The 60948-nt window shown below is 34.6% G+C and overlaps 2 protein-coding genes and 2 non-coding genes across 8 annotated transcripts; 2 read left to right on the top strand and 2 right to left on the bottom strand.

The window, feature by feature from the left end:
- Window positions 1-19085: 19085 nt before the first annotated feature.
- On the top strand, window positions 19086-19188 carry LOC137711759 (U6 spliceosomal RNA). The gene has a single exon (XR_011065107.1). It is a non-coding gene; the product is annotated as a U6 spliceosomal RNA (small nuclear RNA).
- Window positions 19189-19400: 212 nt separating this feature from the next.
- LOC137710544 (MADS-box protein EJ2-like) lies at window positions 19401-24786 on the bottom strand. 3 transcript variants are annotated; one of them, XM_068449603.1, is made up of 8 exons: window positions 24419-24779; window positions 21278-21356; window positions 21045-21106; window positions 20760-20859; window positions 20437-20478; window positions 20261-20302; window positions 19954-20102; window positions 19401-19700 (listed from the first exon to the last, which is right to left on the bottom strand). In XM_068449603.1, exons 1-8 carry the CDS (start codon window positions 24601-24603, stop codon window positions 19613-19615), a joined length of 747 nt encoding a protein of 248 aa, XP_068305704.1. In that variant the 5' UTR covers window positions 24604-24779; the 3' UTR covers window positions 19401-19612. The 3 variants fall into 3 exon arrangements, with proteins under 3 accessions (XP_068305704.1, XP_068305705.1, XP_068305706.1); XM_068449604.1 differs by lacking the exon at window positions 20437-20478 and having other exon boundaries at window positions 24419-24786; XM_068449605.1 differs by lacking the exons at window positions 20261-20302; window positions 20437-20478 and having other exon boundaries at window positions 24419-24785.
- Window positions 24787-42292: 17506 nt separating this feature from the next.
- Window positions 42293-42395, top strand: LOC137711761 (U6 spliceosomal RNA). The gene has a single exon (XR_011065108.1). It is a non-coding gene; the product is annotated as a U6 spliceosomal RNA (small nuclear RNA).
- Window positions 42396-42607: 212 nt separating this feature from the next.
- Window positions 42608-48037, bottom strand: LOC137710937 (agamous-like MADS-box protein MADS2). 3 transcript variants are annotated; one of them, XM_068450105.1, is made up of 8 exons: window positions 47710-48031; window positions 44486-44564; window positions 44253-44314; window positions 43969-44068; window positions 43646-43687; window positions 43472-43513; window positions 43165-43313; window positions 42608-42907 (listed from the first exon to the last, which is right to left on the bottom strand). In XM_068450105.1, the coding sequence occupies exons 1-8, from the start codon at window positions 47892-47894 to the stop codon at window positions 42820-42822; spliced, it is 747 nt and encodes a 248-aa protein (XP_068306206.1). In that variant the 5' UTR covers window positions 47895-48031; the 3' UTR covers window positions 42608-42819. The 3 variants fall into 3 exon arrangements, with proteins under 3 accessions (XP_068306206.1, XP_068306207.1, XP_068306208.1); XM_068450106.1 differs by lacking the exon at window positions 43646-43687 and having other exon boundaries at window positions 47710-48036; XM_068450107.1 differs by lacking the exons at window positions 43472-43513; window positions 43646-43687 and having other exon boundaries at window positions 47710-48037.
- Between the last annotated feature and the right edge of the window lie 12911 nt (window positions 48038-60948).

Genomic DNA, 60948 nt, shown 5'->3' with positions numbered 1-60948 from the left:
ACATGTGTCATGGCTAAGAGTCATCGTGCTTCCTTTCCCATAAGTGATTCTAAAGCTACTTTGCTATTTGATTTGATACATTCTGATGTGTGGGGTCAGGTGAATGTTACTTCTAATGAATTTCGTTGGTTTGTTACTTTTATTGATGATTGTACTTGATTAACTTAGGTGTTCTTGATGAAGAATAAGAGTGATGTCCCTTTGTTTCTTTAAGAATTTTGTGCAATGGTGTCTACTCAGTTTTGGACCAAGGTTAAGGTCTTCGGGTCTGGTAACAGAGGAGAATATGTGAATCACACTTTGGCATGTTTTTTTCGTGATCAGGGTATTATTCACCAGACGACTACTCTATTTACACCCCAACAAAACGGTGTGTCTAAACGAAAGAATCGTCAAATAATAGAGGTTGCTCGCTCCTTGATGTTGGATCAATATGTTCCTGATCATTTGTGGGGTCATGATGTTTTGGCTACTATGTATTTGACAAATCGTGTTCCAAGTAGGGTCTTGATTTTAGACACCTCTTGATATGCTACAAAAACATGTTTATCATGTTTCTGTATCCAAACTTCCTTCAAAGGTGTTTAGGTGTATGACGTGTGTGCATGTCTACTCTCATTAGCGGAGTAAACTTGATACATGTGCTCTCCAATGTGTATTTATTGGGTATGCTAACAATCAGAAAGGCTATGAGTGTTATCATTCTCCAACTTAGAAAACTTATATTACCATAAATATCACTTTCCACGAGGAAGTTCTGTATTTTGTGAAGTCCCCTTCCAACTTTGCACTTCAGGGGGATAGGGGGAGTAAGTGAAAATTCGAAGATATGGTATGGATGATGTGTTATAGGCAGAGTTGGAGACAAAACCTGTTATGTTGTGTGACATTGACTAGTAAGCTATAGAGAATGATCGGTCAACTATCATTCCCGAGACTATTTCTACTGACAACTGGTCGGATATGCCCAATGAGTTGCTTGTTATTTGTATGTCTGACGAATTGCCTTTTGATGACCAGTTGCTTACTACTGGTATGTTTAACGAGTTGCCCGATGATGGTTCGTCTAGTGATGATTCTTCTAACGATTTAGTACAAGATGGTGACACACATGATGTAAATTCTGATGATTATCCTACTTATCAGTTGCCCTCACAAGCTAATCGTAGAAAACTTAAAGTATGTTGATGCACAAAATCGGCGAGGACTTTGGTACAATAGAAAGTGTCAAGTTTGTGACCTTCGCTAGGTTGCTCTAGTCATTAGTGTGGATAAGTATGTAAATGAATAGAGACAGGGAAGCAAATAATACAAGATGTACATGGTTCACCCAGATTGGCTACGTCCACGGAGTAGAGGAGTTCTCATTAGTTGTGAAGGGTTTACACAAATACATAGGTTCAAGCTTTTTTTTTTTGTGAGTTCTAGTGAATAGTTTAGTACAAATGACATTAGGGATTATTGTGGGGAGAATGATCCCCTTTTATAGAAGAGAGTTTCTAGCTTTGTTCTAACATTGACATGTGTCGTGTTGTGATTGACCTCTGATATCAACACGTGTCGCGCTGTGATTGGCTTCTGACACCGACATGTGTCGTGTTGTGATTGACCACCTGGTTGGAGGAAAAGTCTTATGGGTCCTTGATGGTATGTTGTTGACCGGTGCTTAGTAGTTTTGGGATTGGTCAAGTATGGTACAAACAGTGCTCCCCTAAGTTCCCGAGTAAGGGAAACTCCTCGGTTGGGGACTTGCAAGATCCAAGCCATTGAGTAATCACGAAACTTCCAAGTACTGAAGTGTGGTGTCGCCTTCACTTGCCTTCTCTATTCTGTAAGTAGATATGGCATATTTTCTTGGAAGTACTTTTTCTTCATCCAGAAGTGGTATCTTTAGTTGGCGTTGACGCACAAGGTAATGTATCATTTTCATTTGAAGCTTACTTGTAGTTTCGGGTTTGGTCAAGTGCGATAAAAATCATATAGTAGGAATCCCCCAAGTCTCTAAGCGAGGAGATCTGCTGAAGGAGGTGACAGGCAAGGTAAGCAATCAGGGTTCTAAGCAATCAGTCTCAAATCAGTAAGTTGATCTTGGGTTCCGGCTGATTGTACTCATTCTCCCTGTCTCTCATTCAGCAGCAAGGATAAAGAGAAGAAACAGGGAAAAGAGATGATACGAGGTATTCTTGTTTTTGGAGAAGACGGACGAATCAGCACGTGCTTTGTTGTACTTGACTTTCCACAGGTGTATTCTTGAACTGGGCGGAAGGGTTTTTTGGTTTCCTCCAAAGGAGCGAGCCGACTCCAGAATTTGAGGGTCAAAACAAGTCCGTCAAACCTGGAGTGTGTTCGATCCTGATGATATGGGATAATTTTGCTGTTTGACAAAGTAGTAGATGTGGTATGGCAAAGCTTTGTTCTTCGACAACGGTGTTGGCAAATGGCTATTGAGGCTTCTCGATCTCTTCAATTAGAGCAATGATGCCGAGCCTGGATTTTTTATTTTGTTGAAGTTTGCATGTGGAAACTTCGTGGATGGACCCTGTAGGTTGAAGTAGTGCTCCCTTAATTTCTTGAGTGATGAAAACTTCTCGGTTGGGAACTTGAAAAACCCAAGGCATTGAGTAGTCGCGAAATTTCTGAGTAGGTGTAGTGGTATATGGTAGGAGTCCCCCAAGTCTCCGGTCGAGAGAGTTGACGAGGGAGGTGTCTTGCTAGTAGGCAATTTTCCAAACAAAACTTCACCATTTTCCTTTTTAAGTGGTTGCCCAAAATTCCTCATTCATATATATTTGGTATGAAAGTTGTTAGGCCCAAAGAAGGGAAGGCCTAGGCTCATTTCTTTCTTTCTTTCTTTTTTTTTTTGAATTTTTTTTTTTTGTTTTTTTTTTTTGGTTTTTTTAATGGGTGAAGTTTTTGTATTGAAACTTTGTGGGTGAAGCTTTGGTGTTGAAGCTTTTGTGTTGAAGCTTGTAGGTGAAGCTTTGTAGGTGAAACTTTTGTGTTGAGGCTTTGTAGGTGAAGCTTTTATGTTGAAGTTTTGTAGGTGAAGCTTTTGTGTTGAAGCTTTTGTATTGAAGCTTTGTTGGGCACCATAACTTGATTTTGCTTCACACTATCTTGATTAAGAGTGTGTGAAGCTTTTGAGAATTGTAGTTGCTCTCCATTAATAAAGCTTTATAGGTGAAGCTTTTGTGTTGAGGCTTTGTAGGTGAAGCTTTTGTGTTGAAGCTTTGTAGGTGAAGTTTTTGTGTTGAGGCTTTGTAGGTGAAGCTTTTGTGTTGAAGCTTTGTAGGTGAAGCTTTTGTGTTGAAGCTTTGTAGGTGAAGATTTTGTATTAAAGTTTTGTAGGTGAAGCTCTTGTGTTGAAACTTTGTAGGTGAAGTTTTTGTGTTGAAGCTTTGTTGGGCACCATAAATTGATTTTGCTTCACACTATCTTGATCAAGAGTGTGTGAAGCTTTTGAGAATTGTTGTTGCCCTTCACTTGTTAAAGTTTTTGTTGGCACCATAAATTGATTTTGCTTCACACTATCTTGATCAAGAGTGTGTGAGGCTTTTGACATTTGTTATTGCCCTCCATTTGTTGAAGCTCTTGTGGTGAAGCTTTTGTGTTGAGGCTTTGTAGGTGAAGCTTTGTAGGTGAAGCTTTTGTGTTAAAGCTTTTGTATTGAAGCTTTTGTGTTGAAACTTTTGTATTGAAGCTTTGTTGGGCACCATAAGTTGATTTTGCTTCACACTATCTTGATTAAGAGTGTGTGAAGCTTTTGAGAATTGTAATTGCTATCTATTAATGAAGCTTTGTAGGTGAAGCTTTGACTTGTTGAAGCTTTGTTGGGCACCATGAATTGATTTTGCTTTACACTATCTTGATCAAGAGTGTGTGAGGCTTTTGACATTTGTTGTTGCCCTCCATTTGTTAAAGCTCTTGTGGTGAAGCTTTTGTGTTGAAACTTTGTGGGTGAAGCTTTGAGGTTGAAGTTTTGTTGGGCACCATGAATTGATTTTGCTTCACACTATCTTGATCAAGAGTGTGTGAGGCTTTTGACATTTGTTGTTGCCCTCCATTTGTTAAAGCTCTTGTGGTGAAGCTTTTGTGTTGAAGCTTTGTAGGTGAAGCTTTGAGGTTGAAGCTTTGTTGGGCACCATGAATTGATTTTGCTTCACACTATCTTGATTAATAGTGTGTGAAGCTGTTGAGAATTGTAGTTACCCTTCATTTGTTGAAGTTGTTGAATCCTAATTTCCTTTTTTTTTTTTTTTTCTTTTTTTTTTTTTTTTTTTTTTTTTTTTTTTTGGGAAAATTAGAAATTTGAAAAATGTGGGAGAGACAACATATACAAATTTTGTGGAAGAGGGACAACATATACAAATTTTGCTTCCACACTGTTGAGCAAGAGATTGTGATGCAAGCCACACCTTGTAGTAGTCGAAGGTTTGGATGAACCATATAAATTGAATTTGCTTCGAACAGTCTTGATCAAGAGTGTGTGAAGCTTTCTGCGAGCTGTAGTGTTTGCATTGTTACAGAAGAGAAATGTCTGAAGCAGATGTAAGAGGCTGAAGAGCTTGATCTTCGTATACCATGCACTGAAGCCGTTGTTGGCTTGCAATAAGACTTTGTTGGTGACTATAACTCTTGTTAGGCATAAGTGCTCCCCTAGTTGAGTTGTAAAGCTTGATGTTTTTTTATTATTTATGAATACTAGGAGTTCACATGTACAAGTTGTACCACTCGTCTTCTGGTTGGTGGAATGAATGGTGAGTTGCTTTCATCACTTGGTTAGTGGTACGAATGTGAGTTCCTTTATCACCTTTCATCACATTTCACCACCTGGTTGATGGCACGAAGATGAGTTCCTTCTTCACTTGGTTGGTGGCATGAGTGGCAAGTTGCCAAATGATGTTAGAGTACGGGTTGTACATTTCATCACCTGGTTGGTGGCACGAAGATGAGTTCCTTCTTCACTTGGTTAGTGGCATGAGTGGCAAGTTGCCAAATGATATTAGAGTATGAATTGTACATTTCATCACCTGGTTGGTGGCATGAAGGAGAGTACGAGTTGTACATTTCATCACCTGTTTGGTGGCATGAAAATAAGTTCCTTCTTCACCTGGTTGGTGGCATGAGTGGCAAGTTGCCAAATGATATTAGAGTACAAGTTGTACATTTTATCACCTGGTTGGTGGCATGAAAGAGAGTACAGGTTGTGCATTTCATCACCTCGTTGGTGACATGAAGATGAGTTCTTTCTTCACATTTCATCACTTGGTTGGTGAGAATAAGGGCGATGTTGAGGCACATTGTAGCAAGTGTCGAATGACACAAAGTATGTTGAACCCTTTTGAAGCACAGTTGGCTTATGTATGGATGTGTTGGAATGTATGATGTTTATGTATGAATGTGTTGGAATGTATGATGTTCATGTTTATTGACATGAGTGATGCTTATGAATGTTTTGCTATGTATGAAGGGATCCATGCTTTCGATACGTGAACCATGTTGGTTGTAACACTTAGTATCACATACTTTGTGTGAAAGTACGCATGTTGAAGCTCTGAGTTGGAGTATAGGGGTAGGTTAGCGTAGACCAAGTGTTCTAGTGCTAGGAATGCAAAAGACTCAGAATAAGTTGTCTGAATTCCCTTTTCTTTAAATATTTTCCGAATGGCTTATGTGACAAAAGATCTCAAGTGGTTGAGAGTCAAAACATTTGTAACGTGTATGCCTTCTTATAATAGCATTTCCTTCAGTACCCAGTCCTCCACTTTGAAAAAATGAGGCTTGGCCCCATAGTCATAAAAGTCAATGGTACATTCACCCCTGGTTGTCTTGATACGAACTTTTATCCCTCTTGTTGTAATAAGCTTGCTAAGAGTAAAAACTCTTCCTCTTACCAAGAGACAAATACGTTTAGTGACTTAGCGAGTAGCTAAATGAGGCAGGAGATGATGCAATGGGTGTCTGAATGGCCAAGATCTCCATACTTGGTAGAACTTGACTTCCACTTCCCACTTGTTGATAGGGGTTAACCATATGGGGGTTCCCTTGGTATGTCCTTACTTGGGCAGAGGCGTGGTTGTAAGCATGTGCCATCACCCCAGAGTAAGTCTTCCAAGTGTTGGCATTGATCATGTACTTGAAGAAATAATCACGTAGGCCTGCCGTGAAGGCTTTGAAGGCGGTCTTGTCATCTGCCTCAGCGCAGCGAGAATACTTATGGCTGAAGCAGCTGACATACTTTCGTAGTGGCTCGTTCGGCTTCTGGCGAATAGTGTACAAGTCATCTGCGGAATGCAAACGATCTATCTGGAAGATGTGTTGAGAGATAAACAATTTCCTCAGTTCCTCAAATAAGTCTACTGTCTCAGGTGGAAGACGACAATACCAATTCAGAGCTCTGCCAGAAAAGGTAGAAGGGAAGAGAAGACATCGTTCTTCGTCGGTGTGCATTCGATATGCCATGGTGGACTCAAAGAGATTAAGGTGTTCAATTGGGTCATCCCTTCTAGTGTAGAGCTGTAAGCCAAGCTTTTGCTTTGTCTTTGCTTGGAAGGGGTGTCGAGGACCCTCCTTGTAAGAGGCCCAGGCCTAGGTTGGTTCCAGTCAGGTATTTCGGCTTGACGTTCGGCCTTCAACTTGTTTACTTCCTCAAGGAGTTGTAGGACAAGGGGGTCCTGAGTAGAGTCAGGTACTGCTGGATCCTTCTTCCGTAAATCTCTATCTCCTCTTGGAAGTAGGAAAGCTTGATCAAGGGTATGAGATTTTTCTTTTGACTCACCGTACTGACTTTCAGGGCGAGCCTGTCGAAACGCCCCCGAGTCCCCTGTACCTTCATATTCCTCTAGGACATGTCGCTCATTCCCTAGATTGGCAGTTGGCTTGGGGCATGAGAGATGACTGAATCTTTCAGAAACCCTTGGGTTATTAACCTTTGAGCTTATGTGGATAGGGTTCTCTCGACATTGTCTCAGGAAGTCCTGACAGTCGCGATAAACGGCTTTTGATCCTTCTATTCTTTCTGCAAGAAGGTGCATTCCTCCACTTCTCCTGCTTCGGATCGAAGCAGCTAGGTCGAGAGAGGTCTCATGTTGATCAACACCTTGATGAGTAACTTGTTCCCCATTAGGGATATCCATGTTGAAGACATGTGATCCCTCGTGTTGGGGGACACCCAGGTGGTGGTTGACTTGCTCAGGGACGATGAGTTTGTGTGTTTGAGTATGCCTAGCTTCATGGAACATCCTGAAGAGTTTCTCATACTGCTCCTAGAGGATCTCATTCTTTATTGCTATCTTGTTGTTCTGAGCCCCTAGCTCATTGACTTTAGCCTGAAGAGAAAACTTCTTTCGTTCCTTCTTTCGTTGCTTCGTACTAAGTGTGAGGGGGGTGTCGTTCTGCGTGATGTGGCTCCCTTCACTCCCCATGTTGGAGAGGGGTGCCTGGTCGAAAGAATGTGTACGAATGGTGGAAACCAGCTTGACAAAGCTGGAGAGAGTAGGAATAAGTGCGATTCCCACAAACGGCGCCAAATGTTGATGCACAAAATCGGCGAGGACTTTGGTACAACAGAAAGTGTCAAGTTTGTGACCTTCGCTAGGTTGCTCTGATCATTAGTGTGGATAAGTATGTAAATGAATAGAGACAGGGAAGCAAATAACACAAGATGTACGTGGTTCACCCAGATTGGCTACATCCACGGAGTAGAGGAGTTCTCATTAGTTGTGAAGGGTTTACACAAATACATAGGTTCAAACTCTCTTTTTGTAAGTTCTAGTGAATAGTTTAGTACAAATGGCATTAGGGATTATTGTGGGAGAATGATCCATTTTTATAGAAGAGAGTTTCTAGCTTTGTTCTGACATTGACACGTGTCGTGTTGTGATTGGCCTCTGATATCGACACGTGTCGTGCTATGATTGGCTTCTGATACCGACATGTGTTGTGTTGTGATTGGCCTCCTGGTTGGAGGAAAAGTCTTGGGGGTCCTTGACGGTATGCTGTTGACCGGTGCTTAGTAGTTTCGGGATTAGTCAAGTATGGTACAAACAAAGTAGAATATAAGCCTGATATGCATGCCAAAGCCAAGTATCCTATCAATAATTATGTGTCCACTCATTGTTTGTCCAAACCATATGCATCTTACATATGTCAGCTATCTAGTATATCAGTTCCAACAAAATTGCAAGATGTTTTATCTGACCCTAAGTGGGTTAATGCCAAGAATGTTGAGATAGAAGGTTTGGAAAATAATTCCACTTGGGATTTGGTTCCTTTGCTAAATGGGAAGTTGTTGGATGTAGATGGGTGTTCACTATTAAGCATAAAGCAGATGGTTCTATTGACCGGTACAAAGCCAGATTAGTTGCTAAGGGTTATACTTAAACCTATGGGGTGGACTATCAGTAAACTTTTGCTCTTGTTGCCAAACTTGATATTGTGCGTGTTCTTTTGTCCTTAACAGTTAACCAGGATTGGCTCTTATTGCAGTTTCATGTTAAGAATGCTTTCCTTCAAGGTGATCTCAAGGAGGAAGAAGTTTATATGGATCTCCCACCTAGTATCGAAATATCTCCTAATAAATGTGTTGTGTATAGATTGCAAAAGTTTTTGTATGGTTTGAACAATCTCCTAGAGCGTGGTTTGAGAGGTTTACAAGTTCAATGAAGAAGTTTGGATATTTCTAGAGTCATTCAGATCATACTTTGTTTCTAAAGTGACAAAATGGTAAGCTAACTGCATTGATTAATTATGTTAATGACATAATAGTGACTGGTGATGAGCAAAATGAAATACAACACCTTCAAAAGTTTCCTGCTACTGAATTTGAGATGAAAGAATTGGGTGAATTGAAGTATTTTCTTGGAATTGAGGTTGCATGATCCAAGCATGGTATTTTTCTGTCTCAACGAAAGTATGTTCTTAATTTGTTAGCAGAAACAGGTATGTTAGTTTGTAAACCTGTTGATACTCCGATTGAGCAGAATCATCGTCTATGCTTATTTCCAGATCAAGTTCTTACCCACAAGAACGATATCAGAGGCTTGTGGAGAGATTAATTTATTTGTCTCACACTCGCCCTGACATTGCTTATGCAATTAGTGTGGTTAGTCAGTTTATGCACTCGCCTAGTGAAGCTCATATGGATGTAGTAATCCGTATTTTGAGGTACTTGAAGATGGCTCCTGGCAAAGGCTTGGTTTTCTCCAAGAATGGTCACTTGAATGTCGAATGGTATACAGATGCAGATTGGCCAGGTTCTATCACTGGTCGGCGATCTACATTTGAATACTTTACTTTTGTGGGTGGTAATCTAGTTACTTGGAGAAGTAAGAAACAAAAAGTGGTGGCTAGGTCAAGTGTTAAAGCTGAGTTTCGTGGTATGTCTCATGGTGTATGTGAGTTGTTGTGGTTGAAAAAATTGTTAAGAGATCTTGGATTTAAACCGAATGGTGCTATGAAACTCCATTGTGATAACAAGGCTGCTATTGAGATTGTTCATAATCCAGTGCAACATGATAAAACAAAACATATGGAGATTGATCGACATTTCATCAAGGAAAAATTGGATGCTGGAATTATTATGTTTCCGATTGTGGGATCTGAAGATCAACTCTCTAATGTGCTTACTAAGGTTGTGTCTAATAATGTGTTTTCCAACTCGCTTGACAAGTTGGGCATGCGTGACATCTTTGCTCCAATTTGAGAGGGATTGTTGTGAGTTATATATTAGTTAAATTGTAAATAGTAGTCTGTTGTCCCACATTGACGAAGTGCATATGTAATACCAATTGTAACTCTTATATATACTCCACTTTGGAGATTAATGAAATACAAGAAATACCCAAATATTGTCATATATATTTAATTTTACATGGTATCAGAGCCAGGAAGTGGGTCCGTATTGTATTGCCACGTGATGGATGGGTCCCCATGACCTCGCACGATGATGGTGGGTCCCTTGGCCCCACGTGTAGAGTGAGTCCCCTTGGCTCCACGTGGTTGTTGATGTGTGGATCTCCCACATGTGACCCACTAATTGGGTCCCACATGAGGGGATGTGTTGAATCCCACATCGGCCGTAGTAAAATATAAGTAATAGTTTAAATATCATAACTCTACTCTAACTAATATTGAGGCCGTTTGTGATAAAACCTCACACCTAACGGATTGTGCATGTGGTAATTACTAAGTTGGGGACAATATCGGTGTTGTTCGAAGTAAACCTTCGGCCCGTCTCTCTGATAATTCTACACATTATATCATGGATTATATTTCCTAGTGTAAGTTGTGTAACTAGGTGGGGTTTTTTTTTCTTTCCACATTTTGTATGACCTCGTATTTTTAAATAATATACTTGTAGCTCATCCTCTTACTCGAGCACATTTTATCCTTATTTGAAACGCAGTCACGTTATTATTTCATCAAGATATAATAAGAAGAATTTTGTTAATTACTAGTATAGATATATAAATTTATTTGTTACTTAGTGATCTAGTACTATTTTTTTTTTTTTTTTTAACAAACAATATTTCTACACTTAAGGATGGCGGTGGGCTAAGCCTCACATGCGCTAGCAATAATGTAGTTCAAATTCACCTTTGGCGAGAATCGAACCTAAGACCTCTCACTTACAAGTGAAAAGGAATACCACTAGACTGCAGTACTAAATGACATATCTGATTCTTTTTAGCATATTCATTTTAGCTCTTGGCTGGAGACGGGCTTTACACGAATTTAGGATGAAAGTAGCATATAGTCCTTTGCCGGAGATAGTCTTAATGTAAAAATAACATTGTATGATATTTTATATAATTATTTATATTAATATATTTTAGAAGATTTTTGTTTTGGTAAAAAATATAGTTTAGAAGTTTTTTTTTTTTTTTTTGTTAAAAAATACACCACTTTCCTCTTGAAACAAACACGTGGCTAACTAGGCGTGCAATATGAGAAAAGAGAGATAGAGTGTGTGTGATAAGAAGTTTTTATGGTTTTCATAACGTAATATTTTATTTCACGTGTAAAATAAAAAATATAATTTTTTAATTTGAAAACAATATTATTAATATGTTCATCTTTCAAGTAAACATGTTAATAATGTCGCTTTTAGATGAAAAAAATTATGTTCTTTATTTTTCGTGAAACAATACATTAATGTCTCGTTTTACAGCTCAAATTGTACTAATTATTTCAGTCGGATTGAATAAATAGTACTCGGATAGTACTGACTAAATTAATAGGACGTTCAGTGCAGTGTCGGATTAATTTGTGCTTATGATAGTACCTCGGACAATAATATTTTTTTTTTTAATTTTTAACAAAATAATTGGTGTTAAAATGACAAAAGAGGAGAATACCAAACAAGAATTTAAAAAAATAAAAAAATAAAAAATAAAAAAGAAGAAAAAAAGAAAAAGAAAAAGAATAATGTGTGCACCAACAAAATTTAAAAAAAAAAAAATGAAGGAAGATAAAACAAAACCCAGGTTGTCTTCCTTTCTTCGTCGTCTTTCCCACCTGCAGCAAACCCTGTTGATGAACCTTCCAATGCTGTAAACCCAACCTCTTAATTTCTCATACCACTACAAAAACTAGATTAAAAGCTCGACAATGGTAAAACAAAAGAAAATTAAGATCAAATCTGTTGAAGATTTACACTTTGATTAAAACCCTCAACTCAGAAGAACAAAAGGCTCAGATGCACATGAAAAAAAAAAAAAAAAAAAAAAGGAGTAAAAGCTTCGTAATGTAATTGGTGTCTGGAGTAAAAAGACCCTAGTTCTTGGTGATGGAGAAAACCCAGGAAACCCAAATGGCAAACAGAATAGAAATTAATCCAAGAAGAAAAGGAAGAAGACGACCACACGACGACTAAGCATTAGCAGCAACAAGATGTGCTCGCAATTTGTAGGTTTCGCAAAAGCAGATTCGCGAACAGATTCACCATATAGGGAACAGAGAAAGAACAAGCGTAAGTTCATGAAGCCGACTAATTATACCGACGTTTTGGCGCGGACAGTTAGCGGGTGTCCACCGTATTATTTAGGTGGGGCTAGATTATAAGTACGGTGAGTATTTATCCGGTAAGAGCACCAAACAACCGGCTTCGTATTATTAGTCTATCTGATGTCCTAACAATGTGCCAAACGAGGCCTAAGTTACATTCCAAGACTATAAAAACTTCTTGTCCCACACATGGATACATGGTTGTGGTTGTGTTTCAGTGATCAGTCAAGGTCTTCAATTAATAAGGAGTTTTAAGGTAAAGAAAAAAGTAATATTGGTGTTACAACCATCTTTATATTTCTATCACCATTTAAATTTTCGATAGTCAAGTCGAATGAATTGGAGAAGATAAAAAGATAAAAATTAATAAGAGTGTGTGAGAGGTAAAAAAATAATGTGTAATTAGTACTACCCAATAGTTATATATGCCAATCAGTTTTGCTCGAAAGGTTACACGAGTAGTTGTATGGTGTAGAGGTACACGTTTCTCACTTGGAGGTATTGAGTTCAAATAAAATTGAAGGCATTTTTTAAATCATTTTATTGACCGAAAAACAAAAAATATATATGCCAATGAAATTTATGTTGGCTTAATACAACCATGGATCAATTTTAAAATTGTCAATTACATTAATCTTATTACTTCTTAATTACTTGAGTTATATGAAGGAAAAAGAATAGTGTGAGTTATTGGAATACAATCGGGCGATTGTTTATGTGTAATAATATTGCAAGTTGATGTATTTATACTTAATATTTTATATTATAATATCAACAAATATTCCCATTGTAACCCTTATATACTAATTATATAACAAGCCTGGACGATAATTTTATTCGCCATATTCGTTTACTAAGGATATTTACTTTTTTTTTTTTAATTAAAACAACGACGTCACTTTAATTCTAACATTACTATTATGAGAACTGAAAGGTATCTATCCGTTTGAAGACTACATTGGATATGAGTAAATTTTGAAGAAGCTTAAACTTTCTTGCATATATCTGCCACGTTCTATATATTCTAGTATATGATAAGCTTTTATCCCAAAAAATAACCACCACAAGGTCATCAGGATGATCATTTGTGGTACCACCAGGTCACCATAATGATTTTTTTCTTATCTTTTTTGGAATAGAAATTTCTCCTGATTCTTTTTGTGGAGATTCAAAAAATCAATCAATTATGTTTGTTCATCTTATATTGTACGGTTATAAATTATTTTATATTAAATGTAAATAATACTTAACAAAAATTGATCGCACGATGTATGACAAACAGATACGATTAATTGATCATCAGATTTCCACAAACAGGACCCTTATCCATCATTTTTAACCACCAGATAACTTAGCTGTCCTAATATGAGTGACCCTATATGTGCTTTAATCTTTAGTATGCCAGAGTCCTATCATCTCTGCTTAAGCTTTTTCGTACTGATGTTGTATTCAACTATTCACAGTCAATATATCACATCATTTTCATTTTTCTAAACGAAAACTAATAAAAAATGTTTGAAAACTTTGAATTTTAATCAAAATGACAAAAATATGTTGTAAGTGAATAGTACTAGTAATGATTTTTTAGAGTAAAAATGTATTTTTCATTAAAAATGAATAATACCGATAATGTTTTATTAAAACTTTTTTTTTTTTTTCTAATACAACCATCTTTGCAAAAATTCAAATTTTAAACCTAGTCTTGTTTTGAGTCCTAAAAATGTGGTGGATTTAATCTTTTGGCTTTTTTTTTTATTATTTATTAATGCAACAACTCAAATCTTTAAATACTTACACCCTGAAGGAGACAATAATATTGGACTCAAGCTCAAATTTGAGTTTTAGCAATTTGGTTATGCCCAATGAAGATGATTAGACTCAAAACTCAAATCTCATAACTTTGTTGAATAACTTTTTTTCTAATTGGCACGGACTCCACATTTTGACTCGAATGTCATATAGAAACCCATATTTGAGTCTCAACTTTCCCAGAGACTTATATATAGATTTTAAGTCTCCGATGCATTGGATAATCTTAAACTCATATTTAGACTCAAATATAAAATTTAAATTTAAATTTCCCGATGCATTGAAGATGCACTTAAATATTTATTTTAATTGTGGTGAATAGATTTATTTACGATAACAATCACCAAAAGAGTGCACAGAGAGGTCATGTGTATGTATTCTAATAGGTTAATCTTGTTCGAGTAAAACCAAGTGGAAATAAAAGAAAAGAGCCACTCAAGCCGCAAAACTATTGGAAGTGTTAGGAATCTTTGTATTTATAACTTTTCACTTATTCAAGTGACGCACGTTATTTTATTACACAAATAACAATCTTTTGGCAATAAATTAATAATGAAAAATAGAAAATATATTTCAAACATTAAATGTCTTGTTTTTGTGTAAAATAATGACATGTGTTATTTGAAGAAGTGAAAATGTTCAAATGAAAAGATAAATGTAAGGGTTGCAAAAATTTCTCATCACATTATCAGCGGTAATATTGATAGTGGGTTTAACTCAAAAAATGGATTCTATTTACTAAAATATATGCTATTCTAGCTAGAGTTTTGCACATATTCCAAAATTCAAATGAAATCAAGGGCAGGTAAAATATCTTAAGGCATTAATACTTCTTTTTTGAGGAAATAATTCGTAACTAGAAAAACTTATAAATCTATTTACCATATTTCTGTCAAGAAAAATATTTTATTTACTATACTTGGTAAAACAAGGCGAAGTTAGTTAACAATAATGTTAATTCCTTTTTTTTATTTCAAATAATGTTTAAGCTATGCGCTTAAAATTTGGACTATGGACTTGCCAATTTTACAACCCATGAATTGACTGGAAAAACAACTCTTTATCCATGACTTGAAAGATGCATGCAAGGCTTCTTACCATCGTTATCTAAATTACATATTAATAAAATTTTCTTTATTAATAAAAAAATAGTGAAAAGATAATTTAATCTTCTACTACAAAATAAACATGGGCAATTAAGTAAAATTCACATAAACTAAATTTTACAATTTTTTTTTTTTTAAACACAGCCACATATGATCCTAATATCCTCTAATTTGAAAAATAAACTATAAAAATACAAACTTCTCTCTCGCATTCCACATTACTCTTTTTTCTCCCTCTCTTCTTCTGATTTAAAAAATAGATATTATCACACACAAAGTGGGGCATTATGCTAGTAAATTTGATTAGAACTCACCATGTGATATGAACATATATTTTAAAATTAATAAAATGGTCAAAATTTTGAAAGTGAGAGATTCTCTTGCATAGAAATAAAAAGGAAAAAGTGATAACTGATTGAGAGATTCTATTCTCTGTACCAACATGCTAACAAAATTTGATAATGAGCTCATTTAGAAGTGTTTTTAAAATAGTTAAAAACGCATTTAGAGAAAATATTTTTGGGTTTCAAAAACACTTGAAGTGCTTTCTGCAAAAAGCACCAGTTATGCTTCTTGCCAAAAGCACTTCAAATGCTTTTCCATAATTCATTTTTTTTTATTAAGAATTAATTCTAAAAATATTTTCAACAAAAACGCTTTTAATCATTTTAAAAAACACTTCCAAATTAGCCTCATTTCTTTAGCAAAGGTTCAAAATGGATCTGATGACCCATTTGCATACGTTATTGGAGATGCTATTACTACGACATATATTTAAGATGATTGGAAACTAGCTAGCAAGCTTTTACCTTTTGTATTTGTTGCATGTGAGTTTTTAGCAAAGCCTACTCCACATAAATAAAAGAAGAAATTATTTTAATGCATTTTTTTTGTTTCATTATGCACACTCATATTTATTTTTGTCTATTGATTTTCATTTGATTTATTTAGTTTAATGATTAAAATAATCAAGGGTGTGTCGATGGGAGAAATGGGGTGTGAAAAGTATTTACCCAAATCGAAGTTCTCAAACTTCATTACTTTCCAAAATAAAAATGAAATATCATGAGGGGGAAGAGACTTCTATGAAACAAAAACGTCAATATGACAATATTTCAATCAAACTATGCAATGTCATTTGAGAAACTTAAAATGCATAATGACACATGTTAGATTAATCGTCATTTTTATGTTGGATTAACTGTCATTTTAATGTTAGATTAACTTCTTCATGAGGGGCTTGCAAGAAGGGAAAAAAGGGGTGTGAATCATTTTTTTCTATATTATAATCATCAATGTATTTATTTATTGATTTTACATTTTTGGGGATTAAAGTAATAACTAACCTCTCCGAAAGAGGAATCTGTGATACAGTGTTGATTGTTCTGGTGCAATCCTTTTTTCACTGTAAAACACAAACAGAGAGACACACATGCACCGCAATGTTACTGTTTTGGTGAACCATTTTCTGCCATGGCAAAAATCGACAACATTTGTATATAAATACGCACATCATCGATATATATAGTACCTGTTGGCAGTCCTACATCGGTGGAGAAAATCAACAAGGGTGGCTTTAAATATGATTACTCTATTCTAACTAATACCGAGGTATTTTATGGTAAAACCTCACACTTGACGGATTGGACAAGTGGTAAAGTTAGGGACAATATTGGTGTCGTTAGAGTGGGGTGAAAAGAAAATAATGGGGTTTAAATATGATTACCCCACTCTAACTAATATCGAGACATTTTGTGATAAAACTTCACACCTGACAGATTGGGCAGGTGATAAATTTAGAGAGCTAGCTTTTGAGTTTCATTGAAAACAAGTTTGAACTCTTAACATAGAGTCGACCTCTGAGTTTTAATTGCCGATGTGTAGATCTCCACGTGTGAACCACTAAATGGGGTTACACGTGAGGATTTAGTGGTTCACACGTGAGGGGGAGTGTTGGAATCCCACATCGGTGGGTGAAAAGAAAAATAATGGGGTTTAAATATGATTACATCGCTCTAACTAATATCGAGAACTTTTGTGATAAAACTCCACACCTAACAGATAGAGCATGTGATAAAGTTGAAGATAGTATCGATATTATCAAAATGAGGCCCTGCAGGGCCATCGATCCAAAAATTCAACAGTACCTACCTACTTAAACAGTAACCCGAAGAAAAAGGTGAAAATATGATCAGTGGGAAGGTGTTGTACGAGTGTTTTTATGTGTGTTTCTAGCTCTGTTTTTGTCTCTCTCTCTCTCTCTCTCTCTCTCTCTCTCTCTCTGCGCCAACAGTTGATTAATTAAATTAGCTAGGGTTTCTTTTTTCACGTGGGCTGTAGCCCAACCCATTTTGAACCGCAAGAGTTCGGTATCTTGTGTTTTCTTTTCCATGATTGACCCTTCTTGATTGACCGAATCAGGTAAGGAGAAGACTCTGACTGAAAAGGAAAGGAAATAAAAAGCAGTCCAACTCCAAAACCTAAAACCTGGTAGCAGCTGCATGTTGCTGCCTTCCAACCACAATATATCAAAAACTTATGAAAACCCCTAGAAAAAAATACCACAAGAAAAACTATTTGAAGGCGGTGAAATACGATGATCAGGTATAATTTGTTAACTACATTAAAATACCATGTTAACCTATGAATCTATGAAAGCTTGAAAAAAGAAACAATGGCAGAAAGATGAACAAGGAAAGAAGTTGAAGGAAATGCTCTCTGTATTTATCACAATAGTCGAATACAACTCAACAGAAAATGATCTCTACAACTTCCTTTTTTATAGTCATTAGGCCTATTGCAAAAGACCCAAATACCCTCACTAACAACCTCTAACTAACTCAATCATATGGTTATTGGATTGATAATATAAGTGAATTGGTTATATTCAAAGTAATAAACAATAGTTTTTCAAAATACGTATTCTTTTTTAAACGATATTTGCAAATTAATGTGATTGGTGAAGGGAGATTATATTCACACACCCCAAATTACTTCTCCCACACCTTTTCAATTTTTGAATATTTTTCTATCAAGTGTTAGTAGTGTGTAGAAAATATTAAAAAATTAAAAAGGTGTGAGAGAAGTAATTTGAGGTGTGTGACTATAATCTCTCTTGGTGAATCGTATGTGTGGAGAACTGTAAGGAGCCAACCCTAGTGTAAGAGAATTGAATTGAACCCACCTACACTACTATAACGACAGTTATGTGTATGCCAATAGCAAAATCATTTAGACAAGAAAAATGATTTTCTACACATATTTATTGTCCTCATGCACACTCATTTATTTACAATTTTTAGATCGAAAAAACAAAGAACATTCAAACGACATAAATAAATACGGGTGTACAAAGGATAAAAATAGTACTATAAAATAATTTCACTTGAGAACATGAAAATTCTTTAAGTTATGGGGGAGATAAATTACCAAAGGAAAAAAGGTATTAGGATAAGAGAGGTGAGAGACAGGGTCAGATCATTATAAGATGATGGATTGATAAATGTCCATTTTTTGATAGGAAGACAAATGCCCGGCCGTTTGATCAACTTTTTGGTTAACATTAGTTTGACTAAAGAGACATGCACTTCTGTAAATGAAGGGATCCATGTTAATTTATGTCGATATCGACGGTTGAAGGTTATCGGAATTTCCGAAAAAGAAAATGTCTTGTAATTAAGTAAGACGCTGGACAAATAAGTTGTCTTCTCCTAATTAAGCATGTAACCAAATCGTTACGGTTCCCACCACATGAAAAAAAAACAAAAAAACTGTGGTTCCCATGCACCATTACAAGTTGGGACTTTGAAATTGGAAAGAAAATATGAGGTTGACTCGTGGATGTTCTTGATATTTTAAGTTATTGATTAGAGCATATGCAAATGCATGATTAGATCAGTAGCTAGAGCCGTGTACTCCATTGCACACAAAGTCAAATCATTTCTCATTTTTTGTAGGAAACAATCATCTCCCTGTTTTTTCTTGTCAATTTAAATTACTTTCACGACAGTTTAGTTTGACCATTGGGTAAAGCTTTCTCAAGGCTTTGGGTTCAGAAGTAAGGCTGGGAGCCCATCATCAAGGTTTCTCATTATTTAGTTTTCTATGTCATTATTTTTTCCTAATATGTCATTGTTTTGATCATCGTGAAACAAAGATTAAACTGTCCTTTTGGGAACATCCGACAAAATTGAAACGATACAGAGAAGATTAGTATGGCCGTTGCATAAGAATGATACGCATAAATCGAGAAAGAAGGATTTAAACTTGAGAACTTTTTCATTGTTTTGAAAATTGTACAACTAGACTAATAACTAATTGGTTTATAAATGTGATTACGATATTACACAAAGTTTCATAAGGAAATTTGGGTACTCAAGGGTTTGTTTTGCGTCAGTAAAATGTAAAAGTAAAAATTTTAAATTCTAGCAATTGACAAATTTAAGATACAAACTGTAATCAAAAGGATATTTGTAAGACTTTATGCAAATAAGTTTCATATATTTCATAGAAGTTTTTCAGTGACGTCAATTCAACTTGCAAAACATGTATATATTCTTATTGTTTCAAGTTGCAGAGAAATAACAGATCACAACAAAAAATAAAATAAAAGCTTGATCAACATGATCCCTTGCAAATTTCATTCTCCACATATATATCTCGATGGATATTATTATTAGGCAGAATCAAAGTCAAAGCATCCACCCAGGAATGTATCCATTAACATGCTGACCCGGATTTCCAACATTCATTCGATTATGTGAACCCAAATGGGTGCATCTGCATACCCAGTGAATTTATGCAAAGTAGTAAGAAAAGGAAAAAGATTAGTGAATTTATTCACTTGTTTTTTCGGAAGCTCAAATTGTGTCTCTTAACTTTTTAAATAACACAATTTGAATTTCAAAAGGTTGGGTGAGACAACACTTGAGTTGTAAGGATTTTGTCGTAATTAATTCTCAAAAGAAAGTGATGTTAATTAATACAAAAATAATTAATGGAGTTTATTTTTTAAAAGGGTAGAATTAGTTACCCAATTTGGTAAGTGGAGTTGTTTCCTCCCAAGGGATGGAAGAAGGCTTCTGAGTTGGAAGGAAGCCAAGTTTGCTGAATATTGTTGTGGCCATGGCCAGCAGCTTCCCATGCTATAAATTGTGGAGCTTGCTCAGTTGTTTCTTCCAGCTGTACGTTCAATTATACATACATTTAAATAATATACTTGGAAGAAAAGAGCCGAATGGTTTCAACCCTAAACAAATTTGATGAATAATTCCTGCAAGTAATAAACAGATATAAACAAATTTAATTTTGTAAAGCATAATCATTAATTTGTTTATTACCTTCCTCCTCAAGGCTTTGTTAGCTTCAACTAGCATTTGTTCCTGCTCAAGAACAAAAGGCAAGGCCAGACATTATGTATATACACACACACACGTAGAAAGGCGAAAACATGCATGCGTATATTGTGAAAATGTATCGATCAATGATGTTAAAAAGAGATTAATTCATGACTTACCCTGTTTTGAAGATCAGAAAGCTGATCAAGCATAAATTGAGTCTGATCAATAACAAGTGGCGACAAAAATTATCAGAAAATCATTTATCTCTTGAAGATGCATCACCATGAACTGTAAGTTGGAATGAACAATTCTAGCTAGTATTCTAATATCATAGGAAGATACCTATATAATTTATATGCCTCAGGCCCTCAGTCTATCCGCATAAAAGCATATATATAGCTCAAGGAGTGAAGGCCCAGGTTTGTTAGGGTTAAGCCACCAGTTTTCAAAACGCTTCAGTAGGTGAAACCAACACTCTTTGAGTTAATTAACTAATTACCTTTGTTGACCTAATTTTGTTCAAGGAGGTCTCCAGTTGATGCTCAAGCTCCTGAAGCTCCTTTTTGTTCAGGGTGGCCAAATCTTCCCCAAGAAGGTTTCTGCAATATTAGTTAATTCAGGACGATCATCAATCTACTTAATTTTTTTTATATAAAACAGAGGATTAGGTGATATTAGCTCGTTGGAGTAGAACGATGTAGGACGCAGAGCGTTCACTCTCAAACCGACGAGTTGGAAGCTGAGAAAGGTTATTAATGAAAATTATGCATGCAAACAGTACTACCTTTGAGATTGTTGGAGGACCTCAACTCTTGTCTCCAGCTGCAAATACTCCTGATAGCTGTTCTGCTTGGGGACCAATTAAAAACAATTTTGTCATTAGGTCACAATTTCTAGCTAGGATTCTCGATCATCAATAAACTCTAATATTATACACGCAAACAAATACTGATTGAATGGATCGGTAAAGTTGGATTGTTTTGGTTCTCATAATAGTACTCCAGCTTAATTAGCTACCTGAGTCTCGTTGGCAGGTCGGTTGGCGTCCAGGGAACTATAACTGCATCTTTGGTACTTTTCAAGCGTTTTCATCATGCTAAAGATGAACGATTGAAAAATACAGTAAGATCACTACATTTTTAATCACAAAAAAAAAAAAAGGATTGGAAACTTCTAGAATAATTAATAGATCATTGGATGATCCACGATTAAAACAATGTAGATTCAGAGGAAGAAAACAAAAAAGATTAAATATTAAGCCTTTAGATATGTAAACAACACACATTATCTTAGAGGAACAATATATTATTAATGCAAAGTCCAAACGGGAAAGGTGATGAAGGATTAGTTGAGCTAAACAATACATAAATTACTCTCTTCCGGCTTATTGTGGTTAGAGAGAACCAAAATTCTTGAGGCTTGGTCTCTTTGACATACCATTGTAGCGTACTTTCTTCTCATAATAATTAGAAGAATCCTAAACGAAATTCCTCGAACAAATCTTCTCAATTTCAAAAAACATACATTTATTAAATTGAATTAACCAATAATAAACAAAGTTCAACAACATTTAACAGTTCAGATAACATGAATGAGCTACCATCCAGTGCTATGTTGTCTGTCAGCTAGATATATACCTCGTATATATATTGGCTTAAAGCAACTTGCATTTGTATACTACATAAAAAACGAGAAATTCTAAGTTTTCGGTTTCATGTATGTATATAGTTAGTTGCTTGCTTGGAACCATAAAATAAGGGTGGCAACTCTTATTACTTGAAAAAGTTTGGAACCCGAAGTTAGCTTGGCATTTTTCTAGTAAAATCTTGCCTTCATTTCCATTTCAAAACAGATATAATAACGAAAAAAAGCTAATACCTATCACTATGAATAGACGATTTAACAAAAGAAGGAATAGACGATTTAACAAAAGAAGGAAATATATGCAATACTTGAGTACTGATGAGAGAAACTACAAGCATCATACAGTGATCATGTAATTTAGAATGTGATCGCAATTAGCTGAATTATGACAATCAAATGCATTAATATTAATTAAGTTATACCTCAATAAAAAAGAAGTAAATTCATCAACCTAGTAATTGTAACTGCATTAACATTGAAGAAAATCTGAAGACCGGGTCTTACACTACTAAATTCTTTTTTTTTTTTTTTACTTTAACAAACTGTGAGAGAATTATATTACATTTGTCTAAACTATAGTCAACTTTAATAAACATACATTTAGGACTATTAAATTTTAATAACTAATGATGTTAAAAATACAAAGTCATCGTATTCTTTTATAGAACAAGTAGCAATCAGTATAATAAGAGTGCTAAAAACAAGACTGCTCAAAGTATCACTAAATTGTAATAAAAACTGTTATTCACACTTTAAAAGAATTATCATCATACTCCAAATTTATTAAAATCTTTCTACAAAATTTTTGCATAATCTTCGCAGCTTTAAAACAAAGAGGCAGACCTTTGTCTTTCTCTTACTGAAAATAATATTTTAATTGCAGCACAAAGTACCGCATGCGGAAAAATTAAACATCAAATCAACCTGGCACCGAATCATAACAGTGACCGGTATTATTACTGGTCTCTCCCATTAGCAGAATACTTTTGCTTCCTACAAAGTGGTATTAATGTTCACTATTTTAACTATTATCCATCGTTATATTAGTTTAAATTTTAAGATTTCTGTAGTTGATAAATATAAATATTAAAATTTAAAATTATCAAATAATAATTAATAAGTTGGTGAGTACTACCACCACTCAATAATGGTGAGAAAAAATGTTAAGAAAGTTGAGGTTCTACCATAAAACCAATTGGCAATATGGAGAATTGCTCAGCTTACTTATAACCCCACGCCCCTCACAAGCCTAACACATGAGATAACCTACTCTGAAACCATGAAGAAAGTTGAGATTCCACCATAAAACCAATTGGTAATATGCGTAGTACTCCAACTTACCTATAAGCACATGCAAGGTTCTTTATCCCATAAATGCGAGACTCATTCTCAACAAAATGTGTCCGAAAATAAAAGTGCCGCTGACAAAAAAAAAAGAAAAAAGAAGAGAAATGCTAAGGGGATCTCTCAAAGAGGGACTCTCCATGGACTTCCTGCCAGTACCTCACAGTTTAATGTTAATTCCCATACAAATATTGTAAAACATATGCCAAAAATATGACGTAGCAGAAAATCTATGTAGAATCGCACTTCTGAGAGTCTCCTTGGCATTCCTCGAAAAAAAAAATGATCAAAGACTCAGTAATTTTCTTGTTAGTTATTTCTGGAAAACACCATCAATCAAAATGTTCATCTTGTTGGTTTTAAAAGAGAAAAAAGAAAACACACACAGACGCACACATAAAAATAGTATAAAAAACAATAAACCAAATATGTCTAAATAAGTACAAAATGGTTCACAATTCCACAAAGTTGTTCAGATTAGCTGAAACCTATGTTTTGTAAGTAGCAAATACAAAAAACGAAATCAAAATTTTGCAAAACCTAAATATTACTTGGGAAACTTTAAGCGTGTCTAATATATCGATAGGTTAACAATTTCACAGCTTGAAAAAAATAAAAATAAAATTTACAGACCAGTAACAAAGATCAATTTAATTAAATATAAAAGATCAAAGATCAATTTAATTAAACTAGTTAGGAAAAGATTGGGAAACACCACTAACAAACCAGTAAATTTGATTCAATTGTTTCAAAACCTAGTAAATTATCTTTTACTATATATAACCTGCATAATCCAAGAGAAAAAAGTGTTCTAAAAAGAAATAAAATTAAGAAAGAAGAGAAATAAAAGAGTTTAGATCTTTAATTATGAGAAAAGCGATAACTAAGAAAGCATCTTCTTGCTTAAAGTGATAACTTGGAACGGATCAACATATCTGAGCTGAATGAATCAAGAAAAAGAAAGAAAATTAGTGAAAAATTAATGCAGCCACTGTTACGTAACAGAAAGGCCACTGACATTCATCAAATACGTAAATCCAAAGTAAAATTAATGCATCCTTGATATTAAAAAATGTAAATATTATACATATATACCTAGAGGGGAGAGAGAGGGAATATATTTTATATATATATATATATATATATATATATATATGTAGATAGATATACCTTAAACTGCTAGAGAATTCATAGAGCTTGCCACGGCCAGAGAAAATAATGAGGGCAACCTCAGCATCGCAGAGAACTGAGAGCTCAAAAGCTTTCTTGAGCAGCCCATTTCTTCTCTTGGAAAAAGTCACTTGCCTGTTACTTTTATTCTCTATCCTCTTCAGCTCAACTTTACCTCTGCCCATCTCTCTCTCTCTCTCTCTCTCTCTCTGTAGACTGGGTTAAGATCAGAGGTAGACAATCTTTCTTTCAGGAGGCTGTTTATTTAGGTTATATTCCAAAAGGGATAAAAAGATGAGTGCAATATGAAGAAAATGGAAACCCCTGAAAAAGGTCTTTGTATTGGTGTTTGGTTTTATCTTTCCTGGTAGCTATTAGCTAGAACTGTTCATTACACAGACATGTATTAAATATTCTTGGGTTGTTTTGTATATCGAATATCCATCTATAAATACAAACAAGTGTTTTGCCTGGTTTCACTCTATGGTCCAGCTTTTCCACTGCATCACCCATTTTTTCTTAATTATATTTTCTTTATTTTTAGGGTATGTTTACTTAACAAAATTGAGGAATGAAGGGAAAGAAAACTTAAAAATAGGTAAATGTGGGAACGAGAATTAGATCGACTAGCTCTTTACTTGATTTGATTATTGATTTTTAAGTATTTGATTATGAATTTTTAGAAGAAACTCATCATTTTCTGAATGTAGCTAATCCGATTTTTTGACTTCAATGTTTTTAATTACGACTTTAAGAAAAACTCTTACTTTTCATATTTCATATATGAGTAAACATGAATAAAAATTAAGAAATAAAATACATCTTATACTCATATTTTGTAAACATGCTATTAACAAATAGCAAATACTGTGCAATGTCTAGAGCCTCTAGGTTACCTTGTATTGCCCATCGGACGTCCAACAACAACCTTAACAGTTGCATACTTTTGGAAGCACTTAAATTATGTCAGATATATACATACTGGTATCAGGGTTTCCTTTTTTATATTGTTTTAGGGAGTTCCATTTTCTTTTTTAATGAAGCAATGTTTTCTGCAACCCCTCTAACAGTATAAATATTATTGAATTTACATTACAGTAGATTCAGTATAACCATGAAACTTAATTTTGACAATTTATTACTAAGGTGGTTAGGCTTTTATTATTTTTTCCAAAGACCAGCAGGTGTGATATATATATGGGTGTTCCTCAAAATTTAGTCCCTTTTTGTATGTTTGTATGCTAAAGTTTAGGAGAGGGGACGCTACCCATCTCAGGCCATAACATATTACAAGTCTCTTTGAGGACTTACAGAAGGGATTTTAGAACATTTTTTGGTTTTTACAGTATGCCCACTAAGAATAATTGCCAGCAACGGAATTCGAACCTAGGCCTTGACTAACAAAAAGAAAAATCATTACCCACTTAATTAACGCTCCCTCGTTGGCCTTTCTGTATGTACTTCACAACAATTATGGATTGCAGATGGAGCTAGCTATTAACGTTCTTCTTGCATGTCCTTGGGATTCCTATTGTTGGGTTAATTAGATGATCTGAATTTGTCAGTTCTTATATTTCTTAAACCTAGCATTTGAAACAACTTTTTAGCCATTTTCAGTTCATCATCATCATTTTATTATTTACTATGCAACTATGCACCTTTGGCAAGGCCACCAGTTTTCCTCAGTTATCTATAAGTGCATCATCGGTAGACTAGCTAAAACAACTTTTTAAGTTTTTTTTTTTTAATTTTAAAATTCTTCCATGCTATATAGCACGAGTTTTGGATGACTTGAATTGGGTTGGATTATTGCTTTTATTGTGGTCCTATGAATTCAGACCATCCAACACTCCTAACATTTAATATTACATAGCACCGAAGTGAAATCCTCCTTTTTCATCCCAAATCCTTTCACATGTGCAACTTTTGAAGTAAAAGTATGTTTTAGTTTTAAAGAAACAACTAAATACTCGAGGTTAATCAAACTTTGAGTAGAATAGCTTAATCGACAAACTTGCATATCTTTGTTTCATACCTGTTTTCTTTTCTATCTCATTACATATGATGAGAGAAATAAAAGAGAAACATGGCTTATAAGAGTTTTCCTCTAGTTGGATGATACATTAATTACCGGTTTGATAATTATTTTAGCTTTTAATTTTTAGTGTTTATCCTTTTTAAAATTAAAAATTAAAAATAATTACCAAACGAGTTTTCAATTAAAAAAATAAAAAAACAAAAATATTATTAAACAACTCGTAAAAGTACCATATGTGTCATTTGAAGTCAACTTAGCTGGCATCTTTATAAGAGCAACTCCACCCCACTAAGATAATTACTGTCTAGGTTATTGAGCTAAGGAAATTACTACCTTAGTGAACAATAATTGTCTGAGTGCAGCTTCACCTCAAAAAATAAATAGTCCAGGCAATTGGTATTAATTTTTTTTTAAAATAAATTAAAACAAAAACATTTTATTTTCTATTTTTTGTGTCTATTGAACCCTCGTTTCATTTGTCCTCTTCCTCCACATTTTTCAAAATTCTCAACTGATTTCATTTCCCAAATCCAAAATTCCCAACTGCTGCTTCGAAGCCCAAATTCAAAACACAAGACTCAATTGTCGACAACGTCGGCGCTATGCTCAAAGCCCTTCAATTTAAGTACGACTCTCCTTCCTCCTCCTCCTTCCTCCTCCTCTTCTGCTGTCCCCGTCGCGCAAGGTTGGAACACCATCAAGCTCTACCTCCACGTCGGCGGCAACACTCCTAAGGCCAAGTGAATCGTCTCCGAGAAGACCGCCTCCTCCCTCGACCACCGTCTCCTGGTGCTACACCCTGACCTGCAAACGTCTTTTTTCATGTGATGTTGTGATGAGGTCTGCACAACGTCATATCGCCTCAAGCACAGAGGTATGTGGGAATAGCCCGATTACGTAGTCTGCGGGAGTTGGGCCCACCAAATAGCCCCACTGATTTTGGTGGGCTGGAGCTATTTTTGTTAGGGAAGGGGATTGAATCAGCCAATTGCAAGGGCAAATGGTAAAGGTGGAGTTGCTCTAACGTTAGTGAGATCCACACATTTATTTTTACTTCTTACACATTAATATTAATTTTTGGCCGTCGGATTGAATGAATTGAAGAAGATCAATGACTACAAATTAATAAGAATGTGTGAAAGATAAAAATAAGTATGTGAATAACATTATTCTACTATAATCCTTATGTATCACAAGGAATAGCTAGCTAGGTTTTTGTCCTTTTGTTTTTTTTTTTTTTTTTTTTAAGAACAAACTATATTATCTACACTAAAGGAGAGATGATGGGCTTATCCTCATAATGGGCTATAAATAATGTGGTTCAAAATTTGCCTTTGACGAGAATTGAACATAAGACCTCTCACTTACAAAAAAGATGAATACCACTAGACCATAATACTAATTAGTAGCTGGATTTTAGTCTTCGACACAAATAAGGAACCACAATATTACACGTGAGATGATTACACTTTCAACCAAATGTAATTTTTTTTAATAGAAAAATTATTATTATAAAGAGGGGGGAAGTTTGACACTATTACAACAACTTAGAGGAGGGGGAGTTTCGAAGACAAAATGCATGGATAGAAACCAACATCCTACTTACTAAGATATTTGATCACATGCAAATTGCAACCAAGCAAGTGTACTTAATTGAAGATTAACTTTCATCAACATATAATAGAACTTTATTTCTTGATGGAATTATTCACTCTCAATAAAAAGAGCTAATCACTTGTCAAGCAGTTAGATGTCACAGTGCCAAGTGACATGTCAACTTGCTAGTCGTTGTTGTTCAATTTTTGTGCAACTCGCAGGTGACTCTGATATTTGAGAAGAATGACAAGGATCCTCTCTAGATCCTCTTTGTGGGGATTCGGGGATCAATCAATTATGTCCGTTCATTGTATATCGTGCGGTCAATTTTCATCAGGTACTATTTATATTTAATTTAAAATTTAAAATAATTTCTAACCGCATGATGTACGATGAACGGAAACGATTGATCGATCCTCCAAATGCCCACAAAGAGGATACGGAGAGGATCCTATTCCTGAGAAGAAAGGTATTTTACCAACGCCATCCTCTATATACGCCTCCAAAACTTGGGTAATATTCGAACAAAGGACAAAACTACCTTATTAACCAACGGTAAAACCATCATCGTACAAGTGACCATCACCTGTTTGGGAGAAATTTTTCATTGTGACTGAAACACAGAGTGGAACACTGCTTGTCATTATACAATTGGAGGGACACTCAAAAATAAAATAAAATAACTTTTCTCCAATTGTATAATGATGTTCCGCCTTGTATTCTGAGTACACTGAAAAATATCTCATTGTATAGGGTACAACAAGTTGCCACTTATAACATCTTTAATGGTGTAGACAAATAAAAAAAAGCAAAATTGTACTCTAATGGTTGATTTGGTAAGTTCCCTACTCAATTAACTCATAAAAAGTGTAATGCCAATAAAATAGGCAAATCAAGTAGGCAAAAGTATTAAGGGAGTCTTTTGTGGTGGAGGATGAGAAAGCAACGAAGGAATAGGCAAGTGAGTCCCATTTGTGCCAAATAAGATGGTTTGGCAGATTTTTGACAAACTTGTACAGAAATGGGGCATATTGACAGAGGTAATATTCTTCTGGGGGATTAAGTAAGAAAAAATGAGTTTCAGGGGGCAAAGTGAGAGTGGGTATGAGGTTTAGGCGGCGTTATTGTAAATAAGCCTATTATATACTAGTAATTAGGGCTGTAAATTGACTCGAAACATGTTGAGCTTGCACCAAGTTTTGCCCGTGTTTGGCTTGTCAAAGCTTGGTTGGTGAAAGAACCAAGTCAAGCCTAGTTTAGCTCGATTAGTAAAGAAGTCAAGCTTGAGCATTGGTATATTCGGCTCGTAAAGCTCGTGAGCAGCTCGAAACTCGAGGTAGATCTCTCCTCCTATCAATATAAGGAGTAACATAACTTACTTATAAGTCTATACTAGGTCTCTTATTCTATCAATATGAGATTCATTCTTAACGTTCATAAGGTTTTGAAAGAATCTTTTTCAATAGAATGGATATTTTGAAGATGATTTTGGCCTCGGACTTGATCTTATATAGTATGTGTATTGTATCTGACTCAAGTATATAACTTGACACACATAAGACTAATATGACCTAAACAACAAATTCAAGACACAAAAATGCTTTGGGGCGAAAAAGAAGGTTGACGTTTGAAGTCTTAGCCAAAGTATTAAGGGGGTTGTAGACTAACGAGATAGTAGCATACGGAGTCTAGGATTTGATTGACTCTTATGATGTAACAAAAAGAAGGAGATTTTTTTATAATATGCTTAAATAAGAAAAATATCCTGAATTCCTACCCAACTTCACTAGTTCACTTTCCATTTGAGAGCAGCCAAAATGTAAGCTAGTGAAGGGGCACATCAAATGTGATTGAGATCTCTTTGAATATCAATGTCCGGAACCTAAAAACTCTGAAACTTAGGCCGTTTAAGAGAGATAAAGAGATCTTGACCGTTCAAGTTTTTGGAATTTTGTGAGATGAGCTAGTAAAATGAGTTAATGAAGATCGTAAGATTGAAATTGAGTGGTCTAGATTTCGAGATCTTTAAGCTCCGCTTACAAGGATCTGGAGTGAATATCAATCCCATCAAATGAAATGAAAATTTTCCTACCCCAACTTTACTGTATTATGTCGGGCGCAGCATGTCCCCACATAAACTATTCATGGTGTGATTAATGGCTTTGGATGATTCGATCCCTTGAGTGTGTGTTATTCTTTTTTCATATCATTTGTAGATGTTTTTTATTTTACTCTTTTAAAAGTTGTGCTTTACTTACTTCAGCCAAAAGGCCCAATAGAGGTTTGGGTTCCTTTTCAGATGAAGGTTGAAACAAAACTTCCGGTTCTAGGGTATTACAGCCCTTAGAAATTGGGTAGGAGCAACAATGGGAGGTAATTTCAAAGAAAGGGATGTTGGGCCGATTTTTACCCCACTACATTGAGTTTGGGATGTGCCAACAATTGCTATATCCACCATCTTAATCCTCTTCTAAGTCTTCCAAGTTTTGATTTGAGTAATAATTTAATTCAATCTAAATTACAAAGAGAATGATTCAAACTTAACGCTAGGCCTACACCTTTAAAACAATGTGCTCCATTCTTTGAAACAATCTCATGCTTGACTGCTCCAAGTATGACACCGAGGGGGGGTGCTAGAGTAGGATAGGGTATTGAGATTGTGACAAATTGTCAAGTATTTTTATGTACGAGATTCGCTGCTCCAACCGTGACATCAAGGGGGATGCCAGAGTAAAGAATGGATTGCTGAGATTGTGAAAAATTGTTAGTGTTGTTATGTACGAGAGTCATAGTCTCTCTCTCTCTCTCTCTCTCTCTCTCTAATTCATTGAATGTTCCCATCAATGAAAAACTTCTTCATCATAGTTTCATTTGATATCTTTACACTAGCCAACTTGGCTACATTCATGTTTTCCGGTATTCATATAGTTCGTTATCCAAAAGATCTAGTAATGGCAGTACTACTACTAGTTTGTCCACTACTTGGCCATGCATGTATTTTTCAGTGTGTTTTGGAAAGTAAAAAGTTGAAAATAATCTACTTACTGGGTTTGCTTCTATCTGTAAATTTTGAAATATTACTTCCATGAAAAAGTCAAGAGATGATACAAGAAAATAGGTATGAATATATATGATCTTAGCCGTGGCCATTCCATCAATTTTTTTTTGGAGGATTATGACTGAGTTGTCTTCTCTTTCAGTCAGTCCGATCTTTTCCCATCAATAATAGAGGGACCATAATTGCCTGAAAGATAGAACAACACGATGCCAAAGTGTATCGGCTCTCCTCTCTTTGACAAGAGAGAAGGGTTGGACACAAAAAATGTGGGGTGGTGGGTCGCTTTCTCCAATGTATATGATCGAATGGCTCCTTTTCTATCGAATGAAGATCCTTTCCGAATTCTCTTTGTGAGAATTTTATAAATTTTTCAATCGTATTCATTCATCGTTTATCATACAATCAGTTTTCATCAGGTACTATTTATGTTCAATTCTAAATAAAAAAATTAAAATAATTTCTGATTACACAATATACGATAAACATACATAAATTCTTTTCTATACCTAGCCACCCACAAATTGACAGCTTTGTCGTTTTTCTTAATTTCCTTCATGCAAAGTTGTGTTTGAATTCTTTTGAAAGGACACATGGAAGAAGAAGGGTGTGTGGTCATTTTCACTTGATAAAAGGTGTGGTGGAATTCTCATTTGTCTTATAGCAAAAGTGTGAATGTGTAGAATTGTAGGTATAGCTTCATGATTGGTGGCAACCACCTCGAATCTCATATTGAAACCCACATTTGAGTCTCAACTTTGCCAGAGACTTATATATAGATTTTAAGTCTCCAATGTATTGGATAATTTTAAACTCGTATTTAGACTTAAATATAAGATTTAAATTTAAATTTTTCGATGCATTAGAGACGCACTTAAATATTTATTTTAACTGTGATGAATAGATTTATTTACGACAGCAATCACCAAAAGAGTGCATAGAGAGGTTATGTATATGTATTGTAATAGGTTAATCTTGTCCGAGTAAAACCAAGTGGAAATAAAAGAAAAGAGCAACTCAAGCCGCAAAACTATTGGAAGTGCTAGGAACTTTGCACTAATCTTTGTATTTGGAACTTTTCACTTATTCAAGTGACACACGTTATTTTATTACACAAATAACAATATTTTGGCTAGAAATTAACAATGAAAAATACAAAATATATTTCGAACATTAAATGTCTTGTTTTTGTGTTAAAAATGACACGTGTTATTTGAAGAAGTGACAATGTTCAAATGAAAGATAAATGTAAGGGTTGCTAAAATTTCTCATCACGTTATCAGCGGTAATATTGATAATGGGTTTAACTAAAAAAAAGGATTTTATTTACTAAAATATATGCTATTCTAGCTAGAGTTTTGCACATATTCCAAAATTCAAATGAAATCAAGGGCAGGTAAAATATCTTAAGGCATTAATACTTCTTTTTTGAGGAAAATAATTCGTAACTAGAAAAACTTATAAATCTATTTACCATATTTCTGTCAAGAAAATATTTTATTTACTATACTTAGTAAAACAAGGCGAAGTTAGTCAACAATAATGTTAATTCCCTTTTTATGTCAAATAATGTTTAAGCTATGCGCTTAAAATTTGGACTATGGACTTGCCATTTTTACAACCCATGAATTGACTGGAAAAACAACTCTTATCCATGACTTGGAAGATGCATGCGCGTCTACGTATTATTGTTGTCTAAATTACATATTAATAAAATTTTCTTTATTAACCAAAAATAGTGAAAAGATAATTTAGAATTCTATCATAAAATAAAATCATGGGCATTTAAGTAAATTCACACAAACTAAATTTTATAGGCTTTTTTTTAAACCTCATCCACAGGTAATCTTAATATCCTTTAAATTGAAAAATAAAATATAAAAATACAAACTTCTCCCCCACCCCCCCCCCCCCCCCCCATTCCACATTCCCTCATTTTTCTCCCTCTCTCCCTCCCATTTTAAAAACATATGTTATCACACACAAAGTGTGGGGCATTATGCTGGTAAATTTGATTAGAACTCACCATTTGATGTGAATATATTAATTTAAAATTAATAAAATGGTCAAAATTTTGAAAGTGAGAGATTCTCTTACCTAGAAACAAAAAGGTAAAAGTGATAACTGACTGAGAGATTCTATTCTCTGTACCAACATGTTAACGAAATTTGATATGAGCTCGTTCACACATTTCTTTGTTTTATTATGCACACTCATATTTATTTTTATCTATTTGGTTTTTATTTGATTTATTTAGTTTAATGATTAAAATAATCAAGGGTGTGTAGATGGGAGAAATGGGGGTGTGAAAACTATTTACCCAAATGGCAGTACTCAAACTTCATTACTTTCCAAAATAAAAATGAAATATCATGAGGGTGGAGAGACTTCTATAAAACAAAAACGGCAACGTGACAATATTTCAAACAAACTATGCAATGTCATTTGAGAAATATAAAATGCATAATGACATACATTAAATTCACCGTCATCTTTATGTTGGATTAACTGTCATTTTAATGTTAGATTAACTTCTTCATGAGGGGCTTGCAAGGAGGGAAAAAAGGGGTTTGAATCATTTTTTCTATATTATAATCATCAATGTATTTATTTACTAATTTTACTTTTTGGGAGATTAAAGTTATAACTAACCTCTCCGAAAGAGGAATCTGTAATTACAGTGGTGATTGTTCTGGTGCAATCCTTTTTTTCACTGTAAAATACAAACAGAGAGACACACGTGCACCGCAATTTTACTATTTTGGTAAACCATTTTCTGCCATCGCAAAAATCGACAACATTTGTGTATAAATAAGCACATCCTCGATATATATAGTACCCACGTACTTAAACAATAACCCGAAGAAAAAAGTGAAAATATGATCAGTAGGAAGGTGTTGTACTGTTGGAGAACAATTTAGAAACAATAAAATAACAGAAATACAGAATCAAAATATTTATACTTTATTATTCACAAATACTTGCAATACAGAATGCAATAACACAATAATTACAAAAAATTAATATGATACTAACTTGAATGAATTGAAGGTAGAGGCTAGCGCAAACGCTATGTCCTTCGAACAATATTTCCGTTCCACTCGTGTGCTTGTGGTTCTACAACGTCTGCTCGACCAGGATACAACTACCTAATTCTACAACCCGCACTGGATTATAGAACTCTAGCGAATTGCTTTGTGTGTTTACTCTCTGGAAATTTTGTACGGAAGACAAAGGATAAGAAAAAGATAATGATTGATGGAAATGAGGACCTCAGTTATATAGGCTCTTTCATACCTCTTCAAACACCTTTTGGATGTATCTGAAGCTATACAGCTCTTTCCAAAAAGATACAACTCTTTCCAAAGAGATACAACTCTTTTCAAAGAGTTGTGTCTATTAATCAAAACGTTTTTAATTAATTTAATTAAAAACTTAATTCGAAATTAAAACTAATTGATCAGATTAATTTTAATTCCTTGGCCCCAAGTGCCCCAAGGCCCAAGGTCCTTGTCTTGATTAATTAATATTAATATTATAGTATAATCATCAAGCCTAATCCACACAACCATAAGGTCCAAGCCTTCAATCCATTTCCAAATGGTCCAAGTTCTAATTACTAAGAAAAATGAATAAGCCTATATAAAGGCCAGTGAAAAAATATTGTTGACCAATATGGGACAAGAGGGTCTCAAACTCCAACAATACCTCACATTTGAGACGACTCTTTGGTCCTAGACACACTAAGATACGAGAGTAAACAATAGATGTGACATACATCAGGAGAGGTGTCTTTTGGACTTGAACCTACCTTAGTATATACTTATCGGATTTACTAGATGACGCAGTGAATATAAAATCTTGAACTGTTCATCTCCGCAGTAAACCAAGACAATAAGCAAAACATATGCCACATTTACACATCACAAATTCATACGTTTGTGTTCTTTTTGGTCCTGAACAAATCCTGGATTCATGAGAGCTTTAGAGAATGTAGCCATGTAATTCTCATAAATGCGACCCCACATTTACTCTCATATAGGTGATATTGATTAAGAATAGGATGCTACTATTCCACTTGATTTACAAGTATCAATATCATTAAACTAATGTATCCTACATCATCAGCAGTCACCACACTTCTTCCATCATAGGAATGGGTATGTAAGTGTGTTTCTTCTTGAATATAGCCAAACCAATTTGCCTATTGAACCTAGACCATGGGATCTCCAATCAACTAGGTTAGGTTTCCGTTTGGCAGTTTCATTTTACTCTATTGGCTTTAAACCCATTCCCCTCGATGTATGTTTAACTTGCTCTCTAGAGAAACCTTTAGTAAGCGGATCCGCAATATTATCTTTTGACTTAACATAGTCAATAGAAATTACACCACTAGAGAGCCATTGCTTTATTGTATTATGCCTTCATCTAATTTGTCTAGACTTCCCATTGTATACACTATTTTTAGCTCGATATTGTGCAGCTAAACTATCACAATGTATACATATTGCCGTTACAGGTTTAGGCCATATGGGAACATCCTCCAAAAAATCTCTTAGCCACTCAGCTTCTCCTCCAGCCATATCGAGTGCTATAAATTCCAATTCCATAGTTGATTGGGCTATGCATGTTTGTTTAGAAGATTTCCAAGATATTGCTGCTCCTCCCAAAGTAAATATATATCCACTTGTGGATTTTGTATCATTACTATCCGATATCCAATTCACATCAGTAAATCCTTCAAGCACAGGAGGATACCTTGTATAATGCAATCCATAATTCATTGTATGCTTTAAGTATCTCAATACTCGAATTAAAGCTTCCCAATGATCATGCCCAAGATTGCATGTATATCTACTCAGTCAACTCACTAAGTATGCTATATCAGGCCTTGTACAATTCATAATGTACATAAGACTTCCAATAACTTGTGAGTATTCACGTTGAGATATAGCATCACCTCTATTTTTCTTAAGTTTGCTATTGGCATCAAAAGGAGTAATTGCATCTTTACTTTCCAAATGACTATATTTTCTAAGTGTAGCTTCTATATAATGGGACTGTGTAAGAATATATCCTTCTTGGTTTCTTTTTATTTTTACACCAAGAATCACATCAGCTAATCCAAGATCTTTCATATCGAAACTTGATTTCAATATCTTCTTGGTCCAATTTATTATCTCTTTGTTAGTTCCCATTATAAGCATATCATCTACATACAAACACAACATAACGCAAGCATTATTTTGAGTTTTTGTGTAGACACACTTATCACACTCGTTTATCTTAAAACCGTGTGTTATCATAATATGGTCAAATTTTTCATGCCATTGCTTTGGAGCTTGTTTAAGCCCAGATAGTGATTTCACAAGTTTACAAACTTTGTGTTCTTGACCTTTAACCACAAACCCCTCAGGTTGTTCCATATATATTTCCTCATCTAGGTCTCCATTTAAGAATGCAATCTTTACATCCATTTGATGTATTTCCATGTTATGGAGTGCAGCTATAGCAATCAACAGTCGTATTGACGTAATTCTCGTTACAGGCGAGTATGTATCAAAGAAATCCAAACCATGTTTTTGACGGTATCCTTTAGCTACCAACCAAGCCTTATATTTGTCAATTGTACCATCATGTTTTAATTTCTTCTTAAATATCCATTTGTACCCAATTGGCTTATTGCCAGGGGGTAAATCAACTAATTCCCATGTATGATTTTGCATAATGGAATCTATCTCACTATTAACTGCATCCTTCCAAAATGGAGCTTCAGGAGTGGACATGGCCTCCTTGAATGATCGAGGTTCTGTCTCGGTTAATAAGGTCACAAAATCAGGCCCAAAGTCCTTTCGAATTTTTGTCCTTTTACTCCTTCTAGGTTCAAGCTCTTCTTCTTCTTGAACTCTAGATGAGGATGAACCATCATCATGTTCTCTAGGTTCGTCATTAACCTCAGATACATCATCATGTAATCTCTTTTTCAATAAATTAGACTTGCCTATTTTGTATGGAAATATATCCTAAAAAAATATTGCATTTATAGATTCTATAATAGTATTAACATGTATATCACTGACTTCAGAATGAAAAACTAAGAATCTATAAGCTGAACTATTAGATGCAAAACCAATAAAAACACAATCTATAGTTTTAGGCCCTAATTTTGTTCTCTTTGGTAATGGGACTTGTACTTTTGCCAGGCAACCCCACACTTTAAGCAATTTAAACGTTGGGGTTCTTCCTTTCCATAATTCATATGGTGACTCCTTTCTCGTTTTAGGTGGAATTCGATTCAAAATTTTATTTGCAGTAAGTAAAGTTTCACCCCACAAATTGTTTGGAAGCCCAGAGCTATTCAACATAGAATTTATCATGTCTTTAAAAGTCCTATTTTTCCGTTCGGCAACACCGTTTTGTTGTGGTGTATAAGGGGCTGTTGTTTGATGAATTATGCCATGTGTGGCACAAAATTCAGCAAAGGCATGAGACTCATATTCTTCTCCCTTATCGGACCTTAAGACTTTAATCTTCTTGTTAAGTTGATTCTCAACTTCTGCCTTATATGTCTTAAACATATCCAAGGTCTCATCTTTACTATGAAGTAAATAAACATAACAATACTTACTGAAATCATCTATAAATGTTACATAATAGTTCTTTCCACCATGAGTTGGATATGATCTAAAATCACACAAGTCACTATGAATTAAATCTAATAAATCATTTGACTTTTCATGCACTGATTTAAAGCTTTGACTCGCAAATTTCGATTCTGTACAAGTCTCACATTTAACATTATCTAGATAATCAATTTTGGGCAGCAAACCTAAATTATGCATTCTAAAAAGTGAATGAAAATTTACATGTCCTAACCTAGAGTGCCATAAATTAGACAAATCAACAATATAAGCAGAAGCATTATTTATTTCATTCATAGCATTAACAAGTACATTTAGTTTGAATAATCTATCAGCAAGGTAGCCCTTCCCCACAAACATTCCCCCTTTAGTTAGTACAAACTTATTAGACTCAAAAACTAGTTTGAATCCTTTATTACTAAGGATAGGACCAGAAACAAGATTCTTCCTTATATCGGGGACATGTAGCACATCAAGGAGGGTTAATTCCTTTCCAGAAGTGAATTTCAGAACACATTTCCCTAGGCCAGCCACAACAGATGCAGATGCATTTCCCATAAACAGCTGCTCGTTTCCCTCGATTTTCTGGTACGAAGAGAACATATTTCTGTCACCACACACATGGCGAGTTGCACCAGTATCTATCCACCAATCAACGTGATCAGATATAAGGTTGATTTCAGAAATAATTGCAGCCAAGGCATCCACATTGTTTTCAATCAGGTTTGCGTGGTTGTTGTTGCCTTGATTTCCAGGACCTTGATCCCTTCGATTGCGACATTCTTGAGCCCTATGGCTTTGCTTTCCACACACCCAGCAACTTCTCTTGATTTTCTTGAAGTCTTTGCCTTTCGCACCAGGGATAAAGTGTTTTTCCTTCTTCTTAGTTTTCTGGAACTTCAACCTTTGCTTTGATGAACTTCCTTCAACAACATTCGCCTTGGCTTCCATACTCGAAACCAAGCCCTTCTCATTCTTTCTGTTATCTTCCTCTATTCTCAGCCTTACAATGAGATCCTCAAGGGTCATCTCTTTACGTTTGTGCTTGAGATAATTCTTGAACTCTTTCCAGGAAGGTGGCAGTTTTTTTATAAAGGATGCCACTCGGAAAGACTTATTGATCACCATCCCTTCAACATGAATGTCATGGATGATTTTCTGGAGATCTTCAGATTGAGAGACAACAGAATTGGAATCCACCATTTTGTAGTCCAAAAATTTGCCCACGACAAATTTCTTCGAACCAGCATCCTCAGTTTTATATTTTTTCTCAAGTGATTCCCAAAGTTCCTTGGTTGTTTTGCATACTACATAGACATCATACAATGAATCATCTAATGCATTGAGAATATAGTTTCTACAGAGGAAATCATTATGATTCCAGGCATCTATAGCCGTTAAAGTTTCTGCAGAAAAAATATTTTCTCCATCTGCAGTAGGTACAGTCTCACGCAGAACATTAGCCAAATTTAAGGTTGTCAAATAAAACAGCATCTTCTGCTGCCATCTTTTGAAGTCTCCGCCCTTAAATTTCTCAGGCTTCTCAGAATGAGGTTTAGTTCCTGATTGTTCCATACTGTTCGAAGATTGTTGGAGAACAATTTAGAAACAATAAAATAACAGAAATACAGAATCAAAATACTTATACTTTATTATTCACAAATACTTGCAATACAGAATGCAATAACACAATAATTACAAAAAATTAATATGATACTAACTTGAATGAATTGAAGGTAAAGGCTAGCGCAAACGCTATGTCTTTCGAACAGTATTTCCGTTCCACTCATGTGCTTGTGGTTCTACAACGTCTGCTCGACCAAGATACAACTACCTAATTCTATAACCCGCATTGGATTATAGAACTCTAGCGAATTGCTTTGTGTGTTTACTCTCTGGAAATTTTGTACGGAAGACAAAGGAGAAGAAAAAGATAATGATTGATGGAAATGAGGACTCCAGTTATGTAGGCACTTTCATACCTCTTCAAATACCTTTTGGATGTATCTGAAGCTATACAGCTCTTTCCAAAAAGATACAACTCTTTCCAAAGAGTTGTGTCTATTAATCAAAACATTTTTAATTCATTTAATTAAAAACTTAATTCGAAATTAAAACTAATTGATCAGATTAATTAATATTAATATTATAGTATAATCATCAAGCCTAATCCACACAACCATAAGGCCCAAGCCTTCAATCCATTTCCAAATGGTTCAAGTTCTAATTACTAAGAAAAAGAATAAGCCTATATAAAGGCCAGTGAAAAAATATTGTTGACCAATGTGAGACAAGAGGGTCTCAAACTCCAACAGTTGTACGTGTGTTTTTATGTGTGTGTTTCTAGCTTTGTTTTCGTCTCTGGCCCCTGTGGCCCTCCCTCTCTCCCTCTCTCTCTCTCTCTCTTTCTCTCTCTCTACGCCGACAGTCGATTAATTAAATTAGCTAGGGTTTCTTTTTCACATGGGTTGTGCCCAACCCAATTTGCACCGCAAGAGTTAGGTATCTTGTGTTTTCTTTTCCATGCTTGAACCTCCTTGATTGGCCGAATCAGGTGAGGAGAAGACTCTAACTGAAAAGGAAAGGAAATAAACAACAGTTCAACTCCAAAAACTAAAACCTGATAGCAGCTACATGTTGCTGCCTTCCAACCACAATATATCAAAAACTAGTGAAAACCCCTAGAAAAAAACACCACAAGAAAAACTATTTGAAGGCGGTGAAACACGATGATCAAGCATAATTGGATTGCTAATATAAGTGAATTGGTTATATTCAAAGTAACAAACAATAGTTTTTCAAATTACGTTTTTTTTAAAAATGATATTTGCAAATTAATATGATTGGTGAATCGCATGTGTGGAGAACTGTAAGGAGCCAACCCTAGTGTAAGAGAATTGAATTGAAGCCACCTACAGTACTGTAATGACTATTATGTGTATGCCAATAGCAAAATCATTTAGACAAGGAAAATGATTTTCTACACATATTTATTGTCCTCATGCACACTCATTTATTTACGACTTTTAGATCGAAAAAACAAAGAATATTCAAACGACATAAATAAATATGGGTGTTGTTTGGGCCCAAAATGTTATTGGGCCGAGCGTCGGTTCGGCCCAAAGCTTTTCCAAGTGTACTATGTGGGCTGCCTGGTGGCCCCGCGCTATTCAGCAAAGGTGGTCGAGTCCTATTGCAAGAAGGAGTAGTTTGGATGAGTAGAGGGGTTGAAGAAGTCCTAATACGATAAGGGGTCCTAGTGCAATAAGGATTCTCGACCAGCAATGAATATGACCTCAAAAAGGGGTGAGATCAAAGTCCTAATAGGAGTAGGATTGGTCGAGATAGAGTTGGAACAGAATAAGAAGTCTTAATCCATATGTGGTTTCAGCTCGATCTTAAGGAGGATTTGTTGCTATAAATACAAGGCATCATGCAACAATTGAGGACCCTCCACTTCAACACACAATTGCACTGCGCAAACCTCTCAAACATCTTGAGAATTTTTATTTTCCTTTTCTGCCAACACATCTTCAGTTTAGATAAATAGCACTGTGAAGGCAACCGGCGAATATCTTCAGTTTGGATAAACAGCACTGTTGCCGTAAATCAGTCGATCGAGGAGCACCTTCAGTTTGGATAAACAGCACTGCGTCGAGGCCAATTGGTTATCTATCCAAGTCTTAGTCGAGAAGGGTTTCCAAATCCTTATTGGCAGAGGTCATCTTATTAGCCTTCTCGGCAAAGTAAGGTGTTACGAATTATGACATTCGGCACATTGAACGCCGAGTGATTTTTACAAAGGAAAAAAGGTATTAGGATGAGAAAGGTGAGAGACAAGGTTAGATCATTATAAGATGATGGATTGATAAATGTCCATTTTTTTATAGGAAGACAAATGCCCGGCCATTTGATCAACTTGTCGGTTAACATTAGTTTGACTAAAGAGACGTGCACTTCTGTAAATGAAGGGATCCAAGTTAATTTATGTCGATATCGACGGTTGAAGGTTATCGGAATTTCCGAAAAACGAAAATGTCTTGTAATTAAATAAGACGCTGGACAAATCAGTTGTCTTCTCCTAATTAAGCATGTAACCAAATAGTTATTGTTCCCACCACATGAAGGGGGGGAAAAAAAAAAAAAAACTGTGGTTCCCATGCACCATTACAAGTTGGGACTTTGAAATTGGAAAGAAAATATGAGGTTGACTCGTGGATGTTCTTGATATTTTAAGTTATTGATTACAGCTTATGCAAATGCATGATTAATCAGTAGCTAGAGCCGTGTACTCCATTGCACACAAAGTCAAATCATTTCTCATTTTTTTTGTAGGAAACAATTATCTCCCTGTTTTTTCTTGTCAATTTAAAATACTTTCACGACAGTTTAGTTTGACCATTGGGTAAAGCTTTCTCAAAGGCTTTGGGTTCAGAAGTAAGGCTGGGAGCCCATCATCAAGGTTTCTCATTATTTAGTTTTCTATGTCATTATTTTTTCCTAGTATGTCATTGTTTTGATCATCGTGAAACAAAGATTAAACTGTCCTTTTGGGAACATCCGACAAAATTGAAACGATACAGAGAAGATTAGTATGGTCGTTGCACAAGAATGATACGCATAAATCAAGAAAGAAAGATTTAAACTTGAGAACTTTTTCATTGTTTTGAAAAATGTACAACTAGACTAATAACTAATTGGTTTATAAATGTGATTACGATATTACGCAAGGTTTCATAAGGAAATTTGGGTACTCAAGGGTTTGTTTTGTGTCAGTAAAATGTAAAAGTAAAAATTTTAAATTCTAGCAATTGACAAATTTAAGATACAAACTGTAATCAAAAGGATATTTGTAAGACTTTATGCAAATAAGTTTCATATATTTCATAGAAGTTTTTCGGTGACGTCAATTCAACTTACAAAACATGTATATATTCTTATTGTTTCAAGTTGCAGAGAAATAACAGATCACAACAAAAAATAAAATAAAAGCTTGATAAACATGATCCCTTGCAAATTTCATTCTCCACGTATATATCTCGATGGATATTATTATTAGGCAGAATCAAAGTCAAAGCATCCACCCAGGAATGTATCCATTATCATGCTGGCCCGGATTTCCAACATTCATTCCATTATGTGAACCCAAATGGGTGCATCTGCATACCCAGTGAATTTATGCAAAGTAGTAAGAAAAAGAAAAAGATTAGTGAATTTATTCACTTGTTTTTTGGGAAGCTCAAATTGTGTCTCTTAACTTTTTTTAATAACACAATTTGAATTTCAAAAGATTAAGTGAGACAACACTTGAGTTGCAAGGACTTTGTCGTAATTAAATCTCAAAAGAAAGTGATCTTGATTAATACAAAAATAATTAATGGAGTTTATTTTTTTTTTAAAGGGTGGAATTAGTTACCCAATTTGGTAAGTGGAGTTGTTTCCTCCCAAGGGATGGAAGAAGGCTTCTGAGTTGGAAGGAAGCCAAGTTTGCTGAATATTGTTGTGGCCATGGCCAGCAGCTTCCCATGCCATAAATTGTGGAGCTTGCTCACTTGTTTCTTCCAGCTGTATGTTCAATTATACATACATTTAAATAATATACTTGGAAGAAAAAAGCTGAATGGTTTCAACCCTAAACAAATTTGATGAATAATTCCTGTAAGTAATGATCAGATATAAACAAATTTAATTTTGTGAAGCATAATCATTAATTTGTTTATTACCTTCCTCCTCAAGGCTTTGTTAGCTTCAACTAGCATTTGTTCCTGCTCAAGAACAAAAGGCAAGGCCAGACATTATGTATATACACACACACGTAGAAAGGCGAAAACATGCATGCGTATATTGTGAAAGTGTATCGATCAATGATGTTAAAACGAGATTAATTCATGACTTACCCTGTTTTGAAGATCAGAAAGCTGATCAAGCATAAATTGAGTCTGATCAATAACAAGTGACGACAAAAATTATCAGAAAATCATTCATCTCTTGAAGATGCATCACCATGAACTGTAAGTTGGAATGAACAATTCTAGCTAGTATTCTAATATCATAGGAATATATCTACCTATATAATTTATATGCCTCAGGCCCTCAGTCTATCCACATAAAAGCATATAGCTCAAGGAGTGAAGGCCCAGGTTTGTTAGGGTTAAGCCACCAATTTTCAAAACGCTTCAGTAGGTGAAACCAAAACTCTTTGAGTTAATTAACTAATTACCTTTGTTGACCTAATTTTGTTCAAGGAGGTCTCCAGTTGATGCTCAAGCTCCTCAAGCTCCTTTTTGTTCAGGGTGCCCAAATCTTCCCCAAGAAGGTTTCTGCGATATTAGTTAATTCAGGACCGTCATCAATCTACTTAATTTTGTTATACAAAATAGAGGATTAGGTAATATTAGCTCATTGGAGTAGAACGATGTAGGACGCAGAGCGTTCACTCTCAAACCGACGAGTTGGAAGCTGAGAAAGGTTATTAATGAAAATTATGCATGTAAACAGTACTACCTTTGAGATTGTTGGAGGACCTCAACTCTTGTCTCCAGCTGCAAATACTCCTGATAGCTGTTCTGCTTGGGGACAAATTAAAAACAACTTTGTCATTAGGTCTCAATTTCTAGCTAGGATTCTCGATCATCAATAAACTCTAATATTATACACGCAAACAAATACTGATTGAATGTATCGGTAAGGTTGGATTGTTTTGGTTCTCATAATAGTACTCCAGCTTAATTAATTACCTGACTCCCGTTGGCTGGTCGGTTGGCGTCCACGGAACTATAACTGCATCTTTGGTACTTTTCAAGCGTTTTCATCATGCTAAAGATGAACAATTGAAAAATACAGTAAGATCACTACATTTTTAATCACAAAAAAAAAAAAAAAAAAAAAAAAAAAAGGATTGGAAACTTCTAGAATAATTAATAGATCATTGGATGATCCACAATTAAAACAATGTAGATTCAGAGGAAGAAAACAAAAAAGATTAAATATTAAGCTTTTAGATATGTAAACAAACACATATTATCTTATAGGAACAATATATTATTAATGCAAAGTCCAAACGGGAAAGGTGATGAAGGATTAGGTGAGCTAAACAATACATAAATTACTCTCTTCTGGCTTATTGTGGTTAGAGAGAACCAAAATTCTTGAGGCTTGGTCTTTGACATACCATTATAGCGTACTTTCTTCTCATAACAATTAGAAGAATCCTAAACGAAATCGGGAGATTCCTCGAACAAATCTTCTCAATTTCAAAAAACAAACATTTGTTAAATTTAATTAACCAATAATAAACAAAGTTCAACAACATTTAACAGTTCAAATAACATGAATGAGCCACCATCCAGTGCTATGTTGTCTGTCAGCTAGATATATACCTCGTATATATATTGGCTTAAAGCGACATGCATTTGTATACTACATAAAAAAAAAAGGAGAAATTCTGAGTTTTCAGTTTCATGTTTGTACATAGTTAGTTGCTTGCTTGGAACCCTAAAATAAGGGTGGCAACTCTTATTACTTGAAAAAGTTTGAAACCCGAAGTTAGCTTGGCATTTTTCTAGTAAAATCTTGCCATCATTTCCATTTCAAAACAGACATAATAACAAAAACTACATATATATATATATATATATATATAAACTTAATGTCTGCAATATACTTTTCAGTATGTTGTTGTAAACAATTAGCCAATACCTATCACTATGAATAGACGATTAAACAAAAGAAGGAAATATATGCAATACTTGAGTACTGATGAGAGAACCTACAAGCATCATACAGTGATCATGTAATTTAGAATGTGATCGGAATTCGCTGAATTATGACAATCAAATGCATTAATATTAATTAAGTTATACCTCAATAAAAAAAGAAGTAAATTCATCCATCTAATAATTGTAACCGCATTAACATTGTAGAAAATCTGAAGACCAAGTCTTACACTACTAAGTTCTTTTTTTTTATTTAACAAACAATGAGATAATTACACTACATTTGTCTAAACCATAAAAAATATTCGAATTTAGATACAGAAAATGAAGCACACTGCTATAATCAACTTTAATAAACATACATTTGCAACTATTAAATTTTAATAACTAATGATGTTAAAAATACAAAGTCATCGTATTCTTTTATAGAACAAGTAGCAATCAGTATAATAAGAGTGCTAAAAACAAGACTACTCAAGGTATCATTAAATTGTAATAAAAACTGTTATTCACATTTTAAAAGAATTATCATCATAGTCCAAATTTATTAAAATCTTTCTCCAAGGTTGCATGACCTTTCGCAGCTTTGAAACAAAGAGGCAGACCTTTGTCTTTCTTTTACTGAAAATAATATTTTAATTGCAGCACAAAGTACTGGATGTAGAAAAATTAAACATCAAATCAACCTGGCACCGAATCATAACAGTGACCGGTATTATTACTGGCCTCTCCCATTAGCAGAATATTTTTGCTTACTGCAAGTGGTATTGATGCTCATTATTTTAATTATTATCGTAATATTAATTTAAATTTTTAAGATTTGTGTAGTGAATAAATACAAATATTAAAATTTAAACTCATCAAATAGCAATTAATAAAGTGGTGAGTACTACCACCACTCAAGAGTGGTGGGTAAAAATGTGAAGAAAGTTGAGATTCCACCATAAAACCAATTGGCAATATGGGGAATAACTCAATTTATTTATAAGCCCACGCCCTCTCATGAGCCTAACATGTGGACAACCTACTCTAATATCATGAAGAAAATTGAGATTTCACCAAAAACCAATCGGCAATATGGGTAGTACTTCAGCTTACTTATGAGCACATGCAAGGTTCTTCTTCCTATCATTGTGGGACTCATTCTCAACAAAATGCATCTAAAAATAAAAGTGCCGCTGGTGACAATAAAAATAGAGAAATGCTAAGGGGATCTCTCAAAGAGGGACTCTCCATGAACTCTCTGTCACCTCACAGTTTAATGTTGATTCTTGTACAAATATTGTAAAACATATGCCAAAAATATGAGGTAGCAGAAAGTCTATGTAGAATCGCTCTGAGAGTCTTCTTGGCATTCCTCATAAAAAAATTGATCAAAGACTCAGTAATTATCTTGTTAGTTACTTCTGGATCAAATTGTTCATCTTGTTGGTTTTAAAAGAGAAAAAGAAAACACACACAGACGCACACATAAAAATAGTATTAAAAACAATAAACCAAATGTGTCTAATAAAAGTACAAAATGGTTCCCAATTCAGCAAAGTTGTTCAAATTAGCAGAATCCTATGTTTTATAAGTAGCAAATACAAAAAACGAAATCAAAATTTTGCAAAACCTAAAAATTACTTGGGAAACTTTAAGCGTGTCTAATACATTTATAGGTTAACAATTTCAGAGCTTAAAAAAAAAAAAAAAAATTACAACTTCCATTTCTTTAAATTTGAGTAAATTAGTCTTTAAAACTAATTAAATATAAAAGATCAAAGATCAATTTAATTAAACTATAGAGGAAAAGATTGGGAAACACCACTAACAAACCAGTAAATTTGATTCCATTGTTTCAAAACCTAGTAAATTATCTTTTACCATATATAACCTGCATAATCCAACAGAAAAAAGTGTTCTAAAAAGAAATAAAATTAATAAAGATGAGAAATAAAAGAGTTTAGATCTTTAATTATAAGAAAAGCGATAACTTCGAAAGCATCTTCTTGCTTAAAGTGATAACTTGGAACGGATCAACATATCTGAGCTGAATGAATCAAGAAGAAGAAAGAAAATGACGGAAAAATTAATGCAGCCACTGGTACATAACAGAAGGGCCACTGACATTCATCAAATACGTAAATCCAAAGTAAAATTAATGCATCCTTGATATTAAAAAATGTAAATATTATACATATATACCTAAAGGGGAGAGAGAGGGAATATATATTATATATATATAGATAAATCGATAGATATACCTTAAACTGCTAGAGAATTCATAGAGCTTGCCACGGCCAGAGAAAATAATGAGGCCAACCTCAGCATCGCAGAGAACTGAGAGCTCAAAAGCTTTCTTGAGCAGCCCATTTCTTCTCTTGCAAAAAGTCACTTGCCTGTTACTTTTATTCTCTATCCTCTTCAGCTCAACTTTACCTCTGCCCATCTCTCTCTCTCTCTCTCTCTCTCTCTCTCTCTCTCTCTCTCTCTCTCTATAGACTCGGTTAAGATCAGAGGTAGACAAACTTTCTTTCAGGAGGCTGTTTATTTAGGGTATATACGAAAAGGGATAAAAAGATGAGTGCAATATGAAGAAAATGGAAACCCCTGAAAAAGGTCTTTGTATTGGTGTCTGGTTTTATCTTTGGAAAATTCTATTCTAGTCCGTGTCTAAGATTACTTTTCGAATAAAACCTTGTCTAAGATTAAAAATTAATTCTAATCCTTGGCATTTAATTGTAATTTAATATTGAATAGGTTGGAATAATTATTGAGTTTTTTGTTTGTAGGCTATATATTGATTCCCATAAATAATAAAAATGTTATTTATCATTGATAGTTATTACTAAGTTCCCGTAACAAGAAAATTCATATATTATGCATATATTTTTCAGTGTGCATGAATTTGTCCTTATATATGTATATGCATATTACGTACATACGTATGTTTAGATACTATAATTATATACCGATACATTCGTACTGAAAATAATGTACTGATACATTCATACCGAAACTTACGAATTGATATTTCTGTACCTATGAGTAAAATAAGGTACCTAAAGTTATTAGTAATGTACTGATATATTCATACCGATACTTCCGTACCTATGAATAAAATACGGTACCGAAAGTTATGTATAAATTGTTTTTGTTTTGTTGTTGAATTTTTTTTAATAATAAGAATTTGAATTTTGAATAAATTTTTATATATTAATGTGATTGGAGCACCCAAAAAAAAAAACATTAATTATGGATGGGCAAAGAGTTTCGAATGGTAAGTTTAAAAATAAGAAATGTGTTATAATTACTTAAATATGGTAAATTTTAAAAATAAGAACTAATATTGGATTTTAAAAATCATTCAGGTTAAAATCTAAAAACAATCGTATTGAAGCCCTAAAATCTAAAAGCCCCTTTTATCTTTCCTGGTAGCTATTAGCTAGAACTGTTCATTACACAAACATGTATTAAATATTCTTGGGTTGTTGTGTGTATCGAATATCCATCCATACATACAAACAAGTGATTTTCCTGGTTTCACCCTATGGTCCAGCTTTTCCACTGCATCGCCCATTTTTTTCTGACTTATATTTTCTTTATTTTTAGGGTATGTTTACTTAACAAAATTGAAGAATGAAGGGAAAGTACTTAACAAAATTGAAGAATGAAGGGAAAGAAAACTTAAAAATAGGTAAATGTGGGAACGAGAATTAGATCGACTAGCTCTTTACTTGATTTGATTATTAATTTTAAAGTATTTGATTATGAATTTTTAGAAGAAACTCATCATTTTCTGATTCAACGTAGCTAATCCGATTTTTTGGCTTCAACGTATTTAATTACAAATTTAAGATAAACTCTTACTTTTCATATTTCATATGTTAGTAAACAATAAAATACTTCTTTACTCATATTTTGTAAACATGCTATTAACAAATAGCAAACACTGTGCAATGTCTAGAGCCTCTAGGTTACCATGTATTGCCTATCGGATGTCCAACAACAACCTTAACAGTTGCATACTTTTGGATGAACGCTTATCGACTCCTAACTGGGAAGCACTTAAATTATGTCAGATATATTCAGTATATTGGTAACAAAGTTTCCTTTTTTATATTGTTTTAGGGAGTTTCATTTTCTTTTTTAATGAAGCAATGTTTTCTGCAAAACCCCTAACAGTAAATAATATTGAATTTACATTAACAGTAGTTTCCGTACAACCATGAAACTTAATTTTCACAATTTATTACTAAGGTGCTTAGGCCTTTATTTTTTCTTAAAGACCAGCAGGTGTGATATATATATTTATATGGGTGTTCCTCAAAATTTAGTCCTTTTTTGTATGTTTGTTTGCTAAAAGTTTAGGGAAGGGGATGCTGCCCCCATCTCAGGCCATAACATATTACAAGTTTTTTTTAGGACTTACAGAGGGGATTTTAGATTTTTTTTTGGTTTTTACAATATGCCCACCAAAAGGGATTGCCAGTAACGGAATTCGAATCAATGCCTTATCTAACGAAGAGAACGATCTTTATCAACTCAATTAATGCTCCCTCATTGGCCTTTTTTGTATGTATTTCAGAACAATTATGGATTGCAGATGGAGCTAGCTATTAACGTTCTTCTTGCATGTCCTTGGGATTCCTATTATTGGGTTAATTAGATGAGTCTGAATTTTTTTAGTTCTTATATATCTTAAACCTAGCATTTGAAACAAATTTTTAGCCATTTTCCATTCATCATCATCATTTTATTATTTACTATGCAACTATGTACCTTTGGCAAGGCCACCAGTTTCTTCAGTTATCTATAAGTGCATCTTCAGTAGACTAGCTAAAACAACTTTTTAAGTTCTTTTTTTTTGAAAATTCTTCCATGTTGTATAGCACGAGTATTAAATGACCTGAATTGAGTTGGATTATTGCTTTTTATTGTGGTCATGTGAATTAAGACCATCCAACACTCCTAACATTTAGTGTTACATAGCACCGAAGTGAAACCCTCCTTTTTCACCCCAAATCCTTTCATATATATATATGTGTGTGTGCGCGCGCAACTTTTGAAGTAAAAGTATGTTTTAGTTTTAAAGAAACAACTAAATACTCGAGGTTAATCAAACTTTGAGTAGAATAGCTTAAAAGAGAAACATATATGAAACATGGATTATAAGAGTTTTCCTCTAGTTGGTGTGACGACCTGTCCTAAATTATTATATATATTTTCTCTCCTAGTGTGTAAAGTGACAATATTGCCCTCGTTGGCTTAGTGACATGGATGTACATATGTAGTTTTAAATTATTTCCTCGCCGTCGTAATTAAATCGTATTCGACGTCACGAACGCGTTGACGTGAGTTAGGACCGAATCGGATTCGTAAAGAAAATGTTACAATTATTTGAATACATACATGGGTAAAAATATTTTAGGGTTGAGTACACCATTCACAATAGTTCCAATGTTCTTGAGCCCAATCAGATTTTTGGGTTTCTTTCCTTGGGCCAATTGAGAATCCTATCTCTTTCCCTCTTTCTCACGGCAGCCCAATCAGAAAATGATATTTTTTTATGTTGCCCAATCAGACACACACACACACACACACACACACACACACGTGTACTCTCACCCTTTCTTATCTCTCTCTCTCTCTCTATCTCAATCCTTCTCCCTTTGCACCGTGACACCTATACACCTAACTATCATCAAATTCACACAGATCGAGTTTTTAGAACCCACCATCACCTTTCTTGTGACTCCTAACCATACATGTAGGTCATCGAATGGACGTCAGGAACCCGAGAACACAGAAGCTCTGACGAGGAGCTAGGTTGCTCTGGCATGATCGTGGACATTTCACAAGTTTTAAGCCTCCGAGGGGGGCCTTCCAAGCAACTTATCTAGGACGCTAAAGTAGCTTTGGAGTGAAGTTGACGTCAGAATAGACGCATTTGAGGGATTCCAGTTTTGGCAGAAACTTTTGAGAGTTTGTCCAACCATTTTCCATTGGTTTTAGGACTTCTAATAGGTACGAATGTGTTATACTCTTCAAGACCTTCAAATCCATATAAATTTCATGGATTTTGGTTGAGAAATGAAGTAGATATTAAGCTTTGAAATTTTCTAGAAACCGACGAACCAGACGACGGCCGGCGGCGACAGACGGTGAGGACAGACAAGGTCCACTAGAGAAAAAGAAGAATATTCCGTCAAAGTTGACGGAATATTCTGCTATTTTGACGAAATATTCCTAACGCCGTTAGGGTTTTCCGTCCCGTGTGCTAGGCATTTGCTTACGCGTGGCTAGTGCATGTGGCATTGCCTCGACCGGCATGTGAGGGTGCGTCCAACATCCAAAAAAATTTCTAAAAATATGAGGGTGTTCGTGTTGTTGAGTAGATCACATTAGTGTATTCAAACATCCCATTTGAGCAAGCTTTGAGAAGTTATTCCTAGGTTTTGTTTATGTGCTATTGAATTAACGTTAAATTAGTTATATCGCATATAGGTGAGACGTACCCCGAGGACGAGCGTGGACAAGCGAAACAAAGGGGCTACGATCCTGCTACTTATCAGTGAGTGGGCATTTGTTTTATATATATATGTTTTACGATTTTCAGAAGAGAATTGTTATTGGCACTCCAAAAATCTCATTTTGCACTCCAAACTTTCTATAATTAGAAAGAAAAATACATTTGTGAGGAGTGTAGAATGAGATTTTTGGAGTGCTAATAACAATTCCCTTTTCAGAAAACGTTTTTAATTGAATTTATGCCTAGTATGCCATGTCTATACCGCTTATTACTATATTGTTGCATTAGTATGAATTGTGAATTATACTATTTGATGTTGTCGAGGCTCAGGTAAGCTTCAAGTGAGTTAGCATGTGATTGGTCTTGTTGCATTGCATATTGCTATGCATTTATGCATTTAGAGCTTATTATGCTGCATCCCGGTGTAAGTGCTCCTGCCCGAGTTCAAGGCACAGCTTTCACGTGATCGTAGAACTTAAGCGTACTTATTTACACTCAACTTGTCATACATGTCACATTAGGTGGCTCAGACTTGTGTGCAAACATATGTTGACAAGTTATAGATCCAGTTGTACAGGTCACGTTAGGTGACTTCGACTGGCATGCTACTTTATATTGGTTTCACACCAGGCTTACATCTTTTAGTGCTGAAATATTATGACATGGCATACTTTAGTTTTCGTTGGCCTTGTGCATTGGTTTTTCATACCTACGTAGTAGTATTTTCTAGAAATTATACGAGGTTTTACGGAGAGGGGTTATTATGTTCATAAAGCTAAATATGTTTTCAAACACTTTGTTTTTACCCACTCACCCTTCTGTTTTGCGCCCCTCCAGGTTCTAGGTAGCTGATCATCTTTGGTGGCTCACGAGGACTACACAACGGTTCTGACGTTTCCACAAATATAAGTAGGGATCTTCTCCCCGTTTGTATAATTAGTACTTAGTTAGTTAATTTGACTTCACTTTCGTTTTACCTATGCTCTAATATGCGTGTATCTTGTATTTGATCACTTTCACACACTTACATAGTATCTCTAGTTAAATAAGTTTAGTTTTGGTTTTTATTTATTCACATTTTTCTTATCATTATCACTTATGTTGTGCATTTGGCTACATCACTCTCACGTGACAGCCAGCATGCCTTGATTTTGCTCAGGGTGTGTCAGTTGGATGATAATTAATTACCGGTTTGATAACTATTTTAGCTATCTTTAAAAAAAAAATTAAAATTAAAATTAATTACCAAACTAGCTTTCAATTTAAAAAAATGAAAAAATAAAAATATTATTAGACAACTCCTAAAGTCAACTCCATTCCTATAAGAGCAAATCCATTCCACTAAGACAATTACTGCCTTGGTTATATTGAGCTAAGACAATTACTACCTTAATGAACAGTAATTGTATGTGTGCATCTCCACCTTAAAAAATAAATAGTACAACCAATTGGTATTAATTTTTTTTAAATAAAATAAAAGGTAAATAAAAACAAAAGCATTTTATTTTTAATTTTCTATTTTTTGTGTCTATAGAACCGTCGTTTCCTTTGTCCTTCTTCCAACGCATTTTGCAAAATTCTCATCCGATTTCTTTTCCCGAATCCAAAATTCTCAACTGTTACTTCGAAGCCTAGATTCAAAACCCAAGACTCAACTGTCGACGACGTCGCCACTATGCTCAAAGCCCTTCAACTTAAGTACGACTCTCCTTCCTCTTTCTCTTCTGCTGCCTCTACCATGCAATGCAAGGCTGGAACGTCGTCAAGCTCTACCTCCACGTCTGTGGCAGCACTCCCAAGGCCAAGTGAATCGTCTTCGAGAAGACCGCCTCCTCCCTCGACCACTGTCTCTTGGTGCTGCATCCTGACCTGCAAAATTGTTTTTCTGAAAATTTGATATTACCCCTTAAACTATATTTTCCTCTACTAAAACCCATCTCCTTTTGTTTTCTTGAATAAAGTCCGTTGACTAGCCTCCAACTAAACAAATTCTTTAATTAAATTTGAATTTTCAAATTGTGTATTTTTCGAATGCCTAAACTACCCCTATTAATACTTGGATGGGATTTTTGGATCAGTTACTTGTTATATCTATTTAATTAATTTTATATATTTTACAAAATAATTCATGCCATTCATTGTATATTCAATGTATTAACTTTCAAATTGTTATAACGTGCCAATTGAAAAATAATAATACTAAGTTCATAATTTTGTGCATTACATATATAAGTTAATTTACCTACCAACAAAACAATAAACCTAAAACAGCTTCAGCTAATATTCCAATCCCTAATACACAAAACAAAACCATATGTTCCGCACAATTCTTACCTACAAAATAGTCTAATTTACCTATTACATCAAACCAAAATTTAAAGGGTCTACTTTACTTTCAAAATGGTCTAATTTACCTACATGATTGCCCACAAGCACAAACCCACAACATTCGAACATTATCTAATATCACTAATTTTTTTTTTTTTTTCGGAATAGGTAAATTAATTTAAATGTAGGTAAATTGGTATAATATTTTATAAGTAGGTAAATTAATTTAAATGTAGGTAAATTAGTATAATATTTGTATGAAGGTAATTACATGATTCAAAATGCAGGTTTATTAGTATAATATTTTATAAGTAGGTAAATTAATTTGTAAGTAGGTAATTACATAATTCAAACAATATTATTTTTTCCGTACAAGATTGTCTTTCTCTTTTAAATTTGGTAAATTAATTTATATATGTTGCTAATATTTATGATACAAGAAAGGTAAAATATCCATATGGATTTAATTGCTCATCATAATTAGGTTGAGTAATAACATTTATTGACCAAATTAGGATTCTATGGCATAAGTTGTAATTGTATTCTAATAGTTGGTCATATATTTGTCTACATGGTAGGCTATTTGAAATTTGGGTTTTATTTGAATGTTTAAATTTAGATGGGTTTTTATTTGGAAAATAGGAGTTTCAAGGGTCTATATCCAAAGAACCCATTGTTTTTTATATGATGTTTTGATGACGTCAGCATGACGTCATAAAGCCTCAGGCGTAAAGGCAAGTGAGAGTAGCCTGATTGATGAGTCTAGGGGAGTTGGGCCCGCCGAGTAGCCCCATTGATTTGGTGGGCTGGAGCTGTTTTTGTTAGGGTAGGGCATTGAATTAGCCAATTGCAAGTGCAAGCGGTAGGGGTGGAGCTGCTCTAAGATTAGTGATATCCACGTACCTATTTTTACTTCTCATATATTAATCTCAATTTTTTTCTGTTAGATCGAATAAATTGAAGAATATCAATGACTAAAAATTAACAAGAATGTGTGAAAGATAAAAATAAGTGTGTGAATAGCATTATCCTGCCATAATACTTCATGTACCACAACAAATAGCTAGCTAGGTTTTAGTCTTCAACACAAATAAGGAACCACAATGTTAAACGTAAGATGATTATACTTTCAACCAACTGTATTTTTTTAATAGAAAATGTTATTATTATAAAGAAGGGAGAAAATTCAACACTATTACAACAAGTTAGGAGATGAGGAGTTTCGAAGTTTGAATGCATAGATGGAAATCCAACACCTTACTTGCTAGGATGTTTGACCACATGCAAGTTGCAACCAATCAAGTGTACTAAATTAACGATTAACTTATTAACCAAAAAAAAATAAAAAAAATTAACGATTAACTTACATCAACATATAATGGAACTTTATTTGTTGATGGAACTATTCACTCTCAATAAAAAGAGCTAATCACTTGTCAAGCAGTTAGATGCCACAGTGCCAAGTGACTTGTCGACCTGCTGCATTTTACCAGCGCCGTACTCTATATACGCCTCCAAAACTTTGGGTAATATTCGAACAGAGGACAAAACAACCTTATTAACCAACGGTAAAACCATCATCGTACAAGTGACCATCATCTGTTTGGAAGAAATTTTTCACTATGATCGGAACACAGAGTAGAACATTGTTTATCATTATACAATTGGAGAGATATTAAAAAAGAAAAAAAAAAAACTTTTCTCTAATTGTATAAAAGGTGTTCTGTCATGTGTTTTGAGTACATTAAAAAATCTCTCATTGTCTGGGGTACAAGAAGTTGCCACTTATAGCATCTCTAATGGTGTAGACAAATAAAATAGGCAAAATTGTACTCTAATAATTGATTCGACAAATTCCCTACTCAATTGACTCATAAAAAATGTCACCCCAATAAGATGGGCAAATCAAGTAGGCAAAAGTATTAAGGGAGTCTTTTGTGGTGGAGGAATAAAAAGCAACGAAAGGAATTTGCAAGTGAGTCCCATTTATGCCAAATAAGATGGTTTGGCAAACTTGGACGAAAAGGGGCATAGTGACAGAGGTAGTATTCTTCTGGGTGGGGGGGGGGGAGTTTCAGGGGGCAAAGTGAGAGTTAGTATGAAGTAAGTTTAGGCGGCGCTGTTATAAATAAGCCTATTATATACTAGTAATTAGGGTTGTAAATTGACTTGGAACAGTTTGAGCTTCCACCAAGTTTCACTCATGTTTGGCTCGTCAAAGCTCGGCTGGTGAAAGAACCGAGTCAAGCCTAGTTTGGCTCGATTAGAAAAGAAGCCAGGCTTGAGCATTGGTATATTCGGCTCGTAAAGCTCGTGAGCAGCTCGAAGTTTTTATGAGACAACTTGAGGTAGGTTTGAGGTTTCATCATAAAACCAATTGACAATAGAAGGAGTAACATAACTTACTTATAAATGCATGATAGATCTCTCCTCCTACCAATATGAGATTCATTCTCAATATTCACAAGGTTTCGAAAGAGTCTTTTTCAATAAGATGGATATTTTGAAGGCGATTTTGGCCTTAGACTTGATCCTATATAATATGTGTATTGTATCTGACTCAAATATATAACTTGACACACATAAGACTAATATGACCTAAACTATAAATTCAAGACACAAAAATGCTTTGGGGCTAAAAAGAAGGTTGACGTTTGAACTCTTAGCCAAATTATTAAGGGGGTTGTAGACTAACGAGTTAGTAGCATACGGAGTCTAGGATTTGATTGACTCTGATGATGAAACAAAAAAAAAGATATTTTTTTTATTATCTGCCAAAATAAGAAAAATATCCTGAATTCCTACCCAACTTCACTAGTTCACTTTCCATTTGACAGCAGCCAAAATGTAAACTAGTGAAGGGGCACATCAAATGTGATTGAGATCTCTTTGAATCTTAATGTCCGGAGTCTAAAAATTCTGAAACTTGGATCGTTCAAGAGAGATAAAGAGATCCTGACCGTTCAAGATTTTGGAAATTTGTGAGATGAGCTAGTAAAATGAGCTAATGAAGATCGTAGAATTGAAATTGAGTGATATAGATTTCGAGATTTTTAGGCTCTAATTACAAAGATCTAGAATGAATCTCAATCCCAATCAAATGAAATGAAAATTTTCCAACCCCAACTTTACTGTATTATGTCGGGCGCAGCATGTCCCCACATAAACTATTCATGGTATGATTAATGGCTTTGGATGATTGATTCCCTTGATTGTGGTTTTTCTTTTTTCATATCATTTGTAGATGTTTTTTCTTTTTCTCTTTTAAAAGTTGTGCTTTACTTACTTCAGCCAAAAAGCCCAAGAGAGGTTTGGGTTCCTTTTCAGATGAAAGTTGAAACAAAACTTCCGATTTCTAGGGTATTAGAGCCTTTAGAAATTGGGTAGGAGCAACAACGGGAGTTAATTTGAAAGAAAGGGATGTTGGGCCAATTTTGACCCCACTACATTGAGTTTGGGATGTGCCAAGCAATTGCTATATCCGCCCTCTTCACGTTGTAATTTTTCTGATTGATCCTCTTCTAAGTCTTCCAAGTTTTGATTTGAGTAATAATTTAATTCAATCTAAATTACGGAGAGAATGGTTCAAACTTAACGCTAGGCCTACACCTTTAAAACAATGTGCTCCGTTCTTTACAACAATCTCATGCTTGACTGCTCCAAGTATGACGTCGAGGGGAGTGCTAGAGTAGGATAGGGTATTGAGATTGTGACAAATTGTCAAGTATTTTTATGTACGAGATTCGCTGCTCCAACCGTGACATCAAGGGGGATGCTAGTGTATAGAATGGATTGCTGAGATTGTGAAAAATTGTTAGTGTTGTTATGTACGAGAGTTATACTCCCTCTCTCTAATTCATTGAATGTTCCCATCTCTCTCTCTCTCTCTCTCTCTCTCTCTCTCTCTAATTCATTGAATGTTCCCATCAATGAAAAACTTCTTCATCATAGTTTTATTTGATATTTTTACACTAGTCAACTTGGCTACGTTCATGTCTTCTGATATTCATATAGTTTGTTATCCAAAAGATCTAGTAATGGCAGTACTACAAGTTCGTCCACTACTTGGCCATGCATGTATTTTGTAGTGTGTTTTGGAAAGTAAAAAGTTGAAACTAATCTACCTACTGGGTTTGCTTCTATCTGTAAATTTTGAAATATTACTTCCATGAAAAAGTCAAGAGATGATACAAGAAAACAGGCATGAATATATATGATCTTAGCCGTGGCCCTTCCATCAAATTTTTTTTGGAGGATTATGACCGAGTTGTCTTCTCTTTCAGTCAGTACGATCTTTTCCCATCAATAATAGAGGGACCATAATTGCCTGAAAGATAGAACAACACAATGCCAAAGTGCATCGGCTCTCCTCTCTTTGACAAGAGAGGAGTGGACACAAAAAATGTGGGGTGGTGGGTCCTTTTCTCCAATGTATATGATCGAATGGATCATGAGAATTCTAGATATATTTTAATCGTGTTCGTTCAACGTACATCGTGTGGTCAGTTTTCGTCATGTACTACTTATGTTCAATTTTAAATAAAAAAAATTAAAATAATTTATGACTGCACGATATACGATAAACATACATGATTGAAGGATTTTTGAGATCCTCACAAAGAGGATCCAGAGAGAATTCTCATTCTTTTCTATCCCTGGCCACCCACAAATTGACAGCTTTATCCTTTTTCTTAATTTCCTTCATGCAAAGTTGTGTTTGAATTATTTTGAGAGGACACATGGAAGAAGAGGGGGGTGTGGTCATTTTCACTTGATAAAAGGTGTATTGGAATTCTCATTTTTCTTATAGCAAAGCGTGAATGTGTAGAATTGTAGGTATAGCTTCATGAATGGTGGCAACTACCTTGATTGTTCCCTCACAACCCATCCAAACCCAAAAACCAACCTTATTAGATATTCCTTTTACAACAACAAAGTGAGTATGCCACTTTGCATTGCTACAACTTTTCCAATTTTCCCACATCAACTATCAAACAACAAAATAAATATTTAAAGACAATTGGTACAGAGTTTTGAAGAAAGTTGAGATGGTTTAATTTTATAATTATTAATTGACGAAAAGTGATTCAACTCATTATAAAGTAATAAGTCCTAACAAGATTTTTAATTTTATGTTTTACTTTGTAAAGTTGATCAATTGTTCGCATCCTCACAAATTTGAAAGGAGTTGAAAGGAAATTGGTACTAATTTGGTGGGAGTCCTTAACTTTTTTTTAAGGGTAAATTGTCATTTGACCATTTGAGCTATTACTCTAGTTAAAGTTGATCCCTGAATTATTTTTTTGATAAATTAACCCCTTAACTATTTGAAATCAACTAATTAACCTTTTATCAGTAGATTTCATCCACAACTTAGTCAAATTCAAAGAAAAATTAGTCTTTCCTTCATCAATTCTTACTTGTCAACTATAACCACTAATGAACTTATAGCCTTTGAAAACAAATAATGTGTAATGATAATGTGAGATGGTCCGTTATGTAAACGTTTGGGTTTTTTTTTCTTTTTTTTTTGAATGTTTTTGAATTATTCTGTTTTTGTGTTAAATTTTTATTGGTAGTTATAGCTGTCAAGTAACAATTGATGATGAAATGACTAATTTACCCTTGAATTTTACGGAATTGATTACGCAATCTAATGTCAATGGATTAATTGATTTTAAATAGTTCATGAGATTAATTTACCAAAAAAATAATTTAAGAGGTCAATTTCAACGGTTCAAAGAGCCAAACCGTAATTTACCCTATTTCTAAATGGCGATCCTACCTTTTCTTTCTGCACATCGTCTTTCTTTCTCCTCACCGTCTCCTCTAAACTCCAGCTTGCTATCTCGTGAGGTCGAATCCTTCCCTTGGATGATTAGACAAAATTATCAATGGGAGAGAAGAGTCTACTTCTTCAATTTGTGAGAGAGTACACACAGATGGATCGAGATAGGGTTGGGAACGATAGATCGAGATGGGCATGCCAATGTGGTGGATGCGAGTTGTGAAAGTGAGTTAGGGCCGTTAGGCGAGGGGAGAAGTTGGGCTTGGTGGTGGTTGGGTGGTCTGGTTGCGATGGCGATTTGGATGAGTGGTCCGGCAGTTTGGATGGATGGTCTAGTTGTTGTGGTGGTTCGTGGTTTGGTTGTTTAGATGGGTGATATGGTCGTAGTGGTGGTTTGAATGGGTGGGATGGAGTGCGGTGGGTCTGCTTGGAGTTAATTTTAATTTTAATTTCATGTTTTAGTTTTTTCTTCTTCATAAAACTAGAAAAGTTAAAAAAAAAAAAAATTTAGTTTTAATGAAAAAAAGATAAATAAAGATGTAATAAATAATACCAAAAAAAGATGAAAATGAATAATACCGAAAATATTTTATTAAAACTCTTTTTTTTAATACATTTTCAAATTTTATATTAGTTTGACATAACCTATAGTACAATTTATTTGAGCAAAGGGGTCTCAATTTTTCTAAAATAATGGGGATCACACTTTCAACCATTGGATCACTTTAAGTAAAATCGTGCGGCTGTAATTTAACCCTGCTGTATTCTTTTTGTGTTCTTTTTCCTTTGTCTTTTACTTCTTGGGTTCTGCCCTTTCTCTGCCTCCCGTCACTTCTTCTTCCCCTTTTCTTTGTT

The sequence above is a fragment of the Pyrus communis genome, chromosome 12 (assembly GCF_963583255.1).
Source record: "Pyrus communis chromosome 12, drPyrComm1.1, whole genome shotgun sequence".
Taxonomy (NCBI): domain Eukaryota; kingdom Viridiplantae; phylum Streptophyta; class Magnoliopsida; order Rosales; family Rosaceae; genus Pyrus; species Pyrus communis.
This window is presented reverse-complemented; position numbering and strand designations above follow the sequence as displayed.

What these genes read in the sequence shown, in the direction of transcription:
- LOC137710544 (XM_068449603.1), bottom strand. Translation starts at nt 24,603, where the DNA reads ATGGGCAGAGGTAAAGTTGAGCTGAAGAGGATAGAGAATAAAAGTAAC. An exon ending in ACAAAATTAGGTCAACAAAG is followed by an intron (nt 20,479 to 20,759) that starts GTAATTAGTTAA and finishes GTTATTGATCAG; the next exon opens with ACTCAATTTATGCTTGATCA. An exon ending in AACTCCACTTACCAAATTGG is followed by an intron (nt 19,701 to 19,953) that starts GTAACTAATTCT and finishes CTGGGTATGCAG; the next exon opens with ATGCACCCATTTGGGTTCAC.
- LOC137710937 (XM_068450105.1), bottom strand. Translation starts at nt 47,894, where the DNA reads ATGGGCAGAGGTAAAGTTGAGCTGAAGAGGATAGAGAATAAAAGTAAC. An exon ending in TTTCTGATCTTCAAAACAGG is followed by an intron (nt 43,514 to 43,645) that starts GTAAGTCATGAA and finishes GTTCTTGAGCAG; the next exon opens with GAACAAATGCTAGTTGAAGC. An exon ending in AACTCCACTTACCAAATTGG is followed by an intron (nt 42,908 to 43,164) that starts GTAACTAATTCC and finishes CTGGGTATGCAG; the next exon opens with ATGCACCCATTTGGGTTCAC.